This window comes from Strix aluco, chromosome 3 (genome assembly GCF_031877795.1).
Source record: "Strix aluco isolate bStrAlu1 chromosome 3, bStrAlu1.hap1, whole genome shotgun sequence".
In the NCBI taxonomy this organism is placed as follows: Eukaryota; Metazoa; Chordata; class Aves; order Strigiformes; family Strigidae; genus Strix; species Strix aluco.
This window is the reverse complement of record NC_133933.1, coordinates 126029526-126101093: the sequence shown is the minus strand read 5'-3', so window position 1 is coordinate 126101093 and position 71568 is coordinate 126029526. Positions and strand designations below refer to the sequence as shown.

At 48.1% G+C, this 71568-nt stretch overlaps 1 protein-coding gene across 5 annotated transcripts; it reads right to left on the bottom strand.

Annotated features, from left to right (window-relative positions):
• Nucleotides 1-35143: 35143 nt before the first annotated feature.
• On the bottom strand, nucleotides 35144-69804 carry TNFRSF21 (TNF receptor superfamily member 21). 5 transcript variants are annotated; one of them, XM_074820184.1, is made up of 7 exons: nucleotides 69650-69804; nucleotides 63390-64044; nucleotides 61172-61669; nucleotides 46413-46678; nucleotides 39679-39732; nucleotides 37123-37342; nucleotides 35144-36222 (listed from the first exon to the last, which is right to left on the bottom strand). In XM_074820184.1, exons 1-7 carry the CDS (start codon nucleotides 69692-69694, stop codon nucleotides 35993-35995), a joined length of 1968 nt encoding a protein of 655 aa, XP_074676285.1. In that variant the 5' UTR covers nucleotides 69695-69804; the 3' UTR covers nucleotides 35144-35992. The 5 variants fall into 5 exon arrangements, with proteins under 5 accessions (XP_074676285.1, XP_074676284.1, XP_074676283.1 ...); XM_074820183.1 differs by lacking the exon at nucleotides 69650-69804 and adding an exon at nucleotides 68659-68816; XM_074820182.1 differs by lacking the exon at nucleotides 69650-69804 and adding an exon at nucleotides 65167-65260.
• Between the last annotated feature and the right edge of the window lie 1764 nt (nucleotides 69805-71568).

Genomic DNA, 71568 nt, shown 5'->3' with positions numbered 1-71568 from the left:
TAAAGCACCTGAGTGATTATTTTTTAAAGTATATAGAAAACATTCATAGTATGTTTATAGTTCAGGTTTTTTTCCTGACATTTATTCCCATTTATATTGCAGTTTGCTGGTGGGTTTGGTGGTGGGTGGAAGATGATTTTGACCCCCACGGTAGTTTCCAAAGTTTCAGAACTGTTCCTGTTCGACATCGAGATAAATTTAAAATATTCAAGAAAGCCTGGGGCAGATTTCGCTGTCAGAATTGGGAATTGGAGAGAAATGGGTGCTCTAGAGAACAGCTAGATAAATATCTAAAACATCTCAGAATAAAGTATCTAAATTGGCTCAGACTAGAGATGCTTACTCTCTTGACTAATGGAAGCCTCGAAGACTAGCTCTGGAGCAGGTACCTACATTGCTGGCACTTCCAGTGAAGCGAGATGAACACCACTCTTTGTGGAAAGACCTTGCTGCAATCAATGTGTAGTTATATTATGCAAAATGGAATGGCTCTTTGGACTTCAAGATAAGACCTGACAGGCACAGTTCATCAACAGCAGCATACAGCAACAATTCGATTTGCCAGAGTGTGGACTGGTGTTTAGGCCAGACATAAAAATTTTGAAGGGAACAAGGAAAGCCTGAACTCTTGATGTTTGAGCAGGCACGAGTAAATGCAAGCCATGCCTAAATTTGGATTAATCTAGTTTAGAGATTAGGAAAGGCTTGCAGGACCTCACAAGAGTCCTATCTTATTTTTCTACATCCCGTGCTCTGTCTTTACATGGCAAAGCTGAATCAGTTTGTACAGCACCGAGCACTGTGGGGCTCTGAAGTTGGCTGGGGCATCTCAGTACAACTATATGTAATATAAATCATTAAATGCCATGGGTCACTAGAAGGATGGTATAGCAGGTATCTCACAAGCCTGTCCTGTCATCAAGGAGTGTCATGACCATCAAGTGAGCTGTAAAACTCTAATGTGCACAGGGACAGCAAAGGGATATTTCAGTCGTCCTGGTGATCCTGGCAGAGAGCAAAGAATTAACCTTTGCTCATGACTGGGACAGCAAATCCTGACTCACTTTGTTGTAATGTGCTGAGAAGGAAGGAAGTAATGAAATGTTTCATTATACCTCTGACTTGAGTAATGTATTTAGAACTGACAGTAGTGCTGAAGGCTGCACGGTTTCATACCAAAAGAAGTGACATGTTCTGGACTGTCTCACTGCAGCCAGCGGTCAGCTGAAACTATTTATCTGCATGAATAAGGTCCCTGAAGATTACTTTTTCCCCTGAAGCCCCAGGAATTCATTGCAGTGATAGAACAACTAGTTTGGGTATTTGGAGTACTTTGGCTGTACACTGCCATTGCCCAGCTTTATGGATTTCTTTTAGGTCTAAGTGTCTTGGGTTTATAAATGTGTTTTTCTAGGCTAATTACCTCACTTGCATGAATTTCATCATAGAACTGTCGGGGGAGGCAGCGGGTCTGCCTCTAGTCTAGCTGAAGATGAATTTAACCTTGACAAGATTCCAGTGTATCCATGAGAGGCCAGAAAGTCCCAAGAAGTGCCATGGAAACAAGATTAGAGAACTAAGATAAGAACTGTCCTGACGATTCAGGCGAGAAACTATCACCCAATCGTGAACTGTTAGTTACTAAAGTAAACCAATCCTGTATGAACACCTACTTTGAAGAAGGTTATAAAAAGGCTTGTTAGAACAATAAAGGTGCTTTTGCAGCCATTTTGGTCATTTCACACAATCTGATGTTTGTCGTGTCCGTCTCTACTGTGACAGAGAACAATTACTACAATAATGTGTAATGTAATCATTATGTTGAGAAGGCACAAAATGCGAAATAGCTATTTAATCTTCTAGCGAAATCACAGAAAAAGCAAATGTGAGAAACTGAAGCTGGACCAATTTAATTTAAAAACAAAGCTCCATATTTTTAATAATCCCAGAAATCAACCATACATACAAACTTCAGTGCGATTCACTAATACTTGACACATTCATATCACAGCTGGCTGCTTTTCTACATGAGGTGCTTCATTTTAATTCATCACTGAGCTTAGATAGAGATATAGCTATTTGATATCCCTAATATAGGACCTGCCCTTTCAGTCTTTAGACTTGCTGGACCTCTTTTATTTTTAAATTAGGGATCTGGTTTCTTCAGTGGACTGTGGTTTTAACACATTTTGTCTGGGGTTATATAAAGCTATATTGACAATAGGCAACCTGGGCCTTCATAGCTGATTGATAGGAAATCCCAGTGCAGAGACCCAGGCCAAAGTAGGGACTTCTGCAGAACGATGGAGAACTCATTGAGCTGTTGTGAAAACCAATAGAGGAAGTGGAAAACGCCTGTAACTGGTAGCCTTTGTGTTCATGCAATTGTTGGATTTCCCCTAGCAGAAAACACGTAGTAATTCCTCCAGGGATTTTTGAGTCCCTGCCCACAAAGCACAACCCACCCATCCCTTTCTGAAACTTCATGCAGCTTCCTTTGGGTTAGCTGGGCCCTGTTTAAAATGGATGGCTCCAGGCAGTGGCCTGTTTTCCCGTCCTTTCTTCTGACAACGGACAATGAAGGAAATGCTTTTTAATGGTGCATTACCAAACAGAAGTGATCACCTGGAGAGCTCTGCAAAGCTGTATCCTAAATAACATGGGGCTTGAGAATTCCGCACAAGGCAGTGTGCTGTGGAATTTCCACTTATTATTGTAATTATCTGCACATAAAAGTTATTAATAGAAGTAACGTCAGAGAAACACAGCAGTCAAGAGGATACCTTTGTGTTGAAGGTGTACCAGACCCATAGCTCCTGCTCCAAAGAGCAGGACAAGTAGTAGCTGAAGATACACAGATAGGACAGGACAGGAACACAAGGAATGGTCCTTGTCCTGGTGTGTCAAAGGGATGAGCTAGGACAGTGCTCAAGCTAGACATGTGTGCAAGAGCAGACACCAGCAGATGGAGATGGAAGAATGTTGTCATCATCCCAGTGGTGCCACCAGTGAGATGGCCAGAACCCGGGTAGAAATGGAGGGAAGAGGACATGTCCCAGAGCTGGAATTAAGCAGAACCTGCAGGATTTAGTCAGGGCATGAATGGGAGCTCTTGAAGAGTTAAAGCTCCAGTAGTGCACAGACTTTGGCATGGGAGTGACATCACGCACATAAAGAATACAGCTGGGTTTGCTTTCAGGACCAAGATCTTTCTTTTGAACCCTGGTCAATGTGGCACATATTCCAACACGGTGGGGAAGTTGATGTGTTAGGTTATGATCCAAAAGAAATGGTATACTTCTCCCGGGACAAAATGGAGGGTGTAGGGAAAGAGCTCCAGGAGCTTTTCTTCTTGCCTTGTTCCCACGACAAGCACAAAAGTGGGGAGATAGACTATATGTATACTGCCTTTTCTTATGTTCTCATGCTCCTTTCACTTAGTACTCTGTTTACATAGTACTTGCTTTCTTTACAAGAGAGAGGAAACCTTACATAGGTAAGCGTTAGGATAATAAACTTGCCTAGGAAGATGTGGATTTAAAATCCTTTCTTTAACAGCAGATGTTATATATGATATTAAGGTACAATACCTTGGGCAGGTCCTCCAAAGTATTTTCCATGCTTATGAAGGTGAAGAAGAAGGGATCCACTATCTGTGAGAGACTTCAAGGTGAAAGAATATGGGCTGTACAACCACTACTGATGCACATTTAAAATGTGCTGGCTGAAGTACATGTCAGTGGTTTGCATGTATATTTAGTTCATGGATTTGCATATCCTTTCCAGTGAAAAGAGACTTTTCGACCCAGTCAGAACATGTTTACACATCATGCTGATTACTGGTAAAGAACATTGTCATCATACAGCTGCTTCCCAGTCACCCTTCTGCCTTAGATGTCTATCAGCTCACTGCAAATCCCAAGCAAACATGAGCCAACAAGGGTCAGATCCCTCCATGAGAGCTGTGGAGTCACCACATGGATGACTAGAGGTAATCGAGCACAAAGAAAGGCAAATACCAAAAGGATTTATGAATTCCAGCTTACAGAGTCAGTATATATATATAGTCCATTCATTCAGCAAGTCATTTCCTCTTTTGCATTGAAAATGACTAGGCAAAACATAAACTTCTGGCTATACAGAAACCTTTGTATTTGGTACAATTCCCTGTGAAAGGCACTTTTCCTGTGTGAATCTGATCTTTTTTCTCCTTTACAGAGATGAATGAGATGTCTTCACCATCACATGTCCCCTCTGACCCACAGGTCCAGCTCCCAGACCTGGTTTTTTATTAAATCACATTCTTCTTTGCTGTCCTTTGCTCTGGGACAAGAAGCACTCTTTCTGCTGTTGAAAAGAAGACAACATTGCCACAAAGGCCCGTAACCAGATATTCATGGAACGTTTTAAGAGACAACTCCACATATATTGGGAGAAGCAAACTAATTTGAGGAAGGATTATTTTTAGACACGAGTATGCTTTGTATATTGCAATGTTTGTTAATTCCTTCCCTAAAACCTTTTAGACTGATCACACAGTTTCTCTGAAGGACAGAGATACTGTAATCTCAATGATAATAAATACCTACATATTTCCTGTCAGAGGCTGAGCTAAAGGACAAATACCTAAAGGACAAGTATGTTTTGGTTGGCTGTTCAGCAGCCTGAAAAGATATGCAGCTGGTCAAACACCAGTTAAGTGGTTGCCAACTACATGGTGAGGACTTCTGTCAGGCCAACAACCAGGCTGATCCAGGCAGGAGACACGTGGGGTATTAGGAAGGGAGGGGTAGTGTGGGAATGAATTGGGGTGCACTATGGGGAGGTAAGGGATAGGTCTGTTGGAAATACAGGACAGAGTTGGGAACAGAGGCATAGAGAGGACACAGAAGGACTACAGTAGGGTCTAGGGCAGGTGTGCTGGCTTGAATATTGTTATGGTGAGTATTATAGGGAATATGGTGAGACTCCACCATGTTGCAGTAGAAGGAGTTGCATGGGGAAAAAATTCATTACTCTGTGGTTCATAAGAAAACTTTATCTTTTTACAGTTCTATGCTAAGCAGGTGGGAGGTTGCTGAAGAGTCCCAAATGTTCCTGCACCCTAAGGACTCTGGAGAGAGAAGCTCAGGCCAGTGACCTGGGTGTGAGATGCAGTGATGAGCCTGGATCCAGAGCAGTGGGGAAAGGCACCCTGACTCCAGCGAAGGAGCATTTAAGCAGGCTTTTGGCAGTGTTACTGGAAGAGGAGAGGTGGTTCACCTGAATTCTGGTCTTCTGACAGACTTCCTTGTTTGCTTATGGCCTTGTGAAATGGGGAACGTTTGCCCTGTAACAGCATTAAGGAAGGGTGCAGCTTGTTTTCTGGGTAGAGTGGAAGGAATTTGGCACAATTTAGTTGCTTATCAGGGTAGAATTTTTGCTCTATCACATTCTTGTGGTGGTTGGTTAAACTTCCTCCAGTTGTCTGTTTTGTGCCTGATCCATGATGTTCATTAGTCCATTAGTTGGTTTTTTACTCAAGATAGATAGGCCATAAGGAACTGAACTGTCTTGCAGATCAGAACCACCAGCAGATATCACAAATGCTGGATAATACGTTACCCTGAACCTTCAAGTCTTTCCATTGGCATGGAAGTCCCATCACAGCTTCTGTTTACTTGCAATAACATGTTTCCAAGGACTGACAAATTCCCATGAAAACCTATGGAAAGGCACCTGCTGAGGGACCTAGAACTTGGCCTACAACTGCCTGGGTGGATGCTTATCCCACAGGGGAAGGAGAGACCCACTGCAGAGAGAAGAAGAAGCTGCCGGTTCCACATGGCAGGAGCTGGGAGCTGGCAGAGCAGTGGCCTCACTGATGGGTACAGTCCCACGGCACCTGAACGAGGAAAGCAGAGCAGGTCTGGTGACAGTGACTGGGTTCAGCCACAGTCCCTTCTCCAAACGAGACCATAGTGAAGGCTCAGGTCCAAGGTGAAGCTGGGAGGTCACGTCAGCAAGTTGGTGTTGGGATTAGCAAGGTACAAAGCTGGGCACATGCAGATGCACAACATGGCTCGGTCAAGGACGGAGGGCAAAACTTAAATGTCGCTCCTAAGCCAAGGTGGGGTCCCCAGTGAGACATCTCTCAGCTTGTTCTCATACCCTAGCTGTCTTCCCAGCAGTCTGATCCCTGGTTACACAGCTGCACCCTTTCAGAGCTGACCTTGGTTAGAGGCAAGCAAACCTCAAAAGACAAGGAAAGAAATTGCAAAGCCTGTCAGTGCTCTCAGGGCCATTACACTCGCCCTTAAACATCTGAATCCATAGGGAATGACTACTGGGAGTATGTAATTGTGTAGAGATGCAGTTTTACTGCAAAGGTGCTTACACCCAATGTGAAGAAAGAAGCAACACCTCACTTCTGAATATCTGCTTCTACCATAATACTTTGCCCTCAGTTCAGTGTCCAGGCTTGCCGTTACACACAAGGAGCACTGGTTGCCTTGAGGCTCAGATCCAGCTGAAGAAAGGGTGAAATGCTGTAGAACAGGGTGGTATTTGAGTACTGAATCTCTTATGCATTGCTAGATATGGGATCCTTCTCTCAGCAGCCTCGCTTAGAGGCTTTTCCCCTGGCTGGGGGCCTCTGTCATGCTAAAGGCTTCAGTTTGCTGTGCTTTCTGTGTTGAAAAAAAAAAAAAAAAAAAAAAAAAAAAGAAGAGAGACTAATAGAGAAAGACTGGTCTGAGCAGCCAAAAAAAATAATTTCTTAACAAGGAAAACTCTCACCTCAGTGTTAGAGTCCAAAGGGGTAGATGCCAAAGGGGTCAAATGCCAGACACAACCCTGATTTGCAGCTCAGTTCCCCAGACCTGAGACCAAAGTTTGGCTTTTGTTTGGCCCCTGAGCTCTGTCATTTGCCAACACCAAAAATGCCTCTGTGGTATGCAGTCCTACTGGTCTGATCCCTTAAGTTAAACCTGACATCTTTGCCACCCTTGCAGAGCTGATGCAACTACAAACTGAACCTGAAAGGGTTTGGGTGAAATAAGAATAGTGGCACAGCCTCATTCACATCTCTTGGATGTGCTGACACTGCATGGTATTGGTATTTCTGAAGTAAAACAGGTATGGGTGTGAGGTGCTGTGTCTCACAACAGTTTCTGCCTGAAAGTCCCCATGCTTTTCAAGGTAGACAACTCCCTAACCAAATTAAGTGCCCATAGGGATGTGAGTGCTTAATTGTCACTTCAGGTGTCAAGTTCTGTGTCCATTATCAATACACCTCCTGAATACTCTGAAAGTCCTGTCAGCCATTGCCTAAGCCTATACATACCTCTGCCTGCTCCGTACTTGTTTCAGTAGATCCGTGTTCAGCTTTTCAGGTTTTTGAGAGTCCCTTCCTGAGGAGCTCAGCCTGGACCGGGACCAGACATCATCCATGTCAGGAGGCATTTATGAGGATTACAGGCTGTCCCTGGCCAAGCCAAAGATCATGGGCTGCATGTGCATTTTATGATTTCTTCCAGACTTGTTTTCTCCCAATAACCTTTCAGATCTCACCTCTAGAAACGACTGAAAAGCCTGTAGGATTGTGGCCCAGTACAGACATATCACCTGTAGAACAGATCTGGAGAGAAAACTCTTGCTGCACAACCCAAAACCCCTCCAACAGAGACAGGGGAACACGGGACAGGGTGATACTGAACTGCCAGGTTAATGCAGCCTGAAAATGCCATTTATGGATTAAAAAGGTTGGTTTGTTTATTAACCAGCACACCTGGTCCATTTATTAATGCAGCACAAAGGTGATTCTTTCTTGATGGTTAGCACAAAAATGGAGAAGAAATATCAACAGTGGACTGTGTACGTGAAAATAAACCCTGATCTTAGGTTAGGGTGTGCATTCAGAAAGCTCAGCTGACGCTGGGTTTGACCTTCTCACTGGTCCCAGATGAACAGAAAGGACAGCAAATATTCAGCTTGAATTTTCTCTCACACCAGTTTTGTGCCAACATGGTTTTATTGGCACCAGTGTAAATCCTCCATTTGCAAAGGTGGATGGAGAGGAGGAGAGGACAACCAGACTTGTGGACTGGCAGGTGGAGCCCCTCCTCTGGGACTCTTCCTCCTCAAGTCCCAGACCACTGAACATGCTGATCCTTACATAAGGGCTGATGCATCTCAGGCTCTCCCTCAGTCCAGATTTTGGAGTGTCTAATCTGATCGAGGAGTGGGGAAATGAAGGCTGAAGATAGCTGAGATTAGAGGTGGTTGAAAGCTGGGCTTTCCCCCCAGCTGAAATTTGTCACATACTGTAAAACATATATGCTGCTCTGGGACCTTATGTGAGAATCTCAAATAGGGTCTCTAAGAGGAGGAAATATAGGACAAAATATTTTGAAATAAACTAAATGCTTAAATTTAATTATCTGATAAATGATACTGGGATTGAAACAGAGGCTTATCCATGGGTGTTGATGGTTTCTCTCACCTTTGCTAGCTGTCACAAATCAGTGAATACTCAAGTTTTACAGAACTTGAACACTGGGAGAAAATTGCCCTGGGCTAAGGTGTTGAGAGCCTTTCACCAAGCCCAGATGTGGATCCCAAGTATCTAAGATGCCTTGGCTCCCTAGCAGGGGTCTGAGACACCTTAGGACATCAGCATGGGAGATCTCTGCTGGGCAGAGTTTCCCTAGAGGCATCACTGGTGGTGGCTAGGGTTCACAGGCACTGAGAAAGCAGGATGGCTTCTAGCACACATAACCCTGTCAGTGTTTCATCCATAGTTTTGTGGAGTCAGGCACACTTCCACAAGACTTCATTTGTGACAAAATAACATTTCTCCATTAAAAAAAAAATCCATGAAGAGGACCCACAGGCTTTCAGCACTGGCTTTTCTCCTTGTTCCCATCTGAACACAAGGTTGATCCAGAACAAACCTTCTACCTTTGCCTGGGTCAGTTGTACATTTCCTGCAATTATTGTTTGCCCGCTATCCTTCCTGTTACGAAAGGGAAGCTGGCAAGATAAATTTCTTGGGACTAGTCTACACTTGAAAGCACTGGCCCTATCCTAACCCCAGCAAGGAATGCAGAGGGACACGTGCTGTCATCCAGCACGCTGTGGAGGGGTGTCCCAGGGGGTGAGACAGTGCTGCTGGCAGCAGGTGAAAGAGACGGGGCACTGGGGTACTTTGTTGGATGGATGTGGCACATCCCCTATTTTCTCTCCTTTCCCCAGATCCCTTGCACAGTAGCTGGCTCAGCACACTGCTGGCTCATCCAAATCCCCCATCCTCATGGTCCCAGCACCATGAGGCAGGGGACAATATGACTTGGTGCTGCTGATACCCATGATGGAGGCTGCTGGTGCATAGGCATGACCTTGGGAGATGCATGGACAAGCACCTCGAGCACGAACTTATTAAACACATCCCTCTGGCCCTGCTGATTGCACGGGGATTGTGTTCCTGGGGTAGGTGGGTGGGCTGTGGTCCCTCTGGGACCTCTCTTCACTGATGCTGTCTGTTGCAGAATGCATCCCAAAGGAAAAGCATCATTCACCCTCCCACTAGGCCAACACTGACCAAAGCTGCTCGCTGCTGCTGGGTTTTAGTCCTGCCAAGGACTGCACGCTGCTGCCAGCCCATGCTTACCTGTTTATTCATGCCCACCTGAAATGGGCCATGGAGCAACACTGACCTGTGTAGACATGGCCACAATGTCCATTCCCATGGCCAAAAATCAAGGTCAGATGGGAGAGTCGCCAGTCCCCACTGTTTTCTGGGAAGAGCAGCTTTTGCTTCCTCCTTCTGTTTCAAAGCTTTAAAGTTGATCAGATGATCCCTGCAGAGCAGATCCCAGCTTTAACATTGGTTCTACTTAAAAACACATGTTGATCCAGCTCAAAACACCAGCAAATCTGACCAGCATGAGCTGCGTGCTCATAGGGCTGTCAGAGCAGGTTGTCCTGTTCAGACTACAAAGGATGCTCGTAGGATGTCTCTAAGAGGCCTCAGATGAGCAAACTCTGTTTGTCTTATCTTGAATAAACAGGTGATACTTTCTGATAAGCAGACATGATAGAAGCAGGAAGGAAAACCTGAGGTACAGTTGTCCACCAGCATTGCTCACACAAGCAAGAAAATAAATCTTGCCTTTTTATACGGTTGGGAGAGCTGGGGAAGCCTTTCATCCAGCCTGCTCATTTTAAACGGAAATGGTTCCAAGAATGCAATATTTACTTAGTATTAAATGCAGTCTTTGCCAAGTATTGAAAAAGACAGGTTTAACTTTTGCTGTAGTTGGCTAGCAATAACCTGTCTGTCTACTTTTATGTTAGAATTACTACAGAAATCCTGAGAGTTTTGTACCAGACTCAAAATTTGCCCAGGAAACTCCAGCCAGCTTTTGGCATCCTTTCTAACTGGGGGAACTAAGGCATGGAGCACTATCAGCAACATTCAAAGACTTTGGGGGACACAGCTCTTCCAAATAGCACAATCACCGCTTGGTGCTTCATGGGCCCTCTTCCCAATTTCGAGAATAACTTTTATCTGGCAAAAAGCTCCAGTACGACTAGATGGCATTCTCCAGTTGAGCTGCCCTAGCAGCTCGCCCCTGCTGTAAGCAAGCACAGCTGCTCTTGCTGCCTGCTCCCTCCTCTTCCCTGAGTCCCAGCGGCTGCCCTCCTGGGACAGCTGATCCAGCTCACGGAGCTGGCAGGAAACCTCGAGGATGTTTGCTTGGCTGGTTTGCAGCCAGCATAGCAGGAGGAAGCAAAGCAGCAGATGGAGGAACTGGCTGAGCACTTGAGATGCCACAGGGCAAGGAACAAGGAGGGGACACGGCTAAGAGCATGAGGGAAAGAGATGATCAGCTCTGTACAGGCTCCCATGTGCCATATAGAGGAGAGGAAAAAAAACCAAGTGAACTCACTCATACAAATTTACCTGTTTGAGCAGTTTCAGCAGAAAATTTGTATCCTTCCCAGTTAAATATTTTATTTAGAGAGGAATTTTGCCCAGTCTTACCAAAAAGTTCATTTTATGCAGACAGGCAAGATGTTCACATAGACACTTCTCATGTGACTTCAGGCAAAGCACTAATGACTTTCTTCAGATGTGAAGGACAAACCCTCTTAAATTACTTCTTTGCTCCCTTTTGGAGCTGTGCAATTCCATTTTTCTCCCTGAGCAAATGAAAAAAAAGTTCTGTGTTGTCAACCCAAGGGATTGCTTTGTACTGCAAATGGATTTTCCTTCAGGAAGGACCCTCTAACTCCCTGTGCACATGTGAAATTTTAAGAGAATTAATGAACATCTTGTTCGCACTAGTCTTTGAGTGGTGATTGCTCCCTGATACCCAGGGCTGCTCCATTTGCTCTGTGCTTTTTGCAGCAATCAAGCAGCAGCTCTGGCCGTGCCTCCAGGACTCATCCTGCCCCATGGACGTAGCTCCTGGGGAGCTGCAGGCACCTCAGAGCAGCTTTTCTGCTCCCAACATGAGCAGGAACTGGAGCTTGCCTGGTCCTGCAAGTCCATAAGCACCTTCAGGCACAGAGGGACCCCAGGCACAGACAAGGTCCCCATGGGAGTCGTATGAGCTGGCCTGTGTTTATGCAGCAGCACAGCTGTGCATGGGCCCTTGTGTTTAGGAAGCAAGGTTCTCATTAAGTTTATTAGTGCAGCGGTTCTTTGCATGCAAGAGCTAAAATTTCCTGTGCGCTCACGGGGAGGGTGAGTTCCCCCCAAGCTTTAGGGTAGCCAGCAGTTAATAGGATTTAATAGATACCTATCAGAGGTGGGCTCAGATGTAGGGAATCACTAAGAAACCACCCATCTTGAGTCCCTCCAAAGCTAGAAACCTGGGAGAGGGAAACCAAACTGGGTACTGCTCCTCTGGGGTGTTGGCAAAGGAAGAATTGGTTGATTTAACAAACAGTGTTTTTTCAAAGGAATAAAAGAAAATGATAACAGGAAGATAATGAGTAACACAGGATACCTAATCACTTCTGCAAAGATTGATCATAGCGGGTCATTGTCCTTATCTTAGTGTCCCCAAGGGAGGTAATTGCGAGATCAAAACCTCTTGAAGTGATAAGGTGCATTTCTAGTGCAATGAACTGTGGAGGTCTCTGAGGACTCACAGTGTAGCGGTGTGCAGTGGCTGGAGGGCATGAGCAAGCTGCATGGGAGGGAAGGACAGATCCAGCACAGCCAAAGTCTGCAGGGCCTCCTCCCAGAGAGGGGTGTGTGGAGATGGCAGCCCTTGAGAGCAGTTACACATCAACTCTCTATCAGTGAGGGGCAATTCTGCCTCCTCTGCTGCCCACCCTGGATCCTCAGCTGGCAGCTGGAGATGGGCTTGGTTCAACATGTTTGTTCCAGTCTGCTTAAAACAATCCTTGGTATTTATGGCTAATTCAGAGCCAAAAATATGTCCAACACCCAGTCAGCTGGTTTTTCTCTGAGCTACACAAATCAAATTAGCCCTTAATTGAATTCCCCTCTGTTGAGGCAAACTGGAGCTCGAGCACTGGGATTTCCTTGGATTGTTCCCACCAGTGAAGCTTTCATCCAGTTTTACTGTCACATCTGGCACTTCTTAATGACTTAATATAGAGCTGTATGCAAATCAGCTTAATGAACTGGGGATGCTGTCAGCAGGGTGAGGGGAAGGCAGAGTATCAAGCCACTTTAGTGCAGTGTGTTCAGGCTCTGACACCAGTGTCAAAGGTAGCACGCCAAGTCACCTGGTGCCAGCAGCTACTGTAGGTGTGAGACTTGGTGGATTAGACTGCTCTTTCCACCGTTTCACCATGTTTAGTCACTCTTTGCAATATAATGTAAATTGCCCTGTGAATAAACTTCAGCCAAGGAGCCCCGTAAGCCATGGGAAGCTTCTGCTCCGCATGGAGCTCTGTGCTGAATGTGGGTGCTGCGTTCCTCCATCAGTGGGTGGTGGGGAGCAGGTAGATGACCCCAGCATCCCCCCACACCCGTAGGGTTGTGAACCCCTGGGGTATTTCTGGGCAGCTGGGCCGGGCTTATGTCTGCACTGGCCAGAGGCATTCAAAGGCACCTCCTTAGCTCTCATTTCTCCCCTACCAAAATGGCTAGTGCAGGTTTGCTGCAGGTCCGGAGATGGTGGCCAGGTTCAATCAAGAGTCCAGGTCCTTGGGCAAGTTGAGGTGATGAGGCAGGTTGGAGGTCAAGCTGCAAAGTCAGCCTGCAGGTCAGGGTCAAGGTCAGGATCCAGTCTAGTGAGGTAACCAGACTTAGACACAGCCCAGTGGCTACCAGACAAGTTCATATGGGTGAAACAGGTCCAAATGATGGGAAACAGCCCTCAGCCATGCCATCTCCAAGTCCTGGTAGCCAAAGCACTAAAGGACATGCACTGAGGTTGCTGCCAGTACCTAACTTCCAGGAGGGGAGACTCATCGACAGCAGCATTCCACTGTCACCACAGTCAGACTGCAGGCACCCCTCAGTCACCTCCCTCCCAAGCTGGTAGGTTGTTTTGGACAAGAACTCAGGCTTGGAGGAAGCCTTTCACAGCAACGAGCCTTCTTTCACCACATATGGCTCTCCCTAAGTCACTACGAGTCCCACAGAAACCTTGGGCCTTTCCTCCCTCCTCTAAGAGGTGACAAGAAGGAGAAACATTTTCCTTTCTGTGGTGACAAAGGACCATTTCTGTCCACTTTGCCTTGGCTGCTCCCCATCTTGGGGACAGCCTGCCACCTTGTGTTGAAAGCTGAGGATTATCATGGTGGTTTTGCTCAGGGCATTGAACATGCCTCAGGAATTGCTTACTGGTTTGCATTTAGGACTCCTGAAGCCCAGAAAAAATTAAGATCTCGAGAAGCTCAGCTCTGTGGGGGACTCAGGGGTGCAACAGAAATTGCCCCAGTGTTCCCAGTCCTGGCTTTGGTGGCACAGTTGCTTTCGGGTAGGTCATTGCCTGGTGTTTCTCTACCCAGGCAAGGGTGAGCATCTCCTGGGTTCCCAGCAGCCATTTTGGACTGTCCGTGTTACAGTGTAGGATTTTGGTCCATTCAGGTTGTGGCATTCCCTGCAACTGGATGTGACCTTTCTTGCCCTTGAGCTGGTCCATAATTTGAAGCACCCATACCAAAAAACCCATGGAAGTTCCATTGTTTTGCTTCACTGAAGGCCTCAAGCATCATTCAAGTGCTCCTGGGCATCAGAGACATAGATATGGGCTCCAGGTGTAACATGTGGGACATCAACAACCAATGAGAGGTGGCTGGAGGCCAGGACAGATGCTCAGGGTATCTCATACAGCCCTAAATACCTGTGTGAGCCAAGGACTCCAGGTCCTTACATACCTCAGGGGCTTCATCTCACACTGGACCCTGCTCAACTTCCACTTGGCTCCTTTTACTTCCTCTACTCTTAACAAGCATAAAGTGTTCATTGGAAAAGATATATGTTTATAGAGTGTGTGATTCTTTCCGGATTAATTTTTTGTTTTTCTAAATACTCCTAAGAGTGTGACATATTCTTCTCATAAATCTTATTAGTCATTAATGAACCCAGAGGGACATACCCAATTGTCTTGCTGAGCTCTGCTGTAGGTTTCTACAGAGGTTCTTTTTTATTTCTCATGTCTTTCATAGTTTCTTTCATATTTTTCTTTTCTTTACCATCAGCCTTTTTCTACCCTCCCTATGCTGTTTTTCTCCTGTCCCTGTTCTTGCTGCAAATGGTGTTACGTACCACGTATGCCCCATTCATGGGACAGGCAAACAGCACACGTGATGTGCAGATGCTATGCAGAATGGCAGGTATGGATAAAACATTCATAAACCCCCCTCCATTTTCTCAGTTGTATTAACTCCTGCAGCTCCCAGCCAAGGGGTGACAGCAGCTGGGTTAGCCATGACAACCCCAGCTTTCACAGCTGTAGGGACTGAGCCAGAAAATTATGATGGTTACAGCCAGCTTAGAAATGGGGAAAAACATCATTTCATCCTCCTGGTTTTGGATTTCACTTCTTACACAGACCTGACTCCTCTTATCCTTGCACAGGCAAAGAGCTGCCCAGCTGAGAAAGGCTGGGTTTTGAGTTACTAACTCACAAGCAGTGGTTGACTTCAGAGATGTGTGCTTACCCAGCAGAGATGACTCAGCCAGGCACAACACAGTACTCAGCACGAGCATGGCAAAAATCAGTTCTTGGGACTAAGTGGAAGTACCAGCTGCTTTCTGAAATGTGTTGGACATCACGTGGCATGTCTGTGTCGTTGGTGTAACCCGCTGAGGTCACAGTGAGATGGTGCAATTCTGCCTCGTGAGTGACCGCAGGCTGAGCAAGGCAAAGTTGTGCTGCTTTTTCTAAAATGACCTTCCCTTTCTCCTGTGGCTGGGCCAGCTGAGAATTAGTCTGCAGGATTAGCTCTCCATGTATGCTGAGATGAACCAAAGGACATCTCAACTGTGATGGTTTTTCCTTATTAGTGGCACGCTGCAGACGCTGTCTGACAGTGTGGTGCCCATTGAATTCTGCCTGGGTATTGAAGAGCCTCTTGGCAGCTCAGCTGGAGAATGACACATGGGTTTGTTTACTTGCTAGGGCTCTGACTCCTGTTCAGTGTAGGCCAAGCTGAGTCAAATTTTCACATTTTGCTAATATGGCATGTGCACATCAGGCATGAGGAAACATGATAAAGCTGCAGAGACTCAGCCGTGTGTGCAGCCCTTGGTTTCCTCGTTCCTGCATACCAGTGCTGGCTGAGGTGGGAGGTAAGGCAATGGCAGACCCTGTTGTTGATTCAAGCCTTGGCTGCTGACCTGCTTATCCAAGTGCAAAATTGTGTGTAAGAAGATTAAATCATCTTCTAAAGAAGGTCTGAAATCCTTACTTTTCCCGTAAACAAGCAGGTAACTGTTTACTGGCACACTGTGAAACCCAGCCAAGAAATTGTGCAGCGTGCTAGCAACATCAAAAAAATGATCCCATGTGTCCTCATAGCAGCAGGTCCTTTAATAAGATGAGGAACAAGTACAAGGCAACTTTCCAATTACTTTAACATGCATAAAAAATCCGGTTGTGCCTGGTCATGGCTTTGTGATCTTTCAGTGGAATTGCTATTTGGTACTGACTTGTTCTTGCATCTTTATTGCTTATTTAAAATGTGCCTCTCATTGGACTGGAGTTTTGTAATAGTGGCACTTTGGGCTTCCACATCTATTGCCTCAGAAAACATCACATTAAAACTTGTTCAGCTGTACAAATCCCAGCCCTGCAGAATTCAAAACATTGCTGGCGCCTTCCTGGGTTCCCTGTAAACCACTGACAAAGCCGACCCCGTATCTGCAGTAATGATCACATCCCTGTGACTGTACCCTTCTCAGCACACACTAAGAAAGTACCCTTCTGGCTTCTGCTTTGATTTGATAACTTATTTCAGTACACATCAGATGTACTTCACCACTGAAATCCATTTACCTCCACTCCTCCACCAGAATGTATTTACCTCTATTGTTGAGCACAGTATCAAATTATTAAGTGATTTACTGCCTACAGGAGTTGGGAATGGTATTGCTCGCATTAGGAGGTGCTGGGTTGCACAGGTTTGCAATAGCTAGGTTTAACTGATGTCCTGTTCCCTACTCCAGTAGCACCCAGAACTGCTGGGGGTTTTGCAACAAGTGTCTCCTGTCCCACCTTTGTCCCTCTGCTGTGTGGTGACAAGTCATCCTCTTTTGCTAAAATGTAACTTGGATCATTGACACTATATAATGTCCCTGAAAAAAGGGGGAAATCTCTTTTCTCAGCCCTCACCCACAACCAGGGTTATGCCCAAGGAGCCATCCTGTCAAAATTGACCCCAAACCCCCTAAAATGGGAATCAGGACAGAGCAAACTGCTTCCACCTCAGGGTTCTTGCCCCCATGTGCCTTCCCGCAGGTCTTGTACTGGGAATTGCTGAGAGCAAACTTAACTAAGTAGCACACTTCTTCACACCAAATAGTTGCTTACACACCAAAAGAGGTCTCATGGAGGAGCTACTTGCCACAGCCACCTGGCTATGATGGCTATGAGTTCCCCTGAAGTCTCATGAATGCACATGGTTCCCTGACAGTGCACAGTAGGAAATGGTCTTGTCTTTTTATTGAGATAGAGGGAGCTGCAGGTAAATTGTTGTTTTGTTTTTTTTTTTTTTCTCTTTTGGTTAGCCTTGTAGAAGGCCTATTCGAGCATGGGAAGAGTCACTCTTGGAGGTAAATGGACATCTCCTCAAGTTTTGTATGAAGATCCAGGGTGCTGAACTCATGGCTGTGTTCCAGTGCTGAGGGTCTGAGAAACATCAAAGCTTGTTGAGCTGAGCCCTACACAGGTTCGCTGGTGTTGGCACTGAGGAACCATGGTGGCTGGTGGTGGCCCTGGATAGCTGATGAGTTACGGACCCTGCACTGGCAGCAGAGGGGGACCTCAACAAGCTCAGAGATGGGAAGTCAGATGAGACCCGCAGAGAAAGTGAAGGCCAACCCCAACCCTTGTCTGTAGGACTGGACAGCTGGCACTGGGTAAACCTGCGGCACTTCTCTGGGTCAAGGACCAAGAATGTGGCCAGTCCCATCTAGGTTTTCCTTATCAACCCTCTGCTGTCTGGACTTTGTTTTCTCACAACCTCTGGTTTTCTCCTTGGAAAAGGCTTGTGCCTTTCCCTTTGGCAGCCTGTGGGCTGGAGCTGACCCCATGCAGAAGTGTTGAATGTTGTGGAGGTGGAGGTGGGCACCTCGCTGAGATTGGGCATGAAGTCGGACAAGGTAAGAGTGAGGCACTTGGCTGCTTCGTGTTGTTGCACACCTCTCTTCCAACCATGAGTTGTGATGTAGAGCTGTGGCATTGATGGAATATGGGAATTTTTTGAGCTCTTGAGACATATAGATCACAGGTGGGCAACTCCTTCTTACAGATGAATGCACCATAGGTGTAAGAATGCTTCTGAAGCTATGGCAATCTAATCATCCTTGGTGCCCCTCACATCTGTTATGTGCTTTGTGTTCTGGAAACAAGATCCAGGTCCACAAAGATGTTTAGGAGCATCATTCATATATAGGCTCCTAACCTGTGTCTGCACCCATGGGTGTTTATGCCACTGCTAGGAGCTAGGTGTTAGCTATCTTTCACACATCTGGCTTCAAGCTCTCGTTTTGGCAGACGTGCAAGGACCTGGCCTGGCTGGAAGAGAGCAAACACAAACACAGGGTGTCCTGTGTGGGTGCATTGGTCGGGAGGGGACGTTCTGCATCTCTGCCTCCAGCTCACTGAATCACATCACCCACGCCTGGAAAATGGCCTTCATTGGGCATGTTCTTGGCATCGTGCCTCCATGCACAGCACTTTTTGTGTTCTTCATGAGACTCATGAGGCTGAGCTGTGTGTTAGCTTGACAGAGGGTGTACTTAAGGCTAGCAAGAAAAATCCAGAGGAACAGGAGGACCTCACAGGCTATCAGGGTCTCCAGGGAACTTGGACTGAGTCACGGTAGAAAGACATAGGGAAATAAAATCAAATAGATATGTAGATGCTGCTAGACCAAGCCCAGTGCAAACCAAACCTGAGCTCAGATTTTCTGTGTCACCCTCAGTATTATGCATTAAGGAATAAAGCTACTGTTTTTCTCCCCTGGTTCTAATTTCAGGCAATGAATGCAGCTGTGTCTGATGAGAGCAAACTATGGGAATTTCAAAGGATATCCAACCATTTAATTTTGAAAATTTAGAAATGTCATGTGCATTTTAGCCCCTGTGTATTCTTTTATAATGCATAACCTATGGCAAAGGTGGGGCAAGAAAAAAGGGGGAATAAAATAATTATAAAATGAACAAGATCAGCAGGTCTTATCTGGAATTGTCAAGGCAGGGTGAATCAACATTATTTTGACATTTTTCAGTGATGTTGCAGCAGGAACAGGACGGCCGAGGCTGAGCGCAACACCTCTGGGTCCCACCGAGGCTTTCAATGCCATGCAAGATTGTCCTTGTCCATGATCTTCAGGAGAAGCACTTTGAAGCCCACCAGCTCTTTGCAGGTTTATTCTCATGGGGGCTGTATTTCTGCAAATGTAAGATTTGAGCTTTTTTTTTTTTTTTTTTCCTCTTGCATTTGCTTTCCTACTATTAGCCTCCAGAGGGCGAAAACCCTTCAAAAAGACGCTGGGAAGAGCTCCGGCCACCCTGGAGGTGATCTGCTTGCAAAACCGCAGCAGAAAGACCCATGATAAGGAATTCCCCCCAGATAGTGCGTTTTCCGGCCCATTTCTGCGATGACGTCTCTGGCCCCCCAAGCCTGACCACTACTGCGGAGATCAGGGCAATGGGCTGGGTGAGAGAAGGAGAACATGAACTCCTGACTCTGGGCTTCCTGGAAAGCTTTTGGAATGATGAAATCAGTCAATGCCTTACGTCAGGTGGGAAGTTTTTCAGTGACTTGCCCCAGGAGCTGGTTCACAAGCCAGAAATCCTGGGCAATGCAGGAAGGGAAGTCCTAATGCCACTGATGCAGAAGTTATGCTCCTTTTCAATGAGATATATAAACAGGTTCCTTGCAAAGTTCTGTAGGAAAGAAGGAGATCAGCCACTTGCCAGATTCAGAGGGGTTAGAAGATCCCATCAGATTAGAGCATACTGGTGCTCTAACCCTAACCCAGAGCCCAAAGAAAGGGGTCCCAGCACAGCCAGTATTAAAAGCAAGGGCTGGATGCTTTTGAGGACAACACACACATTAGCACTTGATGAAGAGACCCAATTACTGGGAAACGCTGAGTGTCTGCTCTGAAAAACAGGTCTTTTGCATATGTCTCCAAAGGAACTGGGAAAGTAAGAACTGGTGGGAATACCATACTCATGGACAGAGAGGATATTGCTGGCTTCCAGCTGAAGAAAAGGGTTTTACGAGGGTATGGAGACAAGATGGAATGAGCAAGGAGCAAACTGGGAGTGAGGAGATAGGGCTGAGGAAGGCAGCTGAAGGAGAAATAGGTTTGCTGGAGGCCTTGTATATGGAATATTTCAGTGAATATATACATACCAGCTATACTATTGGTGTACTCACTATATATAGTATAATTCAATTCTATAGTATATTTATGGTGAGATGGGAGGCCACAAGCCCCAGGCTTGCCCCAGGCTTGCTGCCAGGCTATGGGAGGATGCTGCTGTCAGCTGGAGGGACCCAGCACCTCCGCATCCATCCTGGCACCATCACTAATATAAGCTGAGTAATTAAATCATTTAATGCTACATTTCTGTCAGAGCTCATTACATGGCATCTGAGTTTTTTTCTGGTTGAGTGATTGCCTGGATTCTATGATGGTGATGCTAAATAGCCCATTCCTCATGAAGTCCCTAGCAATAGCCTCAGAGGGGGCATTTAGTCAGGGCTGGCACTTTCTTCTGCAAGAATAACGGGGTATAATCCTGATGTGGATGTGGTCCTGTCTCATCCTGCATCACAGCTCACCACGGGCAGAAGGGGAGAAGTTCGAAGAAGGGATACAGGGACAATCAAACAGCTCCTGCAATGAGTAGGTCAGGGCTCCTTGCCTTTGAAAAGAGATGGCTGGAGGGGAAGCGTGGTGAGGTTTATGAAATTGGGAGAGGACAGGATGTTCTCTGCTTCATCCAATCAAAAAATACAATTAAAATTATTAAATAAATGAATAGATAAGTGCATCAGCTGAGGTTGTCAGGCTCAAAACAGACAAATCAGCCAGTGCTTGCTACAAAGTCTGGCAAGGAAGCTTTGGGTGGCAAAGGCTGGTCCTGCTCCCTCCAGAGGAGCGTGAGTGGTCACAGGAGAGAAACCCATGGAGGGTCACCCAGCACGCAGAAACTCCAGCTGCTGCAGGTGCTCCCCAAGCCACAAATGGTCAGAGACAGGAGGGCTTGTGGAGAAAATGTCATTATCTGTTATTATGCCTTTCCCAGACATCTGCTTCTGGTGAGTGTCAGGGACAGGACAGTGGGTGACTGGGACATGTGGGTGACCTGGTACAGCAGTCCTGGCCTGTTCTTGCACCCCTTCAACTGACACAAAGAAGCTGCAGCACAGACAGCTCCAAGCAGAGCCGTTGCAGGCTCACCTCAGTTGCACTCTCACCTTGCTTTTGTAGCACAGGCATGGGTGGCTTGTGCCAGCACAGATGCTGTCCTTATGCCAGTCCAGTTGGAGAAACACCTGGAAACAGATCCCCCGTGTTCACCCATCTGCATTGTACCAAACTAAGGAGTCTTCCCTCTGCCTCAGCTGCCTCTCGTACCCAATAAATCCTAAATTGTTTTTTGCACAGTCCAGCATTAACAGCACAGATGGAGCAACTATGCTGGAATATGCATGGCTTTTAGTTGAGAGGAATAAATTATAATGGTACACAGAGGGTTTTTTATATGGCTAGGACTGGCATAAATATATCTTACAAAAAAAACCCCTCTCCTTCTCCCCTTGTCTTCTTTCCCATCTGAAATAATCGTCCTGGAAAAATGTTTGTGCAGAACTGGCTTGGGCTTGCAAAAGAGTTTTTAAAAGCTCCACCTTTCAATTTTTAATTTGCATGTATCTGACATCGAAGGGGCTAAACATGAGCACAACAAAGATCATGTGTTTTTTTCATTGCCACTTTTCAGAGTGTTACTATGTTTTGAAGTGTTTTGTACTGTAGAAAAACAAGTGTCAAATATGGGGGAGTAGTAACAAGCCTGTTGTCAGAGCAAACCCACCTTCACAGGATTTCCCAAATGCTTTGCCTTTATTCTGCATTTTGTGTGAATGTTAAACCTGCTCATTTAATTTCCTTTTTCCTTTTTTTCTTAGAAAAAATAAAGCAGACAAGGTTTGAAAGCAGAGAACATGTCGAGTGCTTCAGAGAGTTTTTCTAGCGATGCTTGTCAGGTCCTTCATCTGGAGCTGCTCCGCTTGGCAGCCTGTGAACTCCCATTTCTTTAACCAAAGCTCTGAAAACATGATATTCTGCTTAAACTACCCTAACCCTTTAAACTACTCTAACCCTTTATAGCTGTTTAAGCTGCTTAAGATTCAGTTACAGTTCAGATCAATTCAGACACAGAAGCGTTGCAGAGTAGCTGAATGCTATAAACTCTCTTGGCTTTGAAATGATCTCAGAACTGAAAATGTTTCAACTGGTAGTATTTAAATATTTATTGCTCTAAATCTAAGAAATTTGCTTCTAAATAGGATTGAATTATGAGCCTCAAAGAGATTTGCAGCACAAAGCCCCATTTGCAGGGAGCATGAGCAGCAGTTTTAAAGTTATTAACTTCTGCAGTTAGGAAATTCCTCCTTAAGTGGCATCTTTAACAAATGCTTCACGAAATTGCCTTCACCAATCAAAAAATACAGATGCAATTAATTTGTCTTGAATTTTAAACCTCACTGACATTAACAAAATGAGCTGTATTTTATCTCCCTGGCTCTCACTACCCAAGCTGAGTGCAAAGTCTGGCAGTGACATAAAATCGGTACAGCTCGATGTTTTTGTGCTAGTTTGCTCAGATTCATTAAACCAGCTGTGATGGGGATGTGCAATCGAGCACATGAGCAGGCATGAACCCAAAACCATTGCTGGGGTGAGATGGAGCAAACCCAATCCCAGGCACAAGGTGAGTTGTTTTTAAGTTACGAGCAACATGTGGGACACCATTTAAAATTGCCAACAGCCCAGGCAGTTATGTGCATCGATATGATGCTGTGCTGGTGGGTTCGTGCCAGTTTTAAGCCGCTGTAGCAGGGGTCAGAGGAGGTGACACCAGCCCGGGTGAGGAGCAGATGCCTCCAGTGCACAAGTTGCAACGTGTTTGTGGCCAAGTTTCTTTCCTGTTGAAAAAACAGGACGTGATTTTCCTGGTTGAAATTGGGTGATACCTTGTTGGGTCACCTCTCCTGCCTCTGCCTGGCCACAGAAATGAGTTAAATATCAAACTCTTCAGTCGAACTGATTAACCAGCTTTAATGCTGCTGAGAGCCGCTGGAGTGGAAGCAGGGGAAAAATGTGCAGGTGTGGGATGCGATGCAGAGATGTGCTGGGCATTGAGCTTATCCAAAATGCCCAGTGAAACCCCATGGGAACACAGGTCTGCAAGCTGGGGGCTGGTGGAGGCCCTGCTCGCTGTGACATTGGGGATGGATGACTTCCAAACAACCATGTGTCCCAGGAGAGCCACATGGTGCTTGATGGTACTTCCCCTGCACTGTCTCCCCAGCTGAGAGTGGGTGCAGGTCCTTGGCATGGGACTTGAGGACATACATCCCATGAAGAGATTCTGCAAGTCCCACCCAAACTTTTGGTCAGAAATCATAGAATCATAGAATGGTTTGTGTTGGAAGGGACCTTTAAAGGCCATCTAGTCCACCCCCCCTGCAATGAGCAGGGGCATCTTCAACTAGATCAGGTTGCTCAGAGCCTCATCCAACCTGGCCTTGAACGTTGCCAGGGATGGGGCATCTACCACCTCTCTGGGCAACTTGTTCCAGTGTTTCACCACCCACACTGTAAAAAATTTCTTCCTTATATCTAGTCTAAATATACCCCCTTTCAGTTTAAAACCATTACCCCTTGTCCTATCACAAAAAGGCCACTTAATCTCCTCAGACTCCAGCCTGGAATTTGTGCCCAGGCTGGCACCAGTCATGGCAGTGTTGGGCATCATATAGTGGAGCACAGGGACCATCCCTGGTCTTTAATGAAGAATTTCAGGTGCTTTAGTGGTACCCTTCACAGAGGTTTCCCAGAGCTTGAGGATGGGGTCTATGGGCACTGCGGTGAGGATTATGTTAAATAGGATTTTAGTGTGGTAACCCCCAGCTTGCCAAATGCTCCAAATACCAGCAAGCACAGAAAATCACTGCTTACTCTGGTCAAAATATGCATTTCTTTTTATCTTCAGAAAAATGTCTCCTCTGTAATGAAATGGCTGTACATTTAGAGATAGGTGGTGTAAGACGCCAGCATTTCAGTGCTGAAAATTACACCTTGTGCTTTTTAACAGAGCCTCAGGGAACGATGTGAATGAATGACACAGAGGACAGGCGCTGCAAGCCTTAAAGTCACACTCTGGCCACTTCCCTCCCTCCTGGAGCTACCAGTGGGGAAAATCTGGCCTTCCTCCAAAAACCACGTGCAATTCATTGCTCCAATATTAAAGGCCCAAATGTCACCCTCAGAGCAGCGGGGTGTAAATCAGTGCTGCTCGTTGTGGGACTGCCACCATGGCTGGGCAGTTCTTGGTAGGCATCGTGTTATCACCTTCGCCTGGAGGAGGTCTGGGACCAGCCGAGCAGCACTCACACCTCTTGCAGCCTTGACTAAGAAATGCTAATTGTGCTGTGCTTGCTTGAGCCTTGGCTCTATAATTAGCAGTGCTGTGTCAGCGTGCGTTGATGCCGCAGTGTTAATTGTGCAGCTCGTTTTCCAGAAGCTGCTGGGACTCCAGACAAACGAGGGGTTATTTCAGGTGACTTGTCCATCATGGAGTTTCCCTGGGTCTGTCCATCCCCGGTGAGTGCAGGTTTGCTGTGTAATGGCAGCACTGGATTTTTATAGCAAGTAACCAATTAATCTGATTGAGAAACACTCATACAGTTTGAAACACAGTCCTGTGGGCTTCATATTGGGACCCCAGTGGGTGACATTTGAGAAGGGAGTTGGGACCTGGCCTGGGGACCCAGCCCCAGCCCCAGGGCAGCACCAAGCACCAGGGCAGCGTTAGCGGCGCTAAGCCCAAAGGGTTTGCTGCCCTCTGGGGAAGCCTTTTCACCCCTTTGAACACCCAAACCCCAAACTGGGGGGTTGAGTCCCCCCGTGGCTCTTGTACATCAGGACAAGCATGCCAAAATCAGTGAAGCTGAATGCTATTTTAGGATGCAATCCAGACGCTGTATCACTGCCTCTTCCACAGATACATGTGCATTCATTTAAAATCTGGCATGTCAGCCTAGTTTTGTTCTTCTAGAGGGGTCTCGAATGGGTCAGAGCACCCATGGCTCGGGATTTCAGGCTCAGATTGAGACCCTCATGGCCATCCATGGCAGCAAGACACTGTTGGCATTATTCATCCATGGGGATCATGTACAGAAGTGCATCACCTTGGGGGTGGATGCAGGAAAACAGCCCCACCAGCCCTTCTTACCCCACATCCTTCCACCCTGAGGTTGATGGGTGGGTGTAGGGATGCAGCTATAGGACACAGGGCAGGAGAAAGTGGAGCAAAACAAAGGAAGTGGAAAGAACTGTAAAGAAGAGAGGGACATTCGGTATGAGGTGCAGTAAACACAGGTTACTTTTATTTTTCCCATCGAAACAGCTTTTTTTTTTCCCCCAGGGTGGAATTGCTTGGGCATCCTAGGGGCACACTGAGCTTCTTCCATAACATGTCCCCATGCTTGTGAGTTCAAAGATTACATCTGCTGGTGACCTGCCAGGATTTGTTCCCTGCTGGAACAGCTTTTATTTCCATGCCAGATCCAGAAAACCTTGTAGATTCGTCTCTTTGGCACTTCATCCTGCATGCTCATAGCACAACCGAGTAGCTGCAGTTACTGAGCAAGTGTCACCCCCAATTTATGTCACCGTAGGATGGAGAAGAGCCAGGACTATTACGTGTTTATTATATTAGTGGCCCTATTTCTAGGCTAATAGCAAAACCAAGGCGTGTTTTGCAGAAGCCTGTGTGCTTTATCCCAGGCAACAAATCCTGACTCAGCCTGTTACATAAATTATTTATCACAATCACAGAAAGTTAGAGGAGAGGAAGGCTGAATTAGTCCAGACAAGGTGGCTGATGGAAGTGAAGTGAAAGCGCAAGCAAACACAGGGTCATGATGGAGGCTCCTGATTTCAAAAGGGCAAAGCTCACAAACTGAGCATCGCCAGAGCCCAACTGCAAATGCCATCAGCGTAAGGACCATCCCTGGCATGGTTTTGACCCAGGAAAGATCACATCCCTCCAAAGGTCTCTTGTGCACTGCTCAGGGTGGGGGGACAGGTACACCACCTTGTAACTGGCGGGGAATTTGGATGGGGCCACCCCATGCAAGAGGATGAGAGTTAATGTTTTGGCTGGGGTCACACCATACTAGCTGCCCTGAAGCTGTTGAGTTTACTCACCATCTCAAGAATATTAGGAATAAAAAACAAGACTGCAAAGAATTAAACTAGCCAGGGTTTCCCAGCAGTGAGGGCCCTCCCTTGGGTGTCCACAATGGGAGGGGAGAGGGGAGCAGCCTTGTCGAATAGCACAGAACTGCAAGGAGGAAGACCCACCACACCACACAGAAATGAGCTTGAGATGAACACAAGTGCAGCCCCAAAACAGGGTCAGGCACTCAACAAATATTTAACTTCTTAAATTGCCATCCACTACCCCAAGTCAGGCAAAAGCAGGCAGAAAATCTGGAGGGAAACTGCAAGAAGATCCAAGAGGTTAGTGCTGAGGTGGATGTTATTTCACTCTTCATTAGCAACATGTGCTGATGGCACGTGGCTGTCTCCATGCATTGGACATACCGAGGATGACCCTGAGGTCCAGACCAGCAGCAGCACCAGCTGCAGCCCTGATTTCCTGCACCACAGCTGGGTGAAGCTGAAGGGAATCTGATGGGGAACGATGGACTTGCTCACCCAAGAAAAAGGGGCTTTGGCTTGTAGTTTCTGCTGGGTTTAGCTGTGGCAGTTGGGGAGACACCTGCCTCCTTCTCCCCACCTCTGCTACAGGGGTGAAGACATCCAGAGAGGGAGAGCAGATGCTTGAGGATAGGAACGCCTTAAATGACAGGCATGAATCAAAACCCTGAGAAAACCTGACTTCCTGAGCTCAGAAGAAGAAAGAAAAGAGACGAAATGGGAACATGGTCTTCAAATACCTCTAGGAGGGAGCCAAGGGGCAGAGAGGGAAGGATAAACATCAGTCAGGGAAAATATTTAATTTAGCTAAAGGACCATATTGACACTAGAGCAAAACAGGATTATCTGTCCATGGATACATTTAATTAGAGGAAACTTCCCAGCTATTAGAGCAGAAAAAAGCAGAGGCGAGAATTAAAAAAAGGAAAGATGTTTTCAAGATTGAATGTCATCTCAAAAAAGGAAATTTTATAAGATGGCCACAGCAGGGGTGGGGGAAAAGGTTGATGCCCCGTCCTCACACCTCCTTTAGGTGATCTCACTGCATTTGGGCTGGTTAATTCATCTTTACTGTCCAGACGGTTGAATTTTTCAGGTTGTCCCCATGCCTGATTTTGGCCCAGGCCAACTCACAGGCTGCCAACCAGCTCACAGGGCCTATCCAGGGGTTTGGAGGGCAGGTGGGTGCTCCATCCCTGCAGGGGCGTTTGGAAGTGCCTCATCCTGGAGGCTGGCAGAGCACCAGTCCATCCTCTTCCCATCACTGCCGGTCCCTGCTCCTCCATCCTCCCACAGCAGAAATGATGGCCAGAGGCAGAGTGGGGAGGTCATTGGGAAAGGAAGAAAAGGAGAAAAAACAAAAAGGAGAAAAAATTGCTGTTACTCTGGAGAAATCATCATGTGCTGTGTTGCATTTCAATAGCTTTAATTCCCTTCCCTCCTTGAGGGAACCTGATGTGGTTTTCACCACTCGTGGCCAACTGTGATTTCCAGGTGTGAATCTCCTGGCCATGTGGAATTGCTTCACTTGCAAAGCCAAGAGCTCTGCTCATCAATTTTGTGTCTTTCTTCCATCAACAGCCATAAAAGCATCACCACCATGCCATGCCCTTGCATGGGGCAGAGAGAAGGAGCATCCTTGCTTTGGGGAGACAAAAGAGGTTTGGGCAAAAGGCAGGAGCAAGTGGTTTTCTCTGGGAGAAACAGAGACAGAGGATGGAGAATGGGCCTGTTGGCTCAGCTCTGAAGCTGGACCTTCCTCTCAGCTGCACATGGCAAGATGGGGCAAGAGGAAGGCAGTTGGTCTAACCAGGGAGACAGCACAGCCATAGATTTATTTCCAGCTTGAAAACTAGTTTAATGAACAAATTAATTAATGGAGAGCACGGTTTGGGAACACCGCCTCCAACCCTTCCCATTTGCTGGGGCTCAGCACTTCAAACCCCAAATCTTACCCATAGGCTCCTTGAGGGAGGCTGATGTGGAGTCTGATAGGGCAAGACTTCTCTGAATTTCACCTTGGTTTTTTTTCTGACCAGTTGATTTTCATCTCCATCCTTCAAGTTTCCCCACCTGTAAAATGACAGTAATGCTGCCAACCTCAGCTGTAAGGTACTCAGAGCTCCGCTCACTGGGAGAGCTGTAAGACAACTAGCTATTCTTACAATAAATTAACAGTAAAAGAGAAGAAGCAGTTACCATAAGAATCACTTATCATCCCATCAAAGGACCCTGGAAGATCAAATATTTAATCAATCTAATCCTTGCCAAGTATTAACCTGGAAAGATCTGAGCTGCCAGAAACAAAGTCAGGCAGATTAATGTCCTGCCCACAGTCCTGTTCTCCTGCTAAGCCTGACAGGTCTTGGCAAAAGCTCCTGTACCCAGAAATGTATTTTGAGCCTAGCATGCTTGATGAGTAACTCATTCCCTTCAAATTAAATTAAGGTGAAGTTAATCTCGTCCATAGTGGGAAAGGAGCAGACAGGTGAAGCTGGCATTGCAGCCAAAGGGTCCCTGTGGGGCTTGGAGAAGAAATGGGGTAGCAGGAGCACAGAGATACGAGGGTGTGCTGGCTTGGCTCCACTGAGCACTGCAAAGCTCCAGGGCTTGGGGTACATGAGCTGCCAAAAATACACACAGCTGCCAAAACAAGCAGGTCCTCCATCATCCCCCCAAGGTCCCTCCACTCCCAACCAACCCAGCAAGAAAGTAGGTAGTGATCTACAGTTTTAGAGGGTTAAACTGGCTCAGCTGAAGGTGTGATGGAAATGAGAACTGATGCATGAGGGAAAGCTGGGCCCTTCAGCCAGGAGAGTAGTGGAAGGGGAGGCAGTGCAAACCTTCACCCTACGAGTACTAAATATCCACAAATCTGCATCTAACAGCCTGTGTGAGATGGCAGAAAGGGGCTCCATGGGGTCCAAAAGAAGGCTAGCTGGCACAGTTTGGCCACATCCACACCATTTCACCCTCTTAGTTAGCCTAGACGGGGCAGACACATTCAGGCAGCTGTCTGGAGGGGTCTGTGGCCAGAGCACTGGAGGGGCACTGTGCCTGGGAATTGCTGGGAAGCCCAGGCTATGCCTGGGCCCACTCCAGCAACATGGAGTCTCAGGCAGGGGACTCTTCCTTGAGACTGTTTCATGGGCTGTGATAGATAAACCTGGATCTCTCATAGCAAAAATGGGGGAAAAAGTGGAAAATTCTGCCTTTTCTGTGGATGGTTTCCCAGAGAAGGTGTGGGGTCTCTCCACCACTGGAGATGCTCAAAACTCAACTGAACATAGCCCTGAGCAGCCAGACCTAAATCTGAGAATAGATTCAATTTTGAAGCTGGCCCTGCCTTGAAAAGGGGACTGGGCCAGGTGATTTTAAAAGGTCCCTCCCAGTTTAAGTTAATTTTATGGTTCTAAATTATTCAATGACCCTAAAGTATGAGTAAACCTTTGGAACATTTTGAGATCCTACAGATTTATTCTCATGGCTATTTGTACTGGTTCACCCTACCTTGACCTCAGAGAGGGAGCTGATTTATGGATTGACATCAGCTTCACCTCTGTTTCTCATTGCTCCTGTGGCTTCATGATCTAGTCCAGGTTGTCCCAGGGGATCCACGCAGCTTGCCCTGGCACCATGGAGGCGAAGCACACCACGAAGGTGGAGTGGTGCAGCCAGGAACAGGAGGTCCTTCAGCTGGTTTTGCCATCCAAGTCACTGTGTTGTGAAATTACCATTTCAGAAAATGCCTTCCATAAACATGCCTCTTGGACACAGCTGCTCATCTCTTCTTAAGTCTGCTTAATTGGAGATTGCTTTTATTTTTCAGGGCACAGTTCATACATGGCAGTGCTCTACCCAAAGTGTACAGCCCTTTTGCTACCTAGAGGATCTGGGCAGCATTGGGGAAAGCCCAAGGCAGCTCTTGGTTGCACATTTGCACTATTGGGTGCCCAACAAAATACGTTCCTGATATTTGAGTGCTCTGGATAAAAATCCATCACTCAGTGAAGCCCTTTGAAAGAAACACAAGCTCACCACTGATGTCCAAGCTGGTAGGTAGGTAGGAATCCAGAGAAAACTGTCTTCAGGAAAGGCACAAATGCTTTAACATTAAAGAGCCAAAGAATTTTAAATAATAGTAATTAAAAGAAGCTTCATTACTTTGCACTGTAACTTACAGGACCATAGATAACTGGGACTGAAAAGGACCTCATGGGTCTCCAGCCCAACCTCCTGCTGAAGCAGGGCTGGCTCTGTGGTCAGACAGGTTGCTCATGGCTTTATCCGCTCACAACTTCTGTTTGACCTGCTCCATTGTCCTCAGAGTGGAAAAGTTTCTTCTTATACCCACCTGGGACCTCCCTTGTTTCAATTTAAGGCCTCCATACAGCTTAATAAAGACCCCAAACTCCTGATGGACCACCTTATCCCCCTCCAAACCTGCTGTTGAAGAAGAAGGGAAGAAAACAAGACAACATGCCTGATTTTTACAGCAAACCAGAAGTCATTCATCTTGGACACAAGGAGTTTTGAGGTTAGGGATGAGGAACAGCGATGTTTCCAACAATAAAAAGAGCATGTTCCCATCCTGGTGCTGAAGTCAGGTCCATGGACCTGCAAGGGTTTCAGAGGAAAACAAGAGGATGCCTGGCCTGGCTGCTTGTCAAGTCACCCCCTGTAAATCACTCACTGTGAGTTTATGTAGGGGTTAGCAAGGTTTCAGTCATGCCCGAAACAGGAGATTTCCTACTTTAGCATCAGGAAAATAAGAGGGGAAAAAAAATCCACATAAAAAAAGGATAAAGAAAAATTAAAAAGAAATTTTTTTTTAAAAAAAAAAAAAAGAGAAAAAATAAAACTTACAGGGTTGCAACATTTTATAAACTTATAAATGCTTTCCTCCCCCAAAAAATCAATGGAAAGACTAGCTTCTGATTTTGAATTAGATCACTGTTATGGGTTAATCATGCAGCCAAAGCAAATCTGAGAAGCAGATAGAGGAACATCTCCAATATCGCTTAAGTAACTTCAGAGCCAGATACTCCAAGAGCATTTTAGGCACCTAAAGAACAGAAACAAGAATATTGCCTGGCTGTAACGGCACCTAAATCTGAAGAAAGGTAGGTACAAGTTTAGGAAACCCCACAAAATCCCTGCCTGAGCTGCTGGACAGTATCTACATCAACAGCTGATCCAATGTTATTCAGATGCTTCTGGTTTAATTTTGGGGTTTGTTTCCCCTTTTTCTCTATTGGTTAAAAAAATGCTTGAGAAAGGGAGGAAAGCTGGAAGGGAATATTAAGTGTCAGCAGTAGGAAGGAAACTGTAAACTTCATCAGTGCTCACATGGTGAGGAAGCTGTGTCCTGAAGGCTGGTTTGATAAACACCCCAGGGGGTGCCATCGCTAGGCATGTACTTGATGAATACATAAACGATGGCTCCTCTTATTTCTCCTTCATCTTCCCATTCCCTACCAGTTGCCCTGGAAACTTCTCCATCATGGTACTCACAGGAGCAAAGTCCAAGAGAAGAAAACCCAGCTGCAAACCTCACAGCCAAGTAATGCCAAACGAGCATTTTGGTGTAAGCCGTCCCTGTGTCGACCTGCCTCCATCCCATGCGCTGCACAGCTCGTTCCTGCAGCCCCAGGGACGGGCACAGACACCCGCCCACCCCAAATAACCCCCACATCCCACGCTGAGTCTGTGGGGCATCCTTGGGCGGCATCGCCACCACCGATCTCCCCGCAGGTTATTCACACAAAGGCTGCACAGACGATTCCTCCTACGCAGAGGCTGTGTTGCAATTCATCAACAATTAGCTGATGTAAAATAAGCTGAAGGGCTGAATAACCTCCCAGAATACCCTGGGTGCTCTTCCAACCAGGGATGCAGCAGCCATGCCCGGAGGGTTGCAATTAATTCCCCATTAGGATAAACTCCAATTAGGCTGGGGTAGGAGAAAAGTGCACTAGATGCCTTGTTCTTCTGCAGGGAGTGCCTGTAATTCATGGAAAAAAAGATAAATCTCAAGCCTCATTTGCATGGGAGGAACTAAAAGACCCTGGAAGAGCAGAGCCATCCAGTCCTGACGATGCCAGGCCACGCTGGAGGCATCTCAGAGGGTTTTGTCCCAGCAAACACTGTGACCTTGGGGGGAGATGCAGTTTTCACACCTTGTGTCCAAGCCCACAGCAAGCAGGACTGGAGCAGCTGGTGTTTCGTGTAAGCTACACCAGAAATTTTGATCTCTGCTCTGACACAAGATGCCCACAGCAGGCAGAGGGGAGCACGGCTGCACTCTCGTGTTCCTTTCTGTCCCCTCTGGTTTCACAGGCTCCCTTGCCCAGGACTGCCACCCCAGCACCCAATCCGCCCTCCTCCTGGCTGTCCCTAGGTGGAGGACAGCACACAGGGACCAAACACCGCGACCAAGCGAGTGAGGCCAGACAAGGGGCAAAGCCAAGCCGCGCATTTCAAACCCCACCGCTGGCCTACAATGCACACTTGAGTACATTTTTAATGCATTTTTATGCATATTATATATATATTTATGAAGGTCTTTATACTCACAGCATTACCTTGCTAAAACCATTTAGCCCAAAACTTCACCCACTTATGTTGCACACCACAGTCAGTGTTGTGGCATGCAAGATTTGTGCATTGCCCTCGATGCCTCAAATAAGCCACGTACAGGGAAAAGGACAGTTTCTCCACCGTACAGTTATGCCTTCAGGTCACAAACCCATTGATCCTACCTGCTTGGTTTATTTTCTTAAGGTCTAAGAGAGCTGGCTCACAAGAAGGGTGGGGGTGCAGGGCTTGTGGCTCCTCACACCTCCTACAGTGCCAGGAAATACCCTGCCTGTATGTGTGGCTCAGCTGCTCTCAGACATTTCCCCTGCACACCCCCAGATATATAAATTTATATATATATATATAAAAATACACATATATACATAATTATTTAAATATATATAAATATACAAAAAACATATAAAAATACTTATGTAGTATATGTTAACATGTTTATATATATTAAATATATAATAAATACATAAATTGCACACACATACATATGAATACAGCAAAGGGCTGCTTAGAGTGATCAGCTTGCAAATAGGAAGCAATGGAGCCAGTCAAGACCAACATCTAGGTGCAAGCAAAGGAGGGAGCACAGCACAGATGGAGCCAAGGATTGCCCAAATCTTGGCCTGTCCCACAACCTGCCACCAAGAGGAGTTAAACGCATCCCAACAGCCCAGGGACCCACCTGCGTCCGTTTTTACAGCTTCCTCGTGCCTCCTTGGCATCTCCTGGCCAAAGGCACCTCCACAACATGCCTGCTTCGTGGTGTTTCTTCAGCTGGCTACTAAATCCTCTTCCCAGGACCCTTTTTTTTGCTTTACCTTCAAAGCCTGTCAGAAAACACAAGCAGCTGCCAGGATGGGGAGCGGAGCTGCGGGATGGGGCCATGAGAGGGTGACATGATGGCTCTGGTGCTTACAACCCATGGGTTTACCTGGGAGAACCTGGATTATCAGAAAGGACAAATCCCCAGTTTCCCAGCTGGACTCACTCTGAGAACCTGCTAAGGATGATTTAAAGCCAGCCGTTTGTGCTTGCCTTAAGCTTGAGCCCACGATCGCATGCCTTCCCTCCCTTTGTCAGTTCTTGCCCAGGCTGATCAACAGCAACCACCACTGCTCCCAACACAGAGATTAAAAAAAACCCACTTGCCAACAGGGTGGTACTGGGCCCCACCTCAAAATACTGCTTTTAGCAACTTGGTGTATGCCAGGCACATGAGCCATGCTCACTATTTCTTTGTGATGCTTTGAAGACACGTTGCAGCCACAGAGAGCTCAATGCTTCATTGCCATTGAGGGAAAACCCCACCCCAGCACTCCTAATGAAGGCTCTTGCTATTTTGCACTGTATTTCATCTGTCCATGTGTTGAAAAGTTCTAATCCTGTACCTATGTATAGACCTGTAACAGCAAATTTCAATGCCAGCCAGAAGAAAAACACAGTACAGTGGAAAACACTCTAGAGCTAAGTATACAAAATGACAGTACTATAAACCAGAAGCATTTGTCCCATTAAGGTTTCCATTTGTAGACAGAGTAACAAGGGATGAGTTATTAGGAGTTGGAGATTTTAAGGACATTGGTAACATAACAGGGCAAGACAAATGCTGTGACTGCAAGACCTTTGCTCAGGAGTGACTCAGCACAGCAGCTGCATCCTGGAAAATTAATACTTCACCCCCCCCAAAATGCCTGCAAAGCCTCTGAGAGCTTGCAAAAACCAACCCTGGAAGCCCCATCAGCCATCTGATCTGCTCACCACTACAGGGATTAACACATGTCCCCCACCCCAGCTCAGTGAGGGGACCTGCCCCGCAGGGAAGCATCCCCCTGCCAGCTGCAGAGAGCTCCAGCAGTGATCACGGGGGCTCAAGGCAGTGTTGTCAACAGAAAGCAATCACATTCTGGCCTTAAAGCTAAAGGAGACACATTCTCATACCCCCAAACCCTCCACAGGCACCCTGAGCACCCCCTGCTCCAACCCAGGTGACCCTGAGCAGAGGCAGGTGTTAAGGAGGTTAACGCAGAATCATGTCAAGTAACAAACACCTAGTATTTATTAATAAATTAGTACACTGGAAGGCAATTTTTCAATTCATTCCCCTCTTCCCCCACTCCCACCCCTTCCCACAGGGTGACACATGCCACCCTTGTATCATGATTTCTTCAAATTGAGCATAGTACAGACTGTTCGTTACGGGAGCATAATAGTTGCAAATATAATCAGACAGACTTTTTACGATGCAGCTTTTTTCCCCCACCCCCCAACCTCTTTTATTTTAATAAAAAGTGAAGTGTGATTTGAAGAGACTATTAAGACCAGGTAAGGTCTTTGGAGAACCTATCGGCCACGTCTGTATAAAAAACAAGAGACACGAGTGTAAAAGCATAGCTTGGTTTAAGTCTTACACCACGAGGAGAGCAGGACCACCAGCGGCCGCCTTCGACTCCTCACATCCAGCACCGGCTCCCTTCGGGGCCCCACCGTTCCCGCAGAGGCAAGGCAAGATAAACTCCTTACATTCAACTGAAGGCAAAGGACCTTTTCATCGCCTCAAAGGTTGGTGGGACTGACCCTTTTCTTTGCGGTTAAAGCACTTCTGCTTTAGCTTATAGGAGCACGATGCATTGTCCAGGTGAAAACCATACAATAAATAACCGTGCTAGTAAAATCTCAGCAATGGATATGAGCTATACAATAGTACATTAAAAAAAAAAGAGACAGCTCAGGTGGGAAGCTTAGCTGCGTTAAGAGACAGTAACCAGCAACAATTGGGGTTTTTTTGCGTGTTTTTGCCATTTACCGCTCCAAGGCAAAGGGAGGTGGTGGGAGACAGTCACTCCGAGCAACAGCTTTGACAGAAGAAGTGGGTTACAGAGCAATCCCCGATTCGATGTGTTAAATTACACCAGATTCATGGTCTTTTAGTTCATTAACTGATTTTTTTTTTTTTTTTTTTTAAAGTGCATCGACTGATCTGATTGGAATGAGAACAAGGAGAAGAGATGCTCGGGATGGGGGCAGAGGGTGCAAAGACTTGGACTGAGCGAGAGTTAAGGTGGAGGGGTGCAATGCTAGCAAACTGCCCCCCCTCCAGAAACCAAGGACACCTCAACGAAAATACTGGCCATATATTCTACAACAAAACCTGCCTGCATATTGTCAGTCATCTTAACGAGTGCCAAGCTAGCTCTAGCAGATATTCGGAGAGTGCGTGGTGACCCAGTGCCTACAGTAAGTCAGGAAGGTGGCTATAGACAGAGTCCAGGAGGGTCTGGCTGGCTTCCTGGCTCTTGACTCCGGCGATCTCAAATAGCCTGTCCAGCTTGTCTTCGGCCTGCGGGATCTCCTCTATCACGTGGAGCTCCTCAGGGTTGAGGATGTGCAGCATGTCGTCGAAGATGGGCTGCAGGTCGCAAGGGTCCAAGCGCACCTGGCGCAGGACAGTGTCCTTCTTTTCTGTAGGAGGAAAGGAGAAGGTGGTCAAGAAACTCCTCGAGAAACCTCTGCTAACCAGGGCTTGCTCTCCTTGGAGACCCTGCTCCACCCCCAGTGCCACCTCTGGAGAGAGACATGCCACAAGGAGAACTGAGGGAAAAGGTGGAGGGTGATGAGCGATGGAGAGAGGAGAAGGTGAAGCCGCCAGCACTGCTGAGGCACCTAATCCAGGATCCTGCCAGAGCAAATACAGCATTTATAAATGCTGAATGGCCAATGTGGAAAAGTGAAGAGGAAGGGGAGCCAAAAAAGCTGAATTCTGCTCTTTTGAGTTGTTTTTGTTGGGTCAGCTTCATTTCCGCACCCAAGTATAAATTTAGTAGATTGATTGAACTCAGTGTTTCACCTTCATCAGAAGTTAAAGAAGATTAAATGCAGCAAGTTAAATGCAGTAAACTAAACCCCCTCAAAAAAGTGTGGGGGACTAACAGTGATTTACATCTCAAGTCACACACTGCAGAAAGCAGGACCAAGGGTGAAAAAAACCCAAACTAATAATTCAGATCTTGAAATTACATTTTTCTGGTTTCATCTCATGCAATAATGCACAGGCCAGTGCAAAAGCCAAAAGTCAGGCGGAATCCCCACAAACATCTAGGGATGCTACAACTTCTCTGGCAGCACTTCAAAGAGTTAAAAGCCTTCAAAGGTGTTTTCCCCTCTCAAACCTGTATCATCTTTGCTAACAGGATATTCTGGTCTGGGACAAGGATGTGATAAACGTATCCTGGAGAGCCAGTTTTCCCAGTTATATATTTTAATTATATTATATTGGGCAGCTCTGTCACGTGTGTTGACTGCAGCAGACACACTGTGGCATCCCTTCAGTCCTCCCGCTCCCCCCTGGGATGATTTTGGTACCTTTGGTAATAAAAGAGCCTGTCCGGCTGAGCGCGGAGGAGCCGCTGGAGGTGGAGTCGCACCGCAGGAGGGGCTCTGCTTCGTCGACGAAGAAGCATTTCTTTTCCGAAGGAGAGGGCTCCACGGTGAGGACGGCTGCCTCAGGGGGCTTGGGGCTGGGGCTGGGCGTGGGGCTGATCGGGCTGGGGCTCACCGGCAGCGCCAGTCTGTCAGCTTCCAGCTTTGGGGGGAAGAAAGATAGGGGAAAATTAACTCGGTGGAGATGCTGTGCAGTGGGTTAGCACTTAAAACCATCTGCATCCCAGCTTTCAACACACCCCCGCCCATCCTTGGCAAGCAGTTGCCGCATTCGGGTGGCCGCCTCCTCCTCCCAGGGGACCTGTTGATCCACAACAGGCACTGGAGGTGACCCAGGGTGGACATCAGTGCTGGCATTTGGCACGTCAGCACTCAGCAGGCAGGAGGGGTAATGCAACCTGCATCCTTGGTAGGAGCAATCGCAGCACCAGGATGGCACACACAACCACAGCAGAGCACGTTAACTTGGTTTTCCTTCTCACTCAGTTTATTAAAGCCCAAAAGCACAGCTCTTGGTGGCAACAGGTGATGATGCCCAAGCAGGTAAGCTCCCCCAGAAAACCTGCTCCATAGCTATCATTTGCTAAAAGCAAGTCATAGCTGGGCTCCACACCTCCAACCAGTGCCAAGGCTGCAGGGCAAGAGCTGCAAGACCCCTCAGGGATCTCCACTGCAGCACAGTCCTATGACCAGCTGCACTGGTAACGTTTCAAGTTAATGATTTGTTTGCCCTGTCTCACCCTTGCTCCTGTGAGCACCCCATTAAAGTGTGATGGTGAAATCCATCCCACCAGACTCCAAGGTCAAGCCCAGGAAGAACAAGCAGGGGCTGGCTGGCATTGACCACAAAATCACCCAAGTGCCTTTGCTTTTTGCTACCATGATGCGAGCCAAGGGCAACCGTTTGGCTCCATGGTCCCGAAGACACAGGGAGCAGCAAGCACTGCTGGGACCCGCTGTGCTGGGAAGCAGCACCATTTGGGTGCTGGCGTGACCCACTTCCTAATTTCACTGAGCTCCATCTTCCTTCTTGTATCTCCTTCCTAACACAAGGTTATCTACCCTCCTCCAACTCTCAGCATCCCCTCGGGGTGCAAATCTCAAGCAGAGCACTTCTGGTTCCCATCCCCCACAGGGACGAGAAGCTTGGGGCAGTGTCCCCACATCCATGGCTGGCAGCTTGGGCACCTCTGCAGGTCACCAGGGCCCCCCAAGCAGGCTGCTTTAAGGACCATCTAATATTTAACTTTTCTCAAACCCCAGACCCCTGCTCAAGCTGCAACAAAGCAGAACTGCAAGCGCTGTCCGCATGCAGCCCACTCTCCCAACAGCATTCTGCAACCCTGTTTTCTCTTTCTACAGAGGGAAGACCAGGCTATTCCTTCTAACATGCTTTTGCCTACTACCCAAGGATTAAAATTAAAAATTCGGATTAAAGGCTGTGGGAAAGGGAGCTGCTGAGCCACCTCCACGCCAGCATGGATGTGCCTGCACATTCCTCATCCATGTCGAGGAATCCGCCACCCACAAATCACATGTCTGCTGAGACGCCCATTAGTTCAAATTAAATTAACATTGAAGCCTGCTCCTGGTAGAATAAAAGTTTTTTTTTTCCCCTCATTGAAAATAAACAGGGGAGGATTTGTTCTAGCTCAGCATGTTACGCAATAGACACGTTAAAAATAAAAGTCAGCTTTAATTTTTAATTAAAAGAATCTGCCTTCTCCTCTGAAACTCCCTTCCCAATACAGTTCATCGACGAGAATCAGCCTATTGCCTATTGGGGAAAAGCAAGGGAAGGACCAGAACAGTGGCTGGCTGCTTTCCAAATTGCAACACGCTCAGATTTCCCCTTTAAAAAAACCAACAAACAGGCTTTAGGGGTTAGTTTTTCCTCATGCAACTCATCTATTTAATATCCAGCCACAAACCCACCTCCTGATTTCCAAAAAGGGGCCCAACGGCCAAGGAGCAATTACAGAGAGGGCAGGGAGCAGGCGGCTGCCCCGGCTCTGCCTTCCCAGCAGAGGGGAAAAACCCTTCCCAGAAGCGAGTCATTTGGAGTTTAATTAAACAGCTGCTAAAGCACACTAGGAAAAAAAAAAAAAAAATCAGCCAAGGTTATTTGACTGTAGGCGTCCCGGGAGCCCAAAGCCTTCCAAATAGCTGAATGGTTGTGAGCTTGAGGCAAAGCAAACAGGATGCTCGGATGCGTGTTAATATTTAAACCGCGGGAAGAAAGCGAGTGGGAATGAGGGTTTTGAAAGGCCAGGGAAAGCAAAAGGTTGCTGTGAGGTGAAGCCTGTGGAATAGGTGTAAAAATACACTATTCATAGCCCATGACTCATTTGCTTGAAACCACCTTGGCCATTCCTATTTTTAAGAACGGCAGTGCTCAAGCGAAACCGAGCTCTGGCTGGAAAAAATACCCAACCCTCTGCAGCCCTTTTGCCTTTCCAGAGCCACCACATTTCTCACCTTTCCGTCATCGTTGCAGGGGTCCTGCGCTTGCCACTGAGGCTGCATTTGCACCTGCAGACAGACATACGGGAGACTGTTAGATGCATGGGGTCCAGCGTGAAAACCAAAGGCGCCGCGGTGGCTTTGACGCATCAGCAGTCTCCGGCGACCAGTCAGTCGTACTAGAGTGCTCTGCCAATTTTTTTTTTTTTTTTCAGCACTGCAGCAAGAGGCTTGCAATGCCAAAAACAAAAAAATCCTAAAAGCTCCTGTGTACTCTCAGCCCTTTAGGATGTGGCTCAAGCTCCAACATCCCCTTGGATCCCAATGCATGTGAGAGGATGTTCTAAGCAGCTCAGGGTGTCTGAAGGTCCTTACTAAAAGGAAGAAAAGGGAACAGAAGGGCACGGGTACAGAGGACATAGGCTTGGCTTTGTTTTCTTTTCACAGCTGCTCCCAACAGCTCTGTTTGAACTGGTTGGTCCCATTATCTGCCTTCGTTTTACTGTACCGCAATAAAAGCTCAACTTGGACAAACAGAAACTGCAGCTGCTGTGCTAATGTTAGGAAGCAGCAGTCATAAGCATTTAAAAAAAACAACCAACCAACCCTCCCTTGGGCAATGCTTCCCTGTAATTCCTCCTGCAGCAACCAGGCGGTAATAAAAGCCGGTGGCAGGTTTGCTGCTGCAGAGGGTGGCTGTGCACCCTCCCGGGATGCGGGGGGATAAATTTAGCACCGAGGAGGCCGTTTCCCGGATTCCCTGCCAAAAGATGACACCTGGCTGACACCAGCCCTATATTCCCAGGTCTGCTACACCTCCGCAGGGATGCGGGAGGAGAAACCCCAGCACATGAGGCACGGTGGGGCTGGGCAGCAGCCCTGAGCGGGCAGTGTTGTGGATGCAGGGTGGTGTTGGTGGGGGATGCTCTTGCTGTGGTCCCCACAGGCACAGGGAGGATCTCCCTGGATGAGCAGCTTCATGGTGCATGTGGTGTTTGGGGGTCCCACCTCCAGGGCAGACCAGACCTTGGAAGGTGAAACGCTGCTGGCTAGGCCACAAGGTCTTGCCAAGGTGGCAGAGGAGACACAGCGATGGTGTGCAGGTGCTGCAGAGCAGCAGGCAAGCCCTTCACCAGGATGGGATGGGCACAAGGAGGCTCAGCAGCCTGTGGTGGGAAAACCCCAATGTCCTCTCTGTGTCCTTCACCTCACTGGCCAGGTTTCAGAAGAGCACTTGACACCAGCTCTGTGGTGGAGCCGGCATCCCTGAACACAAGGCAGCCCTGGAGAAGAGTGACTCAAGTCAAGTCTCACGTGACCCAGGACAGGCAATGCCGGGTCTGGGGAGGGTTTAGACACCAAGACCAAAACACAGCCATCCATGGAGGAAGCAGCTCTTCTTCACTGTCCCTGGCCAGCCAGGTGCTTCTCCAAGCAGGAGAGCTTCTGGTGGCTTCTCCTTTATATGGATTTGCCCACCCGTTTTTTCAGCTCAAACCATGATGAAGAGTTGATGAAGCCATGACGAAGAGCCAAACTCATTTACAGGCTGAGTAAGTCAGTACCGAGTTTGGCCTGTTATGACCCCACCATCTTCTAGTTTCATCTTATGCTCCCAAGCCCATTATACTGCAAATACACAGACCCAAGGAGATGTGGCTACCACTGCAGGGAAACCTCAAATACAACTGCATCTACTATAAAGTTTTTATTTTTGTGTTTATATTATTTATATTACTTTATAAATTATTAAGTTTTTGTTTACTGCACATTGTCCAGCCTGGTTCAAACCCAACCTTGGTTTGACAAAAATTGACTCATGGTTTAGAGCAAACCTGGAGGAACCTTCAGGTTGACCCAGCGCTGAGGGATATGGTGTAGTTGAGAACGGTCAGTGTTAGGTTAATGGTTGGACTGGATGATCTTCAAAGGTCTTTTCCAACCTAGATGATTCTGTGATTCTGTGAAAACAGTGAAGCTCACTCCAACAAAACCCAACTGGCCCTACCCCTTCCCCAGGGCTCTGGCCACTATCCTACAGCTTTGTGCCTCAAATAAAACCTGATGCAAGTCCAGAAGGAAAAACTGCATGCAATTTTGTTTTTTCCTGGCTGCCTGGGCATTTCCCAGCCCCCAAACTGCAGCCCCCCAGCTGGGAAATCCATCCAACAGCTTCACCCTCGCTCCGCCACCAAGGTGTGAGGTTGACACAGCACAAAGTTAGTTGCTAATTACTGGGTCCAGCCCAGTTCTGCTTTGCCAAAAGAGGAAACGAAGGGGTTAGGCAGGAGCTGTCAGGGGCTGAATTTGGGGAATGCTGCTCCAGGCTTTTGAACCCCATCCCAGCATTTTGACCCGAAAAAGAGGAAGGAGCCAAAAGGCACTTGCCACAGCTGTGTGTCTGGACACAGGGCTGCTTTCACATCCTCTTCTCCTCTGGCACCCCCCAAAAATCCCAAGGCTTAAACCTCACACCAGACCCAGCCCTGACATATCTGCCAATTTATGGGATTATCTGTGGTGTGCAATTAGCCACAGACCTAAATGTTGTTGGGCTCGGGGCCACAGCCTCCCCCTCTCCATTTTCAACATCTCCCTTACTAATATTTTTTTTTTTTTTTAAGCTTTGCTGAGGCTGCGCTGCTGAATGCCCTGAGCAAGGCTGCTTGCTTCCCCACCATCCATTCCCTGAAATATTTCAGCCAAGGCCAGCAGAACCATAAATGAATATATAAGAGCTTAAAGCATTGCTCACAGTAGGACACATATGGTAGCCAACATGGCCAGCTGTGCCAGCAATGTCCCAGACCAGCTCTGGCAAGCACAGACACCCAGTGGTATCTACAAAATGCTGTTATGCACCCCAAAAAAAATCCCACTACCCAGTGCCTGCGCTGCACTGAACTTTTCCAATTTTAATGTCAAAATGGAGAATTGCAATTTGCTGGGATAGCAGTGAAAAAACTCTCCCTTTCCCCGACTCTGTCCCTTATTTTTGTTGTTGTCAGCACCACTAATTTGGGGTGTGCCTGTGCTCGCTAGGCAGTGCCCAGGTGTGCAAGCTGCTCCCTGTCAAGCCTGCCTGCAAGGGGAGAGATTTTGCAAACCTCAGGCTGGAGAAGTGCTCATGGCTGGGGCCAACCTTTAACAGGAGCCCTGTGAGTTAAACACACCTCAAAAAAATACCTTCCAAGAACTGCTGCGCTCACCATTATTTTCTGGATCAGCTACAAAAAAACCCTAGCAAAGCGATTCAGAGGGCTAATCTCGTTTTAACCTAAATTCATTCAGCACGATGCAAAACCAGCATAATCTCCTGCAGCTAAAAAAGGCGAGCCTTCAGCAGAGCTCTTCCCTACCCAAAGGAAAATGTTTCTGCCACATACTTTAACGCTCCAGAGACTCCCATTAATTCCCTTATTCCATCTGGGGGTTGTAAATATTTGGATTTTGCAGCCCAAAAGGCTACTGAGGGAATGGGGCACTACAGCAGAGAGCAGCTTTGCCTCCGCAGGTCTCACGGGCTGAAGCCAGATGCCAGATAAAAGATCTGGGACAAAGATGTGATAGCGGCTGGGCTGGGATGGTGAAGGGACACCAGCTGGGTTTAGGGTACTAATTTGCTGTCTAAGAGTTATGTCATCCAATAACAGAATTTCTACCTAAGAGTTGGGAGTGTTGGTGCTTTCTTATGATTCAGGGCCATGGGGAGAGATGGGGGAGTGTCCATTTGCACCCACAGATGCTGGGCAAGAGCCAAAGGTATCATGGATGGCAGAGCCACCCAGACATCCTGCCCAGGCTCACTATGACACACCAGCACACACTGGATGCTTGCTGCTGGGTTGGTCACCACAAAGGCTTCACACTGTTAGCTACAGGGAGGACATATGCATTTGCATTGCTTAGGAGAGCCCTCACTCCTTCCACAGCTCAAAAAAGCTCTTTTATTATTTTTTGTTTGCTTTTTTGCAAGACTGTTTCTGCAGGGCAGGTTGCTGGAGAGGTGCAGCGCAGGATCTACATCTGCCACCAATGGGGCGACCTGCTCCTTCAGATCAAACCACTCTTGTATGGAGAGAAAATTCCTCGATTTGTCTACATTTGGACAGACAAATCACTGAGAATCAAACTTGAATTAGCTCTAATTAAAGGCTTTCCAACCAGCAGATTAAAAATCAACCTCAATGCCTGCTCCCGGCATTGAGCAATTGGCTGCCCCGGCCACTCTGGACCGCTGCAATGCAGCTCAGCCAATGGCACGAGGCTACAGGGATTCAGTCTCCCTTTCACAAGCTGCTTCCCCAAGGTTTCTGCATCCCTCCCAGGGCCATTCCATCACTGCCTGCAGCCACAGTGCAGGAGCCAACTCAGTGAGAGGAGGTAGACAGGTTACAGCAGGTAATACCTTGCAGAAATACAATGTGCTGTCATGCTGAATCTGCACCCTGGGGTGCTTTCGAGCTTTGACATCCCACACAGAGCTGCAGAGCAGCAACTGCTCCAGGACCTTCAGGGCAGGGGAACAGCCAACACCTAAGGTTGATCATGAGGGATGCTTATCCGAAAAAGCCTGATCACATGCACGGGGGAGGAGGATGTGCCAGCTCAAGTGAATTTTTAAAAACACCTCCTTTGCTGAAATGAGCCCCATTTCTCACGTGGATCCACCTGAGCCACCTGCTCAAAAGATCAGCAACCCTATTTTACCAATTTCTAGGAAAGCAAGTGAAGTGGTGGGGAACCATCAGGCTCCAGGTGCTGCTGGATTCTGAGGAATGAAACACACTGTTTTAAAAAAAGAAAAACGTCCTCCAGGAGAGCTGGTCAGGAAGTCCAGAAGACTTCCATACAAGCATCCCTGAGATTTGGGTTTGTTCATTCTTCAGAGCATCCGCTCTGAAGACATGCAAGCCAACAGCTCATGGTTACTCCATCGTCTGGAGTCCACCATCTCAACAGGTCACCCAACAAACCCACCATCCCAACAGGTCACCCAATAAAACATGTTCCTAGAGCTACCACCCACATTTTTGTGCTGTTTGAGAAGCACCACCTGACAGTCTTGGCCAAAACAGTGCAACGCTCAGGAACACTGAACACCGCATAGCCCAAGTCTGTTAATTAGGCATTGTGCTCATGAACAAGCCCCACGTTTCATCTGATGTCCTAGCCCAACGCTTTGCTGTAGTTTTCAAAGTCAAAGCAGTAACTAGGAGGACAGATGTTACTACCTGCTCCAGGAGAGCAAGAAGACAATGTGTCCTTCTGGGACACTGCACACACTGGAAACTTTAATTCACGTGTGCAAAATGACAATTTTCTCTGCTTCTCCTTTTCCTAACCATAGCTTTGTCTCAGGCTTTTAATTTCATTTTTTCCATCTTTGATATAAAGAAAAATTATCTCGGAGTGTGGCAGGAAATGAGAAAGCTACATGCTGCTTAATTACTAGGAGCTGGAAGGAAGAAAACAGCAACTGAATGGGAGCAGGAGTGATGCGGGAGCTGGCAAAGTGAACCTATCCAAAATTTGGGCAGGATGCATGGGGTGATGCTTGGCACGCACCTGACTTGGGGGTCTCTCAAGAACACAAGCCCAGGACTCCTGTTAACACATCAAAACCTGTGATTTCACACTGTGGTTGTGAGGGACCAAAATGTTTAGCACAGGAAATGAAGTGACGTGAGATATGCAACACGGTGAAGGGATCACGGTGCCTCTTATAGAAGGAAGTTTGGGATGGTCAAAATGGGATTTGGGGGGGGGGAATCCCCTGCCCTGACAAATGTTCTGCCCCACAGTCTTTGCTATACACGAAGGTCCACCTTGCCAAGCCCCCACCAAGTGCCCAGGGAGATTTGCAAGCACCACCCCCCATTCCCCTTTAGGTCTGAGTCACTGCTAAGGCCAAAGGGAGATGTTTCACCAACTGATTTAGGGGAAACAGCCCTCCCTCAACCGCTCCCACCTCTGTCCCTGTGTTATCCCATTGGCTTCCACATTCAGAAGACGCCTCATTCATCACCTTTAAAAATGTTTCCAGAAAACCACCAACTTATCACAGCCAAAACCCCAGAAGTACACTGACAAGTAAGGCAGCGGTGGCCAAAACAAACCACAAAGGTCACTGAGGCAGCTCCCAACAACTTACACCCCACCAAGACCTTGCTGCAGGATATCCTGCAGCAATTTATTTTCCAAAAATACGGGAAAGGTTGTTTTAAGGCCAGAGCTGCCACAGAAGGGCAACAACTCTGGAGGACAGCATGCATGGAGTCCGCTATGCCACCAGTCACTGCCTTGGAGGAAGCAATTTGCTGCTCTACACCACCACCACTTGGTGGATGCTTGGCCCTTCTCACAAAGTCCTGAGGATTTAGCAACAGCATTTAAGAGCAAGTTGAAAGAGGGATGCTTTTTCCTCTGTCTCCTCAACACAAGGGCTCAAGCACAAAGCCCTCCCGGTGACCCTCAAAGATACAAGCACACTGCAACATACAGGACTCCAGAGCTTGTCAAGACTTTGACGAAGTTTGCTCAAAAGTTTGGCAAATCTTTGCTCAACAGTAAAGTAAGGCTTATATTTAAGTCCCTGAGGAGCTCCAGGGGGAGATGGAGTCCAGCTACTCGGCTATTAGCTAAGCTCAAGGCCGCAGCCAGGTTTCCACATACCCACGTGCTCGCCACAGCCAGGCAAGACGTGCACCATGCCAGACCAGAGCACGCGAAGCCCAGCCCGTCATTACCGGTGTGGTGTCCTCCATCAGGCCTCGGATCTTCTCCACCACGTCGTTGCGGCGGTGCTGGCGGAGGGCACTGATGAGCTGGGCCAGGCTGGCCTCGGGCCCACGGATGGTCCAGTGCTGCAAGGCAGCGTAGGCGCGCTCGTGGTCGGCCGCGTAGCCGTTGGAGAAAGCTGCCACCTCGCGCTCGCTGGCGTTGCACAGGAACTGGTAGATGTCCTTCCACTGGCTCCCCACCTGGGCTGCCACCAGCTTCAGGATGTCAATGCCTGTGGGGCAGAAGAGCTACAGGTGAGCCACGGGGGTCTGCAGCCTCCCAGCATGTCTACCTAAGCTTTAGCAAAGCTTCTCCCAACCTCAAATTGCCATGCTTTACTTTTCTTTGGTTGGTCTTTGCTTGGAGATTATTTTATTATTTTTAAGATCGTTCGTGAGTCCAGCCCGCAAGGAGCTCTTCAGACAAGAAGCACCCGTAACATGCTCAACACCTGCTATGCAAGTGAAGGGTGACAGACCCATAGCTTGCTCCAATCAAGGCACACGCACTCCAAAATTAACCATGTTAATTTAACCATAAAAATTTCCTGCACTCTCCAGCACAGAAAAAACCTTGGTGCTCAGCCAACGCACAGCTGTAGGAACAGGAGAGATAGCAACGTGCTTGCCCATACGCTTCCATCACAGCCACTGCTTTGAACAGCGGCTGGATTAAGAGGTGAGTCACCAAAGCATCTCTATAAAGATGAATATTTCCATAACAGAGCACCTATAGCAGCTACAGTCAGACTTGGAGCTGTTTCCAGTGCAGACTGGTGGGCATGACTCAGTTATGGGACGGAAGACCCAGCATCAAGTGAGTGTTGGGTGAATGGATGATCCGGTAGGGGATCTGAAGGGCAAAAAGGCAGAGTTTCCCCCAGAAAGGCCCTTGAGACATGTTGGTTCAGGATGGTGAGGGTTTCCTCCCTGTAAGCTTTGAGGGCAATGCAAACAGCACTCTTATTCTTGAGTCTAAGGTCAAGAGTTAAACCTTCAAATAAAGCCATACCTCCTTCGTAATAGCTAATTAACCCTGTTTTATCAAGCTGAGCAACACCTTGTTTCACAACCACACAAAGGGTTGGTGTAGGTGAGCTGCAAAGAGAAACTCACTTTTTCCAGAGATGTAACCACACCTTGGGTTCTTCGTGAGCCAGCATGCCTCAGTTGCTACAGGGGCTATTTCTCTTTCCCTCTGCAGGCACAACAGCTGTGTCAGCCAAAACAGCTGCTTACAGAGAAATGTCATAGCCAAGGTCTTTCCTGCTAGCCTAAAATTTAACAATTTCTAACGCAGTTTAGACCAGACCTCCCAACTGCACCTTCAGGTTGCAGCCCTGATATAGCCAAATAAACACGTACATATATATACATGTAAAAAAAAGATAGAAACAATACAGCCTGATGTATATATTTGCATCTTTTTTATACATATATGTGTGTATGCATAGATATATATGATATTTTTATCTCATAATATCAATATCATATATAGTGTGTATATACATACACATAAACCTATATGGCCTGATATATTTTTATATATGTATGTGTATATATACATTTCATATATCTCTAGATATTACATGTTTTATGTGTGCATGTAAAAGCACATACATACACATGTATAAAAAAACCCCTACACAGACTCATAGAGATATTTTTGATCCAAATCCTTCTTATTATTAAGGCAAGCTTATCAAGACCTGCTATATATAGAGTTTTGTTTTCATTTCCGAGCTAGATAACGTAGCCATGACTCCACCGTGATCAGTGCATCTGCAGCCGGTGTTCAACCTGCTCTACAGCAGCAACACCAAAGTACAAACTGCACTTTGCACATGCCTACCCTCCTCCCACCATAACCATCACACCTCCCTCCCCAGCTGATTTACAGCCATGTGCACCTACTATCTCACATGGAGATGCAAGGGTCGGGGTTTCTCCTACCATAAAAGCTCAGCCCACCAGCCCAGCACAGGGGATGCAGAGTCCCCCAAGAAACAAACCAACCACAGGGCTTGGTTTTCAGTATGGGAAGGTTCAGAAGGGAGGGGAAAAAAAAAAAAAAAAAAAGAAAAAAAGAAAAAAAGCCACCTTCATTATTCAAAATAAACCCAAGACAAAGACAATGTTCCCCAGCGTTAAGAAACAAGAAAAGGCTGCGAAAATGCTACTGAGATTTATGATGGGGTTAATTATCTGAGGCACATAAATAGATGCTATCACCCATCACATTTCAACACAGTAGCAGGAGTTAAGCCAGGTCTTGTTAACTCTTGCCATTACTAAGACAAAGACCCAGCGGTTCTCAGTTCAAGATGACACAGGTTGCCTGCAGGCTTCCAGGCAAATCCCAAATTCCTCTCGCTGGATGCATTTGCATCCAGGCAGGAAGGACAAGCAGCCCAAATCACACTGGCAGCCAAGCCCTGCACCTTCAGATATCACACACCTGTGTCAGTAAGAAGGCCAAAAGCCAACTTGGGTTTGGAATCACGAGCAAATTCAGCTGCTTTTGACATAAAAGCAGCAAAACACTGGGTTTATGCTGCTGACAATATTATCACTCAACCTAGGGGGAAAAAAAAAAATTAAAAATCCCTGAATACAAGGGTAGAAAAAGCTCTGCAAGGCTTGTGCACCAAGGCAATGCCAGCAACGCAGAGGGACAAGCAGGTCTGGTACTACCTTTTATATATATATCTCTCTATATAGATATATATAGATAATAGATATATATAGATAACGACTTATGCACTGAGATATAACTATATATAGTGCATAAGTCGTTATCTCAGTGCATAAATCTTGCAGTGTTTTTTCTACTCTCATATTCAGGGATTATTATTTTTTCCTGGGTTGAATGATATATAGAGATATACAGATAATACTATTTTTATATATATGTATATAAGTGTGTGTATATATATATACACACACATATATAAAATGAGCAGTCGGGTCCCCCCCCACCCCCGACAGTGCTGCCCCACGGCGAGATGAAGCATTACAGCTGGGTGGGAGATTTGCCCACACCCACTCCCATGCATGTCAGTCATACAGAAGCATAAAAACATAGTCTGCTGTTTTATGACCCCTGTATGGCACATCTAGCCCTCCCAGGGAAGGAAAAACCCATATGCTATCTGTATTTAATGCTGATAAATCCCAGTATTTACAGCTGCTGTACTGGTGAGAAAAGCTGATTTGCACCAGTTTTACACAGTGGCACGACATTTATGTCCTGGTGTTCTCACACAAGATTTATGACAAAAAGCGCTCGTGCTGCTACTGACATTTTCGAGTTTAGTGTATTTAATCTCACCGTTCAATAAAGTGGCCTCATAAACATGTTTATATCCCTTGGCAATAATATCCCAGGGCCCAAGAATGCACCACGCAGCAGAGGACTTAATGGCGCATGATAATCTTTGGAAAACAAATGTTCCATTAAAAACTAATTTGGAAATGTCTACCTTAATACTATAAGAACCTTAAACTCATTTTCTTGCAACTATTAAATGAATTTAAGCCTCATATGTTCACTACATCCACTACAATATTGTGCAAACAAAACCCCAGAGAGATGTGGAAGAGACACAGACATGAGCGCAGATTTGGCTCCAGTCAGTTAGAAAACCATTGCTCCCTCTGTTCTTGAAAAATAAGATTAAAACCATTACATGACAACTTGCGGCTGCACACTGCCAAGTATTACTGCTCAAGTCATTTACAGTAACTTAATTCACTTGTTCAAAACTAAAATACAATGTTAATGCTTATAATAAGCTTACAGTCCTACTATTTCCATATTTCCAGAAGCCCTACAAGTTACTCTGCAGAGCACTAATAGTGCCGGAGTGTCCCGTTGGGATGGGAAGGTGCCCATCAGGGTGTGTGGAGCTCCACCTTAGGTCCTGGGTCCTCCCCACCCACTGAATCATGTGGACCTTCTCCCACCACGCTCATCTAAACACCAAGGCTAGAGATGATGCTCAAAGCCCTCCAGATCCCAGCAATCCCAATAAAAATGGCTGAGCTCAGCAGGGATGGTGCTTTAACCCAACCATTTCATGCTTCCCATACAAGGCCAGTCACAGTCACGTCGGCACAATGCTAAAGCTGCTCTGAGCTTGCCAATACTGGAGAACAGCTCGAGTTGTCCTCCTTTTTTAACGTGGGCCACAGGAACAGCCTGGCAGAGCAGCCACCAACCTGCTGCTAATGCAGGAGGCACTATCACCCTCTCCATCATCACCATCAAGGACCATCACCATTTATCACCCAACTCTGCTTGCTTCAGACAGTGGAATTAAAAAGGAGCCCTTGCTGTAAAACCCCCATGGCTGCATCCAGCAGAGCTGTCTGCCATCCCAGAGCAGGCAACAACAGCGTCTGAAGAATACAGAACGTCCATGCATGTCTTGGGTACCCGGGCAGGTGGCATTTCAATTGCCATTATCTGAACATTGCAATTCCCTAAGTGTTGTGATGGGCTACTCCATGTAACCACCTAATTATTTTTAAGGTGGTGATAACCCCAGAGCAATGAAGGACTCCCCTTCAAGCCAGGACAAGGCCAACGTGTTGTGCACAGGCAAATGTGAAGCCCAAGGGTGTATGTACACACATAGGAACATGGGTGCAATCAGGCACGTCTACAGTCAGAGCAAACTGAGGCAAATTGAGACAAGTCCAGAGACGGACAGATGCCTGCAGAGTGGCACAAGCTAACAGCATTGCTGAATACACGTCCAGCTCATCGGCAAGGATGCTGGGCTGAAGGAAGGACCTTCCTGGAGAGGCAGGGCAGGTCTACAGACAGGTCCCTCGCCCCAAGCACACTGCTCACCTCTGCCCCAATCTTCCCCATAAACACCATTTCAGTTTATTTCAGTGACTTCCATTTGCTTATTTTGAATCTGGTTCAAAACAATTCCCACCCATTTCCAGCTCCCTTGGATGCCTCCCACCTCATTGCAGTACACTGTTTGGTGTAGACAGAGCAGTCACTCCTTCCACTCATGAATGTCACCAAGGTGGTCATCACACAAGCGCATGGGACATGGCTGAGCTTTTAATGACTCTCTTGAGCTTGTTCTGGACAAGCCTTGCTCATCTGCCATAGCCCTGCTATTCACAGGTTGGACACAAACCCAGTTCTTCTGCAATCATTTGGCCTCAAGCAGGGCAAGAGGCCAGCACGGCACGGGGCCATGACCAGCAGTGCTGGCATGCTTATGTACAATATCTGCAAGAGACCATTTCTCTTCTCTGCCATTACTTTTTCACATCTTCAAGCAAACTCAAGAGGAGTGGAAAAGCTACCCCGCCAGAAGGCTACACCCGAGCACCTGGCAGCAGATACGGTAAAGTCTAACCACAGCCTAGCCACAGAGAAGCTTCGGTTCCTTCCTCTCCCCACCCTCTCACAAACAAAAAGCCGTCATTTTCATTTCTGGAGCTCAAGCCAAACATAATTTGTATTTTTCAGAAGAGTGCTTATTGAGGGAAATCTCATGCTCAAGTCTACAGAGCCCTCCAGCCATGTGTCCTCTCAACCCCCTAATAATGAAGGGATGGCACAGAGAAAAGGATTAACACAACATCAGTTCAGGTCTTACAGGCTGTCTTATACAGCTGGGAAGCAAAGTTCAGGAGATCCTCCAGGACCTGTGGCGCACAGTCTCATCTAGCGAGCAGCAAATCTGCCCAGGGTTCCAGAGCCAGCTTCATGCATGAAAGGCTGGATTTCAGGAGACTGCATGCTCCAGCCCTTCACCAGCAGGGACAGGTCCCACCAGTCCACCCATGACACCTCTGGGAACTGACCTCCACCATTTCAGTAACAATCTGAGCTGGAGCACCTGGAGCTTCCACCACCTACCTACTGACACAGGTATCCCAGAGATGGGCAATATTAATTTGTACACCACATGCAGTGACAAATCCTGACTGTAACAGGCTGGCTGGATTTCAACACTTGCACAGACCTTGAGGATGAAGCATCATGGGTGGAGAGCACAGCCCAAGGGCACACGCAAGTCAGACAAGAGAACTGCGGTGATGCAGCTCAATCCGCCCCTATGTTCAGATAAAAGCTCCAAATCACTGCAAACCCAGCTCTGTTCCTGAGTTCAGTCCACCTACCTCCTCCAAATATCCTCCTGACTCATGCGAAACACAGCCACAGCAGCCTATTTTTACCTCTGAGCACACACCAAGAGCCTGCATGTACAAGCAAGCCAGGATGCAGCACATCCAAACTCCAGTCGACAAGACACCATGGCTCAGCCAAACCAGCACTTAGAAATCCCAAATCCCTGACACAAATGCCTTTCCAAAAACTGAAAATTTCACCAATAAGGGGAGGTTATTGGAAACTCAACTCCTCTCCCCAAATATATTTCAGGTCATAGATGAGGAGGTTTGGAAGATGTGCAAGGTCATGTACCTGGGTCAGGGCAATCACCAGTATCAGCACAGGCTGGAGGGTGAAGGAATTGAGAGCAGCTCTCCTGAGGACTTGGGGGTACTGGTGGATGAAAAGACGGACATGAGTCCGCAATGTGCGCTCGCAGCCCAGAAAGCCAACTGTATCCTGGGCTGCATAACAAGAGTGGCCAGCGGGTCAAGGGAGGTGATTCTCCCCCTCTACTCTGCTCTGGTGAGACCCCCACCTGGAGTACTGTGCCCAGCTCTGGGGTCCTCAGCACAGAAAAGACATGGGACCTGTTAGATCAGGGCCACAAAAATGGTCACAAGGGTGGAACACCTCTCCTGTGAAGAAAGGCTGAGATATTTGGGGTTGCTCAGCCCGGAGAAAACTCCTGGGAAACCTTGTTGCAGCCTTTCTGTACTTAAAGGGGGCTTTTAAGAAAGATGGAGAGAGACTTTTTACCAGGGCCTGTAGTGATAAGACAAGGGACAACAGTTTTAAACTGAAGGAGGTAGACTTAGATTAGATATAAGCAAGAAATTCTTTACTGTGAGGGTGGTGAGTCACTGGAACAGGTTGCCCAGAGAAGCTGTGGCTGCCCCCTCCCTGGAAGTGTTCAAGGCCAGGTTGGATGGGGCTCTGAGCAACCTGGTCTAATGAAAGATATCCCTGCCCACAGCAGGGAGCTGGGCTAGATGGTATTTGAAAGTCCTTTCCAACCCAAATCTTCCCATGATTCTAACAAGAGCCTTTGTCTGGACAGGAGGAAAGGACACAGTTACGAAGACTTGTTAAGCAATTTGCTAGTTTTCCCATGGAGGACAGTGCTGGTATCAGACCCTCCCAGGAGCCAGTGATTCACATCCTCAGCAAGCACTGTTTGGGCAACAAACCACTAAATGGTGAGGTTTGTTTTGTTTTGTTTTAAAAAAAAGATAATCTTGCAGGGCAGGAAAGGGACTCCTGACAAACACTTCCCACACACTCTCTGGAAAATAACTCAACCAAACCAGGCAGTCAAGGAAGGTCTGTGATCAATCACACACGGTTATGAATGTGTTTCAGATCTGGGAAACTGAGGGTCAGCACAAGACAAGACCTCCCTTCCCACTACACGCTATGTGGACGTCACCTCTATAACAGCACCTGTGGTCCAACTCTCCCAGGACCCACGCAAGCTCCTGCACACCACCACAGGATGCTCTCCCTGCGTGTCCCCCTACATTGGGGATCTGCAGAGTGGACTTGCTCTTCCTTTGGTTTAAAAGGGAATGGCTAGCTTAAGTATTTTATGTAATTATTAAATTTTAAACAGCTTTCGCAGAGTTAATCTTCATTATAACTGTCTCGGACAGCTGGTAACCCTGAGCAAGCACACTGCCACGGCCAGAGCCATATAAATATCCAGACACCTGCAGATGCCACCCCAAGGATTAAATTTGCCTCCTGCATTTCCACACCCCTCCCCCCCCCCCCCCCCCCCAAAAGCTTTGGCAAGAGAGGAAGAAAAATCTGCCTTGTTATTCGAGGAGTTATGTGTGAGAGCCTTACTGATGTGAGAAATCACAGCCCTCCTGGCGCAGAAACCGGTGCTGGGTTTTTGGAAAAAGAAACCCGGGCTCGGCGTGTTTTTCTACAAGGACGACCCTCCTCTCCCTGCAGAGCTGCTCTGTCTCCGACACTCAGCCCTGTGCCTTAACAGACAGGCACAAATCCCGATCCCTTATTAAATTAAGCCAGGGGCCACCCAGGAATTTTGATCATGGATAGCTTGGGGGTTAATTTTTTTTTTTTTAAAGCAGATTTGGGAGCAAACATACCAGCTTCCCAGGGCAGCTCCGCACAGCCCTGCGCACATTGCGGATAGATGGCTCATGTAGCAGCACACATTAAAAGTAATCAAGCACCAGTCTTCAGGCCTGCTAATGCAATAAGGCTGAAGAGCAAGATATGATAAACCTGCACATGATTACGTTTCCTCCTTTCTAAGCAAAACAGATCCCTCGCTCATGTTTTCCAAGGCTCCCTTTCACCATGAAGCCTTGGTCAGCTCCTGCATATGCCCTTTGGAAACCACAGAGATTCCCAAAAGGTTGGTGAGTTTGGGGCAAACCTGAGCAAAGTTGTAAGTTAAGTAGTTTAAGGAAGATGTTTTTTTTCTAACTTCTCGGCTTTCACCCCAAAGCTCCCATGGCAGAGGTCTGTGTTGCAGATGAAATGCTGCTTCAACCTACTCTGAAGCAGAGCATTGCTCCTGTGTTGGAGCAAAGGTAGCATGAAATGCAGAGCTCCCGCACGGTCAAACAAGCTCCAGCAAGGGAACATTCCTGTTTTAAGGCTCAGCAGTACCACAGCATCCATATTCCTCACAGTGCCTGGCACATACTTGCCCCTTCCAATTTAACAGGCTCCCTTTCTGCCTGGGTCTTACTTTGCTAAGGTGGGCAGGCTGACATTAGAGGACCAGCAGTCATCTGCAGATTATTAAGATGCAGATGCCAGAAGAGAGACTGCTTTGAAAAAAACCAAATGAACACCTTCTGCCTCTTCGTTTTGGCAGGGAGACAGACATTAATCCCTTATCTCATGCTCTGCCTGCCAGACTCTTATTAGGGTTTGCACACAAGCCCAGGGCTGCTCCTATCCAGGTGTAACCGCAATTACCAAATTATGTTAGCAGCAATGGGCACACCCGCCCTTGTGAGATGCTGCTGGCCATCTCTGCCCTACCTGTGGTCTAGGCACAACACCTTGAGGTCACCAGAGTTTGAGACTGGTGAAACTTTCAACCCCATCACTCCTCCCCAGATCTTCAGATGTGCAGAAGAGATGGAGTCCCCAGGGGTGCGTTTCCACAGCAGCTCCTCCATCCTCGCCCTGCCTCCCAGCGTGATGCTCCTGCCACCAAGCTGCGATCTGTTCAGGAGCTGATCAAAGGGAAAACTACAGCTACAAAACAAAACCACCACACTAAGTGGCTTTCATCTCATTTACCCATACACGCATAAGGAGGTGTCCTAAAGTAGCATCCAGAATCATGCATGGACCTGTGAGCGCCATCGCTGCAGCTGGGTTTTCCTTATTTAGGATAGCAGTTGAATAAGGAGTGACACAACACCTGAGGAAGAGTATCCCCTGCTGGGTTGTTTCCATGCACTTGCTTCCCTTCATTAGGTGATGAATCTATATAAAGGATTATGGTTATGTGTGGGCTTTTTTTGGCCATGTGCTGTCTCTTTAAAAGAAAAAGAATCAAGTAATTTTACTCTGATAAGCATCTTCCAACACTAACCATAAATGAGTATCTGATTCCATGTGAGGACAAGTCTGCAGACCCAAACATCCCAATGCATACTCCCAACATACCTGCTGGTTATATTCACATGGGGATGCTTCAGAGCTGCAGTGCAGCATCAGACTCTCCAAGGTACAAGGATGTGGTCCCTCTTCAAGACCCTCAACAACTTCCTTGGGAGCAGGCCAAGCCCCAGCCTAGCCCTGGTCCCACAGCAACCGAGGTGCAAGCCAAGGACTATTCTCTATGAACTGCCAACAAAGATGATCCTGGCTCCCAACATGCTGACAACTGGGAGTCCCAATAACTGAGCAACCAAGACCCTCAAATCCTGACACTCCCCATCTTTCCAGCATCATCCCTTAGCTCCCCACTCTGATCTTGAGCCATCTTCAGTAAACACTCTTCTACCTGCAGTCAAGCCTCAGCTCCATCTCGGCTGCAAACAGCTTTTGCAGAACAGTTTATTTCTCTGATTATTTAACCAGAGGCTTCCTGGCTTCACTCTCACCACCCACTGTAATAATGTGCAATTACCAGACTTGAAGAAAAATAAAAGGGAAGTGGCATCTCATGCCAGGCCAGTGCTGCCAAGATCTGTTCTTCAGTCTTTCAACTCCCAGAAAAAAAAATAATCACCAAACTCTCTTCTTGACTCTTGGCACATCATTTCAGGCAGCTTCTTCTATACACAGATTTTACCCCAAAACATAACATTTTACACAGTCTTTGCCTTTCATCCTCTGCTACTCAATGGGTGAAAGTCAAAAGGCAACACTATCAGCAATTTCTGCAAGATGATTTCAAGCCCATCTTCACGTTTGACATAGAACGATGCCAAATTTGGCACTTCCGAGACGTTCAAGAGACAGGCTTCAACTCTCTATTTTTATTGAAAGGTTTCTGCAAGCTCAATTCCTTGCCTTTGGAAACAGTTGAAGAAAGGAAATGGCTATTTGCTAAAATAAAGGGATTGTTTAGAAGAAAGTGTTTCCAGTGTGTAGGCTGTTCTTGATCTTCTAAAAGGTACAAGGTTAAAACCACAGAGCACTATCAGCCCAGTACCCACGTCGTTCAGGCACCACGCTGATAATTTCTTTGGAAAACTTTGGCAAACTGTTTTTCCCCTTTGGATTCCCATTTGCAGGGGCTACAATGTAAGAGCCAGCTGAAGCAGCAAGAGGTCCAGCTTCTCCAACCACAGCTGTACCGTTGGTGTTGCTCTACCTTCTCAATCCTGTGTAGGTGAGACCTTGGAGTGCTCGGGAGAACCCCTGTCATGGGGATGGACACGAGGACAGACGTGGAGGTAGGCTGGTTGCTAACTCAGGCCATTAGTCATCGCAAGCTCTTCCCAGACCTCTGAACCATTTAATCCAGCGAGAATCATTGGCATTTGCCATCTTAGCTGGAACGTGTCCACGTTAAGGACACAGGCCTAGTTTTAACACCAGCCTCCCAAGCTACTGCTATTTTTAGGTTTGGGCTGTTATTTAAGGCATGTATTATAACCAGAGAGCGCACGGGGCATAGACACCTCACGGGGAAATAAGGACAAGTGAAATGCCCCATGACAACAACTGCTGTGCAGGATCGCATGCCTATCTCATCTATTTAGGCAATTCAGTATATCAAGCACCTTCGGGAACTGGGCAAGAGTTTGAACCACTGTTTCCACCCTAAAATCCTCCTCTCTTGGGAAGCAGCCCAACCACAGCGAGATGTCTTTGCTCCAGCACTGAACAGTGCTAATGCCACCCTGACCACACTTTACCTGGAACCGATGGGCTTGAGGCAATCAGTAATAAAATACTTCAACCAGGCAAAGCCTTGGATGTCTGTCTGGCACCACAGAAGACTTGAGAGGTGCCGGAGTGAGGTCAGCTGCCCAAACACAGCTCCTCAAGCAGAGGCTGCAGCACCTACGTCAGACCCAGTCTTCCCTTTCAAAGGTTAAAGCTGTTTACTGAAAGGATTAGGAGGGAGGAGATAGTAAACTAGAAGGAAGTGAGGGAGACTGTGCGCAACAACTACGTACACAGGCTTTGCCCCGACAATAAACACTCCCCAACCCCTTGTTGGCGTGGCCAGCCAACATATAGGTGGTGAGGTCATATGAATGCGGGTGCACTGCCAGCACCAGACTCTGGGGCTTCACCCCCAGCCTCAGAAAATGACTTAAACCTAATTGCTTGCCCTCCACACCCCTTGTGCATCCACAAACCAGGCTGCCATCTGAAGACCTGAGAAGCAACTGTGGTCCTAACACCTATGGAGGCTTTGCTCTGGCTGCCTATCATGGAGGGATCTGCACTAGCAGCACAGGAGGGGAAAGATTTCTTTGCAACTGCTTGAAGTTTGTTCCTGGCCATATTCACGCTCGTTTGAAACACTGCTTTAGGATGAAGCATGATTTGGGTACAAACACTGCTACAGCAGAAAGCTAAGCCATGACGCTGCAGCTCTGCAGTACATCTTAGCTGTACAGCCAGTTATTAAGTAAAAGGTCAATTCCTCTATGGCACTACATCTTCTCTTGTTTCAAGTAAACAGTCTTAAGAGCCAGACGTTTCAATAGGAAAACCAAAGAGGGATTTATACACCACTGTGGAGGAGAACAATTTCCAAATCTGACATGACAGAGCACCACCACCATGTAAGAACTAATGAGCAAGGCCCTTCCAGCTAACACAACACGATTTAGGCAACACCAGAGCTGCACTCAAAGCAAGACAAAACATTAATTGGTTTGCGCTCGTCTGACTGCCTTCATTGCACGAAGTTCAACTGAGGACATTCAGTGACAGGAGGAAGTCATGAAGCCACCCGTGCCAACACGGAACCAGCGTGACTATTGCAAGAATGACTGGGAGGGATGTGCAGAACTACCCAGCCAGGAGCCCAGACTAACAGGGCAGTTTGTCTCCAGACCTGAGAGACCTGGTCAGATACTGGGCCAGTTTATCATCTAAACGTGGTTTTGTTGTTACATTCAGCTTATTCCCAAGACAAGGCAAAAACTTAGCAAATACCTTTGTGAATGTGATGCACTAACTGAATTCAGCTGTTAAAGGATGACAGACAAGACTGGAACAACTCACCTTGAGAAGCACAGGATGCACCATGAATAATGCTGTGCCCCAAAGGACGACAAGATCTGGGAGGTGGGGTTATACCCAAATGGGCTAACACAGCCTCACTGCTCACCATGTATCACCTTCTCTTACGTGCACTGTTTCTTTAACGTGAATCATGCTTGGTGGCCAAACACACAGCACTGCCCACAAAGGCAGCTCTAACGTGGCCTCCAGGAGAAGGACCAGCTGCAGTACGGGCATTTATTTCTGCACAGTGTCTGAAACACCCATTTAGAAACCAGAGCTGCACCTGCTCAAAGCAACTTGGTCTTGTCCCTGCACTTGAGCACTCCCTGCCCTATACAAAGTCAGCTCCTGCTCTAAGATGCTTCATAAAACAGGAGAGAGTCAGAAATTCAACCAACTGAAATTAAGGTCTTGGGGAAAAAAGTTACTACAAGTTAGTAACAGCCAGCTGCTTTTGGTCAATGAACCATGGTCAAAGCCACGTAGTATTTCTGGTAGTGCCCACAAATAAGGACATCTAGTAACGTTCTGAAACCCCATTGCAGATCACTCACCATAGCCTCAAGGACCGTGCTTCAGGTACAGATTTTAGAGACAATGGAGTGCAGGGGTTACTGGAAAAAGTTATCACAAACAGAAGAAAGCTCAAGGAACTGTACCGCAAGAATTCAAGAGAGTTAAAAAAAACCTGATAAGTATCACAAACAGAAGGCACAAAACTAATTCCAACAAGACCTTTTGTTTCTATAAATGCATTAATGAAGGCAAACAAAGTATAGGTCTATTAATCGGCACAAAAGAGAAGAGAGTACATGACAGAAGACGCCCTACTCAAAGCCTTCTTTGCTTTGTACTTAAGCACTCATGGATGACTTTCATCAAGGACTGATCTCTCTTAAACCTTCCGATCTTTTTTCAAACCATTCTTTGTTTGGCCCCTCTTGTTAAATGCGCTTTTCTAAAGGTTAACTGAACGGATGTTTAAGGTTGAGCAACCTCAACCCAAAGAAAGGACTCAGTGCTGTTTGCACAGGAAAAGGGGAGTGTCAGAATTGCCACTGTAGCTTTGCAGAGGAAGAACCATACATCCTACTAGGGAGATCATGGCTGCTCGGTGTTCACATTCATGACACCATTAATTTATCATTGATTTTTACAAATTTCAATTTAATGACCACAACAGGTCATCTTTAAAGTCTCGTCAAAAAGCTGACAGCAAGTCAAAATGAACCAAAAGAACAGAAAACACTACAAAGCAGAGCCTCCAGGAAGACCCGACAATACTCATGGAGCTGTACGCCTCCACGACACAGACTTTAAGGACAACCTTCCTGGCTCCAGCATGGGCGAAGGGCTGGGGACACAAGCCAGCAGTCAGGATTTAGGGCTAAGAACCTGAAATTGAGGTGCTGCCAAGAGGCGGGTAATGACTCAGTCTTCCAGAAACAGACGGGGTGAGGGGAAAAAGGACAACATGAAAGACAACCAGACCCACGCCTGAGTCACCGAGAAAATAAGGAGAGTGCGAAACAGAAAAGTGGGAAGGAGGGGGCGGGGGGGGGAAATAAGAAGGCGCCTTCATTCAAGATCCTTCTATCAAGGATGGGTGAGAAGGAGAAGGAGAGGAGCTAGGGCAAGCAGGTGACATTCGCTCAATTCACCCTTCCTTCAGGAGCAGGGACACACCACGGGAACAGCAAGGGGGAGAATCCAAGGACAAAGAAACACCTGAGGAACCAGTATATGGACTTTGTCCTTGCTACAAAACCCAGCACGTCAGAAAAGCAACTGGTCACTGGACATGGGGGCAGCCCCTCCAAAGCACCATGTGGGATGGTAGAGAGGACAGTACCCCCCGCGGCCCCCAGTCGCTCCTGCTCACCGTGCCCGTTGCAGTAATAGATCCACTTCTCCCTGTTCTGCGTTGGGGTGGTGGACTTTTTCATAATAGCTTTTTCCACAATGGCACTGGGATCTTGCCTGGGTCCCTTCTTCAGAGTCCGTGAGCTCTTCCTGACACTGCAGACAACGATAACCACCAGGACCAGCAGCAGGAACAGGACAATCATCCACGGCAAGTGTTCGTTGATGTCAAAGTGCTGGTGGCTGTTCTGCGGACCTCGCCGGGGGGGCCTGTATGGGACGCTGGACTTCTCACCCCCCACCATCTCCAGCGACGGCTGCTTCTCCAGTGCTTGGCTGGTCTGCTTGTGCCGGTAGCTCTGTGCCTGGCCGGTGGTGCTGGAGCCTGCAAGGATCCCACCAGCGCCATCCGTTTCGTTGGACGAGGTTTCGTTGTAGTAGCCTGCCGGCTCTGCCATGCTGCTGGACGCGCGTGGTGCTGGAGAGGGGACAAAATCAGGAACTGAAGAGTTCAGACCTGTAAAAGGAGAGGCGAGTTCAGTGTCACGGCACCGGAGACGCGATACGGCATCGCATCACAGTCTAAGACCTGCCTGAGCATCTGCTTGGCCAGCAGACAGAAACCCAATGCCAAGCAGCGAGAAAGGGAATAGGTGAAGTTGAGGTTTGGCTCTGGGAACAGATGGGTACAGTTACAGAGGTAGGTTCAAGGTAAAAATGACCCTTGTTGGTTAAGGCTGTTGGCAGCTCATTAAAGAAAAGATGAGTTAAAGGCATGTTGTCAATCTGTGTTTGCCTCATATTCAGTATTTCCCAGAAAACCTACAACTATCAGGGAGTTGTTTTTTCTTTCTTAGGTTTATGAACATTAATTTTACTCCAATTGTGGAATTTAGCATTTGGGCTAGAAATACAGGACAATTTGGAGGCTTAGTATCTCTCTACTGTGTTTTGTTAAGGAAGCACAAACTTTTTTATCAGCACTGCAAGCAGCTGTGGATGCATCAGCTACAAAACAGGTTTCTGAAGCAACAAAAGAAAGCAAACCTCCCCCTAAGAGCTACTTTCCATCTTTATTGAGTTTTCTTATCGACCAACAGCTCTCAGGTCCCAGCCAGATGCATGACCAAAGCCGGCTGAGAAGAGGAAGGGCTGTTATGGCAAAAACTGGAGCTTACTTTAGAAACTCAGCTTTTGAAGATTATGTCTCAACCCAGCTGAGCCAGAGAGTGGGTGTAACTATCTGTAACCTGACTTTGCCTCTGTCTTGGTTACCCAAAACACTCTGACCAGGATACAAACAGGGAAAACACTTTAACTTTTACCTAATTGTCTACAGTTGATTTCAAAGTTCAGGGAACACCCTTGTGTGCTCTCCCAGTGATACACAAACATGGTATCAAACTTTGAGACATAACAAAGGATAAGGACTGGGAGTCTACCACTGTCAACAACTTCCCTGCTATTGCATTCACCAGCTCAGGTGTACAGGCCACCAGAAGTTGCATTTTTTTAATAAAATGCCTCATTTGAGACACTGTAAGTAGGCTGCTTTCCAGGGAGTGCTGAGCATCACCTCAGATGGGGTCCCACAGCACCACTGCAATCAGCCATGGCTAAAACATCTCCATAAAGACTGGGATCGTATATCATTTCCAATTAAATAAGAGAATAGGGAATTTAACTTGGTTCTCCTCACCAGTGATAACTAACAGAAATCTTAGAGGTTAAAGAAAAAAATTTATGGCACAGCCTAGATTCCTGGCGGGCTGTTTTGCCAACGTTTCCCATTCCAGCTGATACGCTGGCACAGTATGGGGCAAAACGCAGCAAAGAAAGCATGGGCAGGAAAGGAGTCTGGTGGAGCAAAGCTCCTCTCCTGTCGGGGTTTTCCTGCTGCACCCTGCTCAAGTTTGCCACGTATGCACAAAGACTTGTGCCAGCACAACACACAGATGGGAAAAGCAGCTGGGGAACGTGATGTCCTTTCAGTCCAAACAGTAGGACAGCCAGGAGTACAATCACAACTATAGTCCCAGTGAAAATGTTATTAAGCGTGGTTTAACACAAGTGAGGACAACCTGATGCACCCCAGAGCTGCCTTCTGGCCAAGAAACAAAAGCACCACCCACACTTTGGAGCAGGTTGCTCTTCAAGAGCCTAAAGTCAACCCTGAACACAGCAGGAACACAATCCCACAACCAAAACCACATCTCTGTTTCAGTGGTGGACATTACCTTTGGGAAGATGAGCAGTTGGTGGAACTTCATAGGGCTCTTCACCTGCTTCAGTGCTTGATGAAGTCAAGGATGTGTTCGGAAGAGACGCTGGAGAACCACAGACGTTGTCACTCTCCTTCGTCCCAGGCTTGACGACCACCATGTTTTTCCCAAAGCAGTCAGTGTATGTTTTGCACTTCATCACACTAGAAGGCACATCAGAAAAGGTACCACGAGGGCACGGCTTGCACCTAACGTCTTCTGTCTCAGTTCCTTTCTTGCGGACACCCCAGCCGACCGGGCACACCGTGTAAGGGACACAGGTATCGTTCGTCTGAAACGTACCAGACAGGCAAGTGCACTCGCGGTCAGTCAAGGCAGTACAATGAGTTTTCTCAATCATTGGCAGTTCACAGGGTTTTCTACAAGGGTGGCATCGCTCTATGCCATTTTCATGCTTCGTAAAAGTCCCATCTGGACAAGGGCTGCACTCTCTTAAGGTACTCTTCGTACAATGTTTAGACACATAGGTTCCTGCAGGACATTTGTCGCAGATCAGCTCTTTGTTGGTGGCACGGTCCAAGTGGCGGTACTTGCCAGGGGAGAGGCTGATGGCATTCTGCTCGGAGGTCAGCTTCGACTGACCATCAGCGGTGCCAAGGAGCATGAGCAGCTGGAAGACAGGCAGGAGGTATTAGTCAACAACAGTGCATGACCGGAGCCCTCCCTGCCAGCAATCCCTTGCAGGATCACAAAGGATGTCCCAAAGCCATGGGACCACAGAGTTGTTTCTACACCCAGGGGTGGGAGCTCAGCAAGGTCAGGGTGGAAGAGAACCAGTGCAGACAGCAGCACTCTCTCCGGACACATCCCCAGCTATGATTATAATTCCTTAAATTTGACACCACGCTTCTCAGCGAGACTAAGCATCATTTACACTGCAACCCTGCCATGGCGGTAAATACTGCTAATTGTGTTTCAGCAGTATGTGCTACCTGGCCACCCCAGGAGAATTCAGACCAGCTTTGCATTTCAGGGCTGAGAGGCTCCAGCACGAGCCAGGCGCTTGCCAAGAAGACAAAACACACATGCAGGTGGCAGCTCTGACCTGTAAAACTTTCTTCCTCTGTATTTATTAATTTGCACTTGTTCAAACAGTTACCTTTCTAAATAACACAAACCAGGATGAAATCCAGGCTAGCGGGCATTACCGGACTATTTCTCAGCTCCTCTGCACTTTCATGATTTTTTTATGACCCTGCACAAGCGTAGGGTTTGGTGAGACCTCAAGGGATGTTCTGCCTCGAGACTCCAACCACATCTCAACCCACTTTAAACCAGATGCTTTGGCAACAGAAGAGAAAACCTGATGCTATTTTTAAGCTCTTTGAGGAACTCTGCTGTAACTCAGTTCCTCATTGCATCAGATACAGGTAAAAGGTCTCCAGTTTTTAGACACTGAACTGCACCCAGCTGGGCTTGGCTAGATGGGTGCTACAAATCTGTTTACCTATTTCCAATCCCAGGGCTTTATTCCCTTAATTCCTTTGCATTGAGGCTGCTCCATGGCCAAGAGAACCTCCATCTACCAAGCAGGATCTCCTCTTCCTCCAGGAGACCTCCGGTCCCTGGATTTAACGTCAGTTATGCCAGCAGAGATAAGACAGCAAGAACAAAAGATGTATCAGAAGAAAGGCTGACACAACCTCATATAACATGCAAAGCAATAGAAAAAACATTTTCAAACAGCTTCAGGCTGAGTTAGGAGGGAGACAGAACAATGAGCCAACGTTACCTTGAATTTCCAAAGGTGCTTTCCTACACTGAAGGTAAGAAGACCAGAGACCCTAACACTTTTCAACTGCACAGCCAGGCACATAGATCACTCGGCTATGTTACACAAGCCCTCGCCTCTTGCTCTGCTACCTATTCCAGGCTATCAGCCAGCAAGAATACATTCAGAAGAAAAAAAAAAACAGCCTCCCAACAACATGACTCTGCAGAAGGCACATCGCGGCAGAGCCGCAAGCTGCGCCGCGTCATTTTTGGTGCAGTCTCTTGCTTCCTGGAAACACACAGCACATTTCTGTTTCACCTGCTAAATAATTTACGGCTTGGGATTTGTACAAAACACTTCAATTTTTTTTATTTTTTTTATTTTTTTTTACCCCTGAAGCAGCAATTACAGAGCAGGCAGAAGCAGGTAAACCCGCAGGAGTTGACAAAGATCCTGCAGCGGCCAGGCTAATTACAGCACGTCAAATTAAAAAGCGGGGCTGCCCTGGCAGGCAGCAAAGGTTTACAGGATGCATTTTATTTTTCCCCTCCCCTAAGACATGATTTAACGAAGTGCTTAGCTGGCTCTAAGGAAACCTGCCGCCCGTAATCTCCATGACGCAACCCTGCATTAGCAAACCAGATGAAGCAGGATCCGGCCTCTTGAGGTTGCGTGGGGGGGTCACCTGTGTTACTCATCCTCCTCCCTATGCAGACACTGAGCGGGACAGGGTGTCAGGAGAAGCAGGACAGGCAGCAGCTCTCCTGCCTTGCCAGCGATGAGCTGTGTGCTGCCGTCTCAGATCCTGATTTCTCCCTCTTCATCAAGCCAGACCTCAGGAAACCCACGGACAACCCTGCTACAAGCACGTGCCACCGGTCCCCCCCTGCTCTCCCTTTCCTTCCCATCTCCGGGATCTTTCCATCACTCATCCAAGTAACTAAAGTCAGTGGGACCTGCACTACTGCAACAGCACCAGGGTGGGGGTTTTTTTTGGTTTGGTTTTGTTGTTTTTTTTTTTTTCCAAACCCCATCCTCAGCAAAGCGGCACTGGCACTTCTGCACATCTCCAGATCTTCAGCTGCACATGCACTTCCAAGCTTAGGGACAACAGCAAGTCCCTGTGGGGGAAGGATAAGCAGCACTGAGCATTTGCTATTTATTCAGATTGGCACTTCTGGTCCCTAAAAAAAAACTCAGCTGCTCAGCTTCTGCGGTTGGGACCACTCAGATCTGATAGAGAGCCAGGAGCAGGAAGACATCTTCAACAAAAAAGGGTGTCTGCTGGTTTGGTCCCTCATCCTCAGGGCTGCCCAGCAGCACACAAAACTATAGACTTTTCTGGCTGGTACACCCAGTTTCAGTGGCAAAAGCAACAGAGTAATGAAGTGGGCTCTGCTTAGCCGCTGGATTTCAGTTCATTACTCCAACACCAAAGAAAGTGTATAGGGTAACAAAAAAACACACAAAAAAAAAGGAATGGGTGCAAGACAACACTAAAGAGCAGATTTGGTTTCAAGCAGTTTCGGTGCTGCTCTCTGTGCCCAATGCAGGAGTAGCTCTCAACACCAAAGCCAAAAGGGTCAAGCGGGACAGGGTGGCCACAATCCCAAAGAGCATCCCCAACTCAGCACCAACACCCTGCACCGCACAGGCAAAGGCACTTCCCAGCCACCTTCACCCATTCCAACACATGGAGGTTTTATGGTATGAGGAAAGCAGATCAGGCTTGGGAACGCTCCCATTTTCACCTCCCCATATCAGGGAAATGGCTCAGACAAGGGGACCTTTGTGCTTAGCTGCAAACAAACCCGCGAGCCAGCAGCATCCCACAGCTGACGTGGGCATGACCCACCTTACCACCTCCCAGCTAGATGACTCCATCCCAATGACATCCATGCCATGCCTCCATCACCCTCTTAAATAACTGCATGCTGCAGGAGAGACCTGATGAGCAATTTGCACTAATTTACCCTAGAATAGCTTTTAGAGGGCCACAAACTTCCTGGGCACGTGGCAGAGGGGATGCAGCTGGGAACACAACGGCTCCTCTGGGACTCAAAACACCAGCAGAAAGTTGGATCAACAAGCATTTGTGTCCCAAAACAGGGTGACACCTTAAGACAGTCAATCTTAGGTTGTGTACAGTGCCGCCCTGCTGCCAGCCCTGCACGGAAGCAGCGACAAACCTAAAAAATAAAAAAGGAAAAAAAGACAAAAGCCAGCTAAACGCAGGGCACTTGACGCTGCTAGAAAAGTGCGGGAGCAGAGAGCTGTAAGCAAGCAGAGACTGACAGTGCTAAACTGATACTCTGGGAACTGTTTCCAAGCAAAACCAGGAGAATTTGGTAGAAATGGCAGCTGGCTCCATGGCGATGCCTTGGCACAGGTCAGGGATGGGCTGCACAGCCCACCCCCCTTCCTGAAGGTCAGCTGCACCCTCCGCCAACCAGCACTGGGAAGTTGCTTGTTACATTAAAGGAGGAAAAAAAAAAAACTATAAAACAAACCCAGAAAGACCGGTCTGGAAGTTTTATGGTAACTTCACAGACAGGAGGAGCCCACCTCCTGTCCAGCTCACTGTAAAAAGGATCAAGTTACTCACTCCGAAAAAAGTTGCCTGTGAGCGGAGTATCGAAGAGCAAAGCAAGTTTCCGTTTCTTGCAACACGACCAGCTGGTTTGGGGTTTGTGAAACCGAGAGTCCAGGGCTTACCCTGCTTAGCAGTCCCTTTGCTACATCTCGAGAGCAAAACGCTGGCAGCCGAGCGTGCCAAAACAGCAGCACCAGCTGGCACATCTGGTCCCCACAAAGGAAAACCCAGCAGCTATTCCTGCAGCCAGCGCTGACCAGAGCCCATGAGCATCCCTAGCAGCCACAGTTTTGCTCCAAGCAGAGGAAATCCCCCAGGCTCCTGAAAGCCCCGAGTCTAAGCAAGGTGACATCGTGCCTATTCAAGGCGAGGGCATTGGGGGAGATGGTAGAAACTACCTTGCGGCAGCTGGCGGGTGCCCAAAGCCCACGGCAAGCCAGGGAAACCACAGCCAACATCAGCCTTACACAGCCACTGCCGAGCAGCTACCGCTCAAAAACCAAGCAGCCGTCGCTCAAAAACCAAGCGGCCGGGCGGATCCGGGTTTGCCGCACCAGTGAGAGATCCACCAAGTATTGATGTGAACGTACTTCCATCACATTGGAAAGCCATTAACTCCTTGTGGGGCCAAAGGGAGTTGCCCAAATTTTTGAAGATGATGATGTCGGATGAAGAAACCCTGGCCAATGGCCAAGAGAGCATCCTGCCAGCTCACGAGCAAATGGGAATTTTGTCCTGTGGCTCTTTCGCTCGTATGATCAACACGGACAGAGGTTTGAGTACATGCACGCACAAGCAGTACACACACACATTTGCTCTCAGCTTCATTTTGCAAAATTGCTGTTTTATTTCCCTACACCTAAAGGTCTTTCCCCCCCCCGCCCCTCTTCCCTCTACACCCGCCATTCCCGACTGACCTCCAGGATCCCAGCTGGAGCTCCGTATCTCAAGCTCCCCCTCAGCATCTCATCTTCCAGGCACACAGCAGCACTCGCCTCTCCCAGCGGGAACCCGGCGCTCGGGAGCACCCAGCCAGCACCATGCACGGACCCGGGCTGCTCCGCAAAGTTACCCTTCGCCTTCAAAGCGACGAGGCTGTTTCCCCACTAATGCTCTCCCAGCTTTAGATTATTTTTTGTTTACTCGGATTCCTGTCGAGCCAGCACCAGCTTGCTAAGACCCACCTTGAGTTCAAGAGCAAGTGCACTCCTCGGTTACACAACCCAGCCGCAGCAGCTGCGGCGTGCGCCTGACACACCGAATTACCGTCTCTCCCCAAAAAGACAGGATGTAGCCCCAAAGCGCTGATGGGGAAGGGCCCTACCTGGGAAGGGAAACCTGAAGGTGAACCCACCGGAAAACGTTGCCCGGTTAAGTCAGGGCAGCTGCCTGCAAGCAGCGGCGGTGAATGGCAAGAGAAGCAGCTGGGATGGATGGACGGACGGACAAACTGACCCCAACCCCGTGCCGAGCTTCGGGAGCGGGGGCAGGGGGGCGAAGCAAGGATCGCTCACACCTCGAGGGGCGGCACAGCCCTGGATGAAGCCTCCGGGGAGGACGCGGCCCTTTGCCCGCCTGCAGTAACACGGGGATGGAGAGGATGGGGGGGGCGATAATCGCACCCAGCCAGTGCCCGCTGCCAGGGCTGGGGGTGCAGGGGCCGGCGCGGGCAGTACCCCCCGGGGAAGGCACAGGGGAGCCCCGCACACCCCACGGCGCCGCGAAGAGGGGACACCAGGACACCCAAATACACGCATATCCCCCCCACCAGGCATGCAGGAGGGGCGTGCAGGCAGCCTCGCACTGCAGCACATCCCCCCACCCCCGCGGATCTTACGCGGGCGGCGCCGCTGCGCCCGCAGGGACGGAGCGACACCAACTCCCCCCCCCCCCCCCCCAAACACTCACCGTGAGGAAGGTGGCGGCGCTCCGGCACGCCGCGGCGGCCCCCATGGTGGCGGCCGGGGCCGGGGCCGCCGCGCAGCGCTGCGGGCGAGGCGCTGCCCGTCCAGCCGCGCTGCCTTACGCGGCGGGGCGGGGGGCCGGCGGCGGCCGGGGGTGGGGGGGGGGTGGGGGGGGACAGGCGCCCATGGCGGCGGGCCGGGGCCGGGGCCGGGCCGGGCGGGGCGGGGCGGGGGCCCAGCCGCCCGCCGCGCTCCCACCTGCCTGCGGGGCCGCCGGCTGCGCACTGCCGCGGCGGGGCGGCGCGCACGTGGGGCGGCGCGGCGGGGCGGGGCGGCCTTTGTGGCGTCACCCGGCCGCGCAAGACAAACGCGCAAGGGCGCCCCCCCCCGCGCAGCGCCGCGCAGCGCGCACCCCTCCCACCCCCACCACCTCCACCCCCACATATTCCCTCCCCGCCCGCTCCGCGGCCGCGTAAGGCTGCCTGGAAGCTCCGCAGCGCGATGCAGCACCGCGTGTCCCGTCCCGTTCCCCCCCCCCTTCACATTCACCCAAGCAGCCTGCGCGGCTCTCCGCGCCGGCGGATCCCCCACCCACACCCCGCCCGGCTGCTTCAGGCTGGTGACCCGCCGTCCGCGGGGTGTGCGAGGCTCACAGAGTCACAGAGTCACAGAATCATCGAGGTTGGAAAAGACCTTGAGGATCATCCAGTCCAACCATGAACCTCACACTGACCGTTCTCAACCACACCAGATCCCTCAGCGCTATGTCGACCCGACTGCTGAGCACCTCCAGGGATGGGGACTCCACCACCTCCCTGGGCAGCCCATTCCAACGCCCAACAACCCGTTCTGGAAAGAAATGCTTCCTAATATCCAGTCTAAACCTTCCCTGGCGCAACTTGAGTCCATTCTCTCTTGTCCTATCACTTGTTCCTTGCTTCTGGAAAGCTCATCCCCAGCTCTCTGCAACCTCCTTTCAGGTAGCTGTAGAGGGCGATGAGGTCTCCCCTCAGCCTCCTCTTCTCCAGACTAAACACCCCCAGTTCCCTCAGCCGCTCCTCGTACAACATGTGCTCCAGACCCTGCACCAGCTTCGTTGCCCTTCTCTGGACACGCTCGAGTCATTCAATGACCTTTTTGTAGTGAGGGGCCCAAAACTGAACACAGTAATCGAGGTGCGGACCCTGCCAGAGGGAGCGTCCAGCTCCGCCACCCCAAATCCATCCTTGCGCCAAGCGTTGAGGCGTTGGGCACACAGAGAAGGGGGGCCCTACGCGGCATCGCAGCGCATGCTGCCCAGCCTTCCAGCCAGGGGTGACCCTCTCCCACCCACCTGGGACCCCAGGGGTGGAAGCGCTGTGCAGGATGGTGAAGGAAGTGAAATGGTTTTGCTCCAGCTCTGCCCCGTGTTGCTTTAGCGTCCCCCTCCGTCGTCCTCCCTAAAAACAGGGTAGGAGTAGTTTCTCTTCCCATGGTAGTTTTGCTCAAGTGGGCTCAGCCATCCTAAGGCTGCGAGCATGTAGAAATTGCAGGGCGGTGAGTGTTCAGCAGCAACAAATTTTGGGGTGGGATTTCTAGACTCTTTTTTTTTCTTGTTCTTCAACATCAGACTAGATATAGGAAGAAATTTTTGTACAATGAGGGTGGTGAAACACAGGCACATGTTGCCCAGAGATTCAGTAGATGCTCCATCCCTGGACACATTCAAGGTCATGTTGGATGGGGCTCTGAGCAACCTGATCTATTTGAAGATGTCCCTGCTCATTTCCAGAAGGTTGGAAGTAGGTTACCTTTAAAGGTCCCTTCCAACCCAAACCATTTTATGATTCTATGAACATGTAGCACATTCCCCACGATGGAGGAATGTGCCAGGGAGCAGACGCATCCCTCCATGCATGAGGATTAGCTGGCAGCCGAGGGGGG

Excerpts from the sequence above, each read along its gene's own strand:
- TNFRSF21 (XM_074820182.1), bottom strand. The coding sequence starts at position 65,250 with ATGTGCCTGGCTGTGCAGTTGAAAAGTGTTAGGGTCTCTGGTCTTCTT. Across the intron at positions 61,670-63,389 it reads AACTGCTCATCTTCCCAAAG|GTCTGAACTCTTCAGTTCCT; the intron begins GTAATGTCCACC and ends CTCCTTTTACAG. Across the intron at positions 46,679-61,171 it reads CTATTACTGCAACGGGCACG|GCATTGACATCCTGAAGCTG; the intron begins GTGAGCAGGAGC and ends TCTGCCCCACAG.